Here is a 72,089-nt window from a genome sequence, read left to right as displayed (position 1 = left end):
TTCACAGTGATAACCTTGAAAACAAATAGTTGTTCTTCTTAGTTTAGTGAGCCACGTGCAAACTCTTCTACCATGTTCACCGTCACACACACACACACACAACCAAATATTTGTTTTTCACGAATTACAACAACTTGTGTGAGTTCTTTTTCATTGTTCATCATAATTAAAGTTGATTGTTCTCCATGTGTCAAGCTGTTCTCTCGTGTTATTAGCAGTAGCAGCAGTAGCAACAAGGTCGTGCTGTACCAGATTGCTGTATGAACCTCCACACCACACTCACGCTACTGCTAGCACACTCTGCCACTGCACACAAGACACAGGTGGTAGTGGTGGTGGTGGTGGGTGATAGGGTAGTGGTGGTGGTGGGTGATAGGTAGTGGTGGGTTGTTGGGTTGATTGTAGTAGTGGTTGGAGGGTAGTAGAAATGATGATAGTGGTGGTAGTGAGGTTGATGGTGGTAGTAGTGGTGGAGTGGATGAGGGTGGTGGTGGTTGAGGCGGGGGAGGTGTAGTGCAGGTGATAGTGGTTTCTCCCCTCTCTTCCCCTCTTACCTCCCCTATTCTCCTCTCTCAACCTGCCACCCCCCACCTTTCCCTCTTTTTTCACTATACAACCAAAGTGCTCTCTCTCTCCTTATTCTCCTTCCTGTTCCTGCCTCTGCCCCCTTCTCCATGCCGTGACCTACTACTCCTCTTCCTCCCTCCCTCCCTGCAATTCAATCACCCTACCTCCCCATCCTCCGCCTCATTCCATCTTTTCATCTCATCCCTCCCTTCTCCCGCTCTTTCCTTCCCTCCTCCTCCCTCCCTCCCTCCCTCTCTCCCCTCTTTCCCTCCTTCCTCCTCCCTCCTCTCTCCCTCTCCCTCTCTTCCTCCCTCCCTCCTTCCCTCTTCAACGTACATTTACTCCCTCCATCTTTAATCCACCTCTTTCCTTCTCCTCGCTGCAATCACACCTTCATCTTACTCCTCCTCCTCCTCCCTCCGACAAGTGGCACCCACCACCTGGTCTCCCTCACTTGGTGCACTGACCCTTCCTCCTCACCTCTCTTAAGCCCTTCCTTTCCACCTCCCCTTCTTCTCTCCTCTCCCATTTCCTTCTCGAATCGCCTCTCCCCCTCTGTATCTACCTTTCTCCCTTGTGTCATCTGTCTCTTTTCTCCACTTAGTCATTTATCCTTAACATTCCCTTCTCCTCCTCCCTTTCCCTCCTCTCTCGCCTCCCTCCCTGATCCCCCTTTCCACTCTCCACCTCCTTATCCCCTGCACCGCCCTCCCTCATCCCTCCCCACTCCTTTACCCCTCCCCACTCTCCTCCGATCCCTCCCCCACTCCCTCCCTCCGACCCTCCCCCACTCTCCTCTCCAACCCCTCCCCACTCTCCTCTCCCTACCCCTCCCCTCTCCCCTCAACCCCCTCCCCCTCTCCCCTCCAGCCCCCTCCCCTCTCCCCTCCGACCCCCTCCCCACTCTCCTCCGACCCCCTCCCCACTCTCCTCCGACCTCCTCCCCCACTCTCCTCTCCGGCCCCTCCCCACTCCTCTCCGGCCCCTCCCCCACTCCCCTCCGCCTCCCTCAGCCCTGCCTCTCTCCTCTCCGACCCCTCCCCACTCTCCCTTCCACAATCTCGTTCCTCGCCAGTTTACCATCCATCAATTAACGTTGGGCCAGGCAGATGGTGTATATACAGAGTGTCTCAGAAAAATGTATACACACTGCCGTACAGATTTTCATTTACCCCTTGTATATTAAAATCGTGTGAATAATATATGACAACATCAATCTTCTCCTCACTTGTTGGTATGTCAGGTCTTCCACACATGAAGATAATGTTGTTCTTTTAAATACAAACATTCACACAACCTTCACGAAATTCTATGAGGCAGAGTGTTTACATTTTTCTGGAACACTTGTGTACTCTTTCCTGTGGTTAACTTTCTCAATCGTAAGGAAATGTGGGTATTATTAACACTGTTTTATGTATTCGTTTGTGTATTAATAAGTATTCTTTGTATATGTTGTTGGAATATGTATGGACGTGTGTATGAGGTGGGGTGGGGGGGAGAGTTCTGGGGAGGGGGGGGTTAAGGGGGTTATTATAATGGTGCGTGTGATGCCAGTTACTATTTTTTCATGCATATATTTATTTTATTACATATTATGAAGATGGTGAGTGTTTAACAACCAGAAGGATGTTTTACTGAGAGAGAAAAATATCTAATATATATCTGAGAATATTTAAATCAGTAGTAAATATAAAAAAAAGGATAAAAAATGGATTTAAGAGCGCAGAAGAATCAATGAGTAGCGAAGGTGTGGCGACCTCTGGCAACTATCATAGTAACAGATGTAAACAATGAGACCTGCCTGACCCGTTGTCAAGTGACGTCATAGCTCCCGCCAAATTCAAGTGTCTGTTGACGTCTCGCCTTCGTTTGTATTGATTGACTCGTTGACTTTGAACCTGAGGATGATTTTAAAGATAAATTTATTTGGATGAATTGTATTGCATTAAACGCATGTGGATGGTTAAATTGATAGCAAATCTCTCTCTACGTCTCAACTTACCAGCGAATATCTTAATTTTAATTCAATATATTAATTCAAGGTGAACCGTGATTGGTCAGTTGGGAGGAGAGGTGCTGGCCCGTTTAGAGGATGAGAAGGGCCCAAGCCACTCGAGGATTAGGTCCGGGGATCCTCAGGTAATATTGACCCCGTTCGCGGTAGTGTATATAACATTGGCCATCAGGCGAGCACAACACTGTCACCACAACCACTGGTGCCTGAGGGCGCTGGTCATGAATACACATGTAGAGACTTCATCATCTCCTGGGCGTCCTCCTCCTCCTCCTCCTCCTCCTCCTCCCTCCTCCTCTCCTCCTCCTCCTCCTCCTCTTCTTCTTCTTCCTCCATCTCTTCTTCCTCCTGCTCCTTCTCGTCCTCTCTTTACTCCTCCTCTTCAAACATAATCAGGGAACACCAAAACACAAATGACAACAAAAAGTTAAAAAAAAATATGAAAACAAAAACCACTATAAACAGTACAAAGAGAAAAGTACATAGTAAAAGAAAAGGGTTAAAAATTGGGTTATAGTTTCACCATAACGCAACGTGGCGCTTCTTCCCTCACACACCCCCCCAACAATGGCCTGATTCCGTCCACTGCACTATAGCGGTGTTTCTGTTGTTATAATTATCATCACCCCTTTGTACAAGGGGGGTAGGGTGTGGGCTGGGGGGTTGTCTATATTGGTTGAGTGACCCGTTAAGTGATGTGTGTGTGTGTGTGTGTGTGTGTACTGCCTTGATGACTGTGTAAATTCAGTCTGTATGTCGTTAGTTTGGGTGGATGTTGAGCGGATATGCCTGTGTGTGTGTGTGTGTGTGTGTGTAATAATAATAATAAAATTAACGGTTTATTGAAAGTTCTGAGCGAAGGCTGAAAATATACATTGGATAAATGACTTATTACATATTGTGGTTTAACAAAAGCTTCATTAGAAAGGTAAAGGAACATCAGAAATACAGATTAATGTAGGTGTTGAACAGAAAAACGTAGTGTAGTAACTCCTCCCAGATGTGTAGAGGGACCTACGGGTGTAGTTCCCTACAGATGGTGTTATGAGGGGCCTCGTGGTGTAGTACCTCACAGATGGTGTTATGAGGGCCTCGTGGTAGTAATTCTCACAGATGGTGTATGAGGGCCTCACGGGTGTAGTAATTCCTCACAGATGGTGTTTGAGGGCCTCACGTGGTGTAGTAATCTCACAGATGGTGTGGGTGTTTGATGAGGGCTCACGGTAGTAATTTCACAGATGGTGTTACGTTATAACCTTCATATGTTGTTTGGGTGTTTTTTGGGGGTGTGGTTGTTGTGGTTTGTGGTGGGTTTGGTTGGGTTGGTGTGTGTGGTTGTTTGTTGTGTTTGTTTTGTTTGTTTTTTTTGTGTTTGGGTGTTGTTGTTGTGGGGGGGTTGGGGGGTTGGGTTTGGGGGGGGGGTGTTTGTGGTGTGTGTGTGTGTGTGTGTGTGTTGTGTGTGTTGTTGTGTTGTGGTTTGGGTTGTGTGTGTGTGTGTGTGTGTGTGTGTGTGTGTGTGTGTGTCCTTGTCCGTGTTTATAGCCTATGCATCATTGTATATCCTTTTGTATATGTCCTGTAATAATAATAATAATAATATTAATTAATAATAATAATAATAATAATAATGACTTTAGACAAATAACATAAAAGATAATAAAAAATATGAGATATGACATTTCAAAGGGAGATGAAAGAATGTGAATAAGAAAGAGAAAACATAAGAGAAAGAAGCATCAAGAAAGGGAAGATGAAAGACAGACGCTGATGAAAGGAGGAACAGTGGACAATGACAAATAAATTTAATGATATTGAGAAAGAAGGGAGAGGAGAAGAGAAGAGGAAAGGAGATGATAAATTAGAGAATAAATGTTAAATGAATGAAAGGAAGAAAAGATGTTGAAGGAAACTAATAATAATAATAAATATAAGGTTGAGGAGAAAACAAAATTAAACGATAAGCGGTAAAGATGAAGAACAGAAAACGGACATACAGACAGACAAACAGACAGACAGACAGTAAAGGAGACAAAAATAATAGGAGGAAAATAGGAAGGAGGATAAAATAATAATGCTTATTTTTTGTAAATTATTAATTTATTATATATTTCTTATATTATTTATGTGTTCATTTACAGATTAATATTTTTTACGTATTTATTTATTTATTTTCATTCCATTGATTATTCCATTTATTTATGTAAATCGTCTGTTTTAATTAAGTTTTATGTTTATTTACATATTCGTCTGTTTACATTTAATTATTCAGTTTACCTGTTTACTCTGTTGTTATGGGACTAACTCAACCATTGATACAGTGTAATTCTGGCCTTTAAATTACTTCCCTTTAAAGTTCATTCATACAACTACACCATTATGCTCCTCTTACATGTTTTGCAAGGCTTTCCCGTACGTGTGTGTGTGTGTGTGTGTGTTGTAGGAGTATATGTGTGTGTGTGTTTTGTATGTGTTTGTGTGTTTTGTATGTGTATGTAATAATAATAATAATAATAATTAACGGTTTATTGAAAGAGCTTGCAGCCAGAAGGCTGAAATATAGTTACATATCTGGGAATGGGTTTCGAATTACAAATAATATACAAATAACATAAGTGATATAAATAAGATATAATAACTAGATGGGGAAAAGCTCAAACTACAGTTCATTTCAACATAGTGACAGTGCAAGGAGTAGTATTTACTGGGAGTGAATACACTGGTTTATTATAATTGTTGATGTTTACAATGGTTGGGACTGGGCTGTTCTTATAGCGATCAGTTCGTGCACGTATGGCTGGATGCGGTTGTGGTGTCGAACAGCAACTGGCTTGGGATCTCAGGTGGTAGAGGTGCCGTGTCGAGGATAGTGTAAGCTTCTACCAATTTGCAGATAGGTCGTGGTGATGGTCAGTGAGAGTCGAAAGGGTCAGTGTGTTGAGCGCTTCTTGATATGTGGAGTAGAAGGAGAATGATCTTGCATGCCTCTTTAATTTTTCTAGGTGTTTACGTTGTGTGGCATTTAGGAGGAAGACCAGGTGGGAGGATAGGATGGGAAGTATGAATGTTGAGTAAACACTGTATATGTGTGTGTATTTGTGTCTGTGTGTGTGTGTGTTTGTATGTATGTATGTATGTGTATTCATGTATGTGTGTGTGTGTGTGTGTGTGTATGTATGTATGTATGTATGTATATATGTATGTATGTACGTGTTCTTAGTTGAATTCTAATGATGTGGTTGTCACCTTTCTGACTCATCATGCCTTCAAGCCACCCTAACCCATTTACATAAAATTAATTTATTAAAGAGAAACAATAATGACTGGCATGGCAAAGAGAACATCTTCCATTCCCATTTCCTCTTCCCTTTCATTCTCACCCTCTCTCTCACCCTTCCACCTCTCTCAATGTTTCTCAGTCTCTATCTCTTTTCCCTCTCTTTTACGACTTCCTCCTCTTCTTTCTCCCTCCTCACTACACCCCCTTCCCTCCCTCCTCCCTACCTTCCTTCCTCTCTCTCTCCCCTCCTTCACAGCTTCCTCCCCAACTTTCTGACACCCTGCACCTCTTCCTTCCCCTCGCTACCTACCCCTCTCTTCCTGACTCCACCACCCCCCCCCTCCTTCCTGACACCCCCGCCCCTCCAGCCCAGCATCCTCCCTCTTTTTCCGGTAAGTGCAGGAGGCGCCGGACGACTCATCTCACCTTGGTCCACTTACCTGTGTCATGTCACCTGGTCCACTTACCTGTGTCGTGTCACCTGGTCCATCTCCTGCGTCATGTCGCTTGGTCCACTTACCTGTGCCATGTCACCTGGTCCAGTTACCTGGGTCATGTCATCTGGTCCACTTACCTGGGTCATGTCACCTGATTCGCTTTAGTCTCCACTATTGGGGTGAACAGTGTGCTATACATGAGTCTTGCACCTCTCTGTATACTGTTGATGGTTCCGTTAATGTGTTGAAATTTGGCCTGGTACTGTTTCTGCTGTGTGTGTGTGTGTGTGTGTGTGTGTGTGTGTGTGTGTGTGTGTGTGTGTGTGTGTGTGTTGAAAATTTGCATGACACTGACACTGATTTTGGGAGCTCGCACACACACACGCACACACACCTACGTCAATCCTGTTGTTGTTCTATAGTATACATATATTAAACCTGTAAATCACAAAAAGAAGTTTTATATAAATTAGTGCAAATCGTGTCGTCATTGTGAAGTCCAGCAGCAGTAGGGAGGGGATGTCCCGACTTCCGATGCTTGTAATGAAAGGCGGAAATCCTCTCAACCTTCAGGGATTTTCGCTTTAATGACTCCCGGAGATAAAGGTCAATATAAACCGTCTTTCCTCAACATTAATGAAACACTGACATTCACCTCTTTTCCCACCCTGGTAGGTAAAGCCGGATAATCGCATATTTCTCTCCGGGGACGATCCAGTTTGTAACTTGATAATTATAGGTGTTGTATGCGATTATCAGATGTTGTATTTGGACAGGAAAAGCGGGGTTGGAGTGACCTTTTGGGTGAATGGGGAGGGGTGGGTGAGGGATGGTAGGGTGGTGGGGGAAAAAGGTTACGGTTGGGGAGGAATAGAGGATAGGAAGGAGAAGGAGGAGGAGGATGAGTGTTGGAGGGAGGGAGGGCGTGCTGTTTCCTGGCACGGTTACATTGGGTTGTGGGACACAGACCAGGTGTTGATCAGTGTCCAAGTGAACTAGTGGTGCGAGGTGTGACGTGTGAGGGCAACACTGTGTACACTTACAAGCATCGCTGTCAACATGAACAAGTGCGGCTTCCAACACTTTTTAGTACTTGTAAATTGTACTTGAAACATAGATGTGATTTCCAGGTAACAGAATCGTTAATGAGTCTTTGTGATTTAATTAATACCGAGACATGAGTGTGTATAGGTGTATAAACTATGAATATCTATGAATGCAAGTGATGAATTGCAGTTGATATCTCTTAACCTGAGGTGTGTGTCTATATGTGTGTGTGTGTGTGTGTGTGTGTGTAATTAAGACACCTGAGATGGTTCACCTGGACGTTGTGATAACCATTTGTAAACACTGTGTTACGTTTCTTAAGACGATACAGTCAATCATGGTGTAGTGTTTGGTCCGTCACCTACTGTACTGTATAGTGAGTGTGATCATATATACTAGAACATATATTTTTATACAACTGGAGATAATAATAGTCAGTGTAAAAAGTATTAACGAGGAAAGAACAAGCCAGAGCTCCGGTGTGACGTTATTAAGAGGTGTAATGAACGTAACCACAGGAATAAGAAGGGGAGGGTGTGTCCGCGCCACCTGTGTCTACAAGAAAACAACACAAATATCCTGCCTCTACAAGTGTTTTTGTGTCGGTGTGTCTGTGTGACGCTGTGTCTGTGTGACGCTGTGTCTGTGTGACGCTGTGTCTGTGTGACGCTGTGTCTGTGTGACTGTGTGTGTGACGCTGTGTCTGTGTGACGCTGTGTCTGTGTGACGCTGTGTCTGTGTGACGCTGTGTCTGTGTGACGCTGTGTCTGTGTGACGCTGTGTCTGTGTGTATTCATAGATTTTTGCTTTTTAACTTCACATGAGTAGATCTATTTTATTGCAACTTGACAGTGACATTAAAAATTGGTCCAAAAAGTCACCAATAAGATCTGATAACGGCGGGTCAAAGGTCAGGGTCAAGGGTCAAGGACTAAGGTCAGGAACGTTAATATACATTTACCATAGCAACGTCATCGTCACATGATAGTGACGTCATCTTCACCCGACGTAATGACGTCATCCTCACCTGACATTTAACCAACCACCTTAATGTTTGCTAAAAAAATATATCAATCCAGCAGTTTTTTATATATTTTGTTGACACACACACACACACACACACACACACACACACACACACACACACACACACACACACACACACACACGCACGCGCGCTGCATAATATATGTATATATATAGAAAGTGAAAGAATTGTACTAAAGATTAATGACATGTCAAAGTTGCATCTCTCTGATAGACCCTAGTCTTAATAGGCCCCCTTCTACTAGGCCCCAGTCTTTATAGGTCCCAGTTATGATTGGGGTCCATGACAAATGGAACCTGAAGCATAAAGTGATTCACTCTTACTTCCCTCACCCCTACCTCCGTACCTCCTACCTCCTCACCCCACCTACCTCCCTCACCCTTAACCCCTACCTCCCTCACCCTTAACCCCTACCTCCCTCACCCTTCTTCCTCCCTCACCCTTAACCCCTACCTCCCTCACCCTTAACCCCTACCTCCCTCACCCTTAACCCTTACCTCCCTCACCCTTAACCCCTACCTCCCTCACCCTTAACGCCTACCTCCCTCACCCTTAACCCCTACCTCCCTCACCCTTTCTTCCTCCCTCACCCTTCCCTACCTCCCTCACCCTCAACACCTACCTCCCTCACCCTTAACCCCAACCTCCCTCACCTTTAACTTCCTCCCTCACCCTTAACCCTACCTCCCTCACCCTTAACCCCTACCTCCCTCACCCTCAACACCTACCTCCCCTCACTGCTCACCCCAACCTCCCTCACCCTTAACCCCCAACCTCCCTCACCCTTAACCCCTACCTCCCTCTTATAACCCCTACCTCCCTCACCCTTAACCCCTACCTCCCTCACCCTCAACACCTACCTCCCTCACCCTTAACCCCTACCTCCCTCACCCTTAACCCTACCTCCCTCACCCCTTACCCTACCTCCCTCACCCTTAACCCCTCCTCTCCCCTTAACCCCAACCTCCCTCACCTAACCCCTACCTCCCTCACCTTAACTCCCTACCTCCCTCACCTTAACCCCTACCTCCCTCACCCCTTCTCCTCCCTCCCCTTCCCTACCTCCTACCCTTAACCCTACCTCCCTCACCCCTCCTCCTCACCTAACCCTACCTCCTCACCCTTAACTCCTACCTACCTCCCCCTTAACTCTACCTCCCTCCTTCTCCTCCCTCACCCTTAACCCCTACCTCCATCACCCTTAACCCCTACCTCCTCACCCCTTAACTCCTACCTCCCTCACCCTTAACCCCTACCTCCCTAACCCTTAACTCCTACCTCCCTCACCTTAACCCCTACCTCCCTCACCTTAACTCTACCTTCCTCGCCCTTAACCCCTACCTCCCTCACCCTTAACTCCTACCTCCCTCACCTTTACCCTACCTCCCTACACCCCTAACCCCTACCTCCCTCACCCTTAACCCCTACCTCCCTCACCCTAACCCCCTACCTCCCTCACCCTTAACTCCCCCTTCCCTCCCTCACCTTAACCCCTACCTCCCTCACCCTTACCCCTACCTCCCTCACCCTTAACCTACCTCCCTCACCCTTCTCTCCTTCCCTCCTTAACCCCTACCTCCCTCTACTCCTCACCCCTCACCCTTACTCCCCTCCTCACCCTTAACCCCTACCTCCCTCACCCCTACTACCTCCTCACCTTTAACTACCTCCCTCACCCTTAACCCCCACCTCCCTCACCCTTTAACTCCCTCCCTCACCCCTTAACCCCCTACCTCCTCACCCTTAACCCTACCTCCCTCACCCTTAACCCCTACCTCCCTCACCCTTAACCCCTACCTCCCTCACCCTTAACCCCACCTCCCTCACCCTTAACCCCTACCTCCCTCACCCTTAACCCCTACCTCCCTCACCCTTAACTCCTACCTCCCTCTTTTAACCCTACCTCCCTCACCCTTAACCCCTACCTCCCTCACCCTCCTACCCCCTCTCCCTTAACCCTACCTCCCTCACCCTTCCCCCTACCTCCTCACCCTTAACCCCTACCTCCCTCACCCTTAACCCCTACCTCCCCTCCTTTAACCCCTACCTCCCTCACCCTTAACTCCTACCTCCCTCACCCTTAACTCCTACCTCCTCACCTTAACCCCTACCTCCCTCACCCCCCCCCACCCTCACCCCCCCCCCTCTTGCCCGTGTGACATACTTACAAATATGGAGGATGACAGAGTATAACGTTTGTGTTATTGTTTACAAAAGAATTATTTACATATTAGTGATAACACAGTTGCCATGGTAACCTCTCTCTCTCTCTCTCTCTCTCTCTCTTTTTTTTTCTCTCTCTCTCTAATATTGACAGGATAGATAAATATTTATGAAACTACCGTGACATCTGACACACACACACACACACACACACACACACACACACACACACACACACACACACACACACACACACACACACACACACACACACACACACACAGTACAAATTCCGGGAAAACGGACTCCCCGCTTTTGGCAACACAGATTGTTAGGCAAGGGGTGGGGTTGTAATAGGGGGAGGAGTGGGGTTGTAATAGGAAGGGGGGGGGGGTTGTAATGGGAGAGAGAGAAGAGGTGTAATGTGTGAGTGGAGTTAGAAGTGTAATAGGGAAGAAGTAGGTGGATGTAATGAGTGGGAGGAGGGGAGTGTAATGGGGGATCGAGACCCTATTTTTGGTCCTCTTTTTCCCTCTTACTTTCCCTCTCCCTCTTACCTTCCCTTTCACCTTTCCTTTCTCCCCCTCTCATCTTTCCTCTCTCCCTCTCACATTTCCTCTTTGTCATTTTCCCTTCATCCATCAACTCACCATGATTAGTTTCCCTACCTCATATTTCTCCTCTCCCTCTTTCCTCTTTCCCCCTCTCTTCCCCTCTCCCTATCTCCTTCCCTTCTCCTCCTTACCTCACCCCTCTTCCTTTCCTGTCTCCCGCTCCTACTCCTCTCATTACCCTGTGCTGTTAACGTTCAATCGTGTTGATGTTGCCAAATCGTTTTGCAATGCTAACTAGTAGCGTCACGGCATGAGGAAAGAAGGGAGCATCGACCGACCCACTTTGGTACACAGTCTTGCTTGGGTGGTTAAGTGAAAGAGTGGCGTAAGTCATCCACACAAATACAGTTTATTGGTCTTGGCTGTGTAAGTGTATCGTTGTATTGACTTGGTAGATGTCCAGTGTAGCCAGATTCATACAATACAATATTAATAGATTATTTTATGTACGGATACAAAGGTAATTTTTTAATAGAGAACTTCATGAATTAATTATCGGCACAGTTTTAATTTTAAATTTTTGGGGTTGTGTTTTGTTTTATTTAGGTAATAGGTTTTAACACACACACACACACACACACACACACACACACACACACACACACACACACACACACATACCTAAATAATAATAATAATAACAGCAATGTACCTCTTCCATACGCTGGGGGTCCTATTCTTGAATCTAAACCCTACCTTACCTAACAGTATTCCGTAAACCTGAGAACTACACTATGTACACCAAGTCTCGTAAAATTAAATACTAAAATAATTCCTACCAAACTTTTTTTTTACTTATAATTTTTGTAGTTATTTGGAGATTTTATGGTATATATATTTTTTTAGGTATTTTTCCTTCATTCCCCGCATCGTTAATGAGGGTAATTATTGCTTGGTTCATAGGTCCATTATGCTCAGAAGTGTAATTAGGTCAACCAGTCTGGCAGCGTTGGTGATGCTGGTGATAGTTTAGGAGGAAGGGTGAGAGGGAAATAAGAAGGAATGGGGAGGGTGGAAAAGGGGAGAAGGGGGTGGGATGGGAGAAGAGGGGATGGAAAGGGGAGGAAGGAAAAAGAAGAGGAATGGAAGGGTTAAAGGCGAAGTGAAGAAAGAGGAAGGAGGATCAGATAATATTGCACAGGTGGAAAGGAGAGAGAAATAGAGAGAGGAATAGCAGCAGAAAAGGAAGAATGGATTGGAAGAGAGAAAGATGATCAATGAGAAGAAGAAAGTTTAGATGTGTGTGAGTGAGAATAAAGAAGTTGTGAGGTTTAGAAAATGGGGAAGCAGGAGGAGGGAGGAAGGATTGTGGGGGGAACAGGAAGAGGAGGAGGATAACGAGAGGGGAGGAGATGGATAGTGTTTGAATGTCATGATAACTTATTGATGCCGTTATGACTCTCTCTCTCTCTCTCTCTCTCTCTCTCTCTCTCTTCTCTCTCTCTCTCTCTCTCTCTCTCTCTCTCACAAGTTGGATCAATGACTGAGGGAAACAGGGAGGAAAGACTAATGACTAAATATTGGTTTAATCTGATCAGCTGTTTAATTCCAATCATAGGTTTGTTTACCTCTACCCTATTGGTTCTCCAATCACTTGTTTATCTCTATCAGCTGTTTTACTCTAACCTAATTAGATCATTTTGCCCCACCACCAATCATCTGTTTCTCGCCTCGGTCAGCTGTTTGTCCCTACCCCAATCAGCTGTTTGCTCCTCAGCCATAAATTACGTGGTCATATAGACTGACCTTATCAACCCCCCTCGTCAAGCAAACGAGCAGTTCGGGCTGGTTGGGGGAAGAACTTCTTATTCTTTAGTCTGGTATTGACCGATTTTCTTCCTTGTTGCTTTTTGTCTTTTGAGGACTTATGTTAGATAGATAGATAGATAGATAGATAGGCAATTAAAGCAAATTCATACAAGCAGAGAGCTCTCTTCCTCTGTTAATTACTTTCATCACAGGTTCAGGCTCACGTGAAACCTATGAAGAGGATTCAGCCCTATGACGACAAATGGAGGGAGTTATGAGGGATTCTGTGGTAATGGTGGTGGTGATGGGGGAAGTGGTGAATAGTTGTGGTGATGGGGGAAGTGGTGTGGTAATGGTGGTGATGATGGTAGTAATGGTGATAATGGTAACGTTAACAGTGTGATGATGGTGAGGGTCTTGTCGGCCTCTCTCTCTCTCTCTCTCTCTCTCTCTCTCTCTCTCCTCTCTTTCTCTCTCTCCTCATTTTCCTCTATATATCTGAGTTTTACAAAGTTTTATCGTTTCGTTCAGGAGTTTGACCACAAAGACGAGATGATCACCGTATGGAAGGATGTCTGACGAGTGTGATGACGAGGATGACCAGACGAGGATCCTTCAGTGTGAGACAGGCGAGGATCCTTCAGTGTGAGACAGACGAGGATCCTTCAGTGTGAGACAGACGAGGATCCTTCAGTGTGAGACAGACGAGGATCCTTCAGTGTGAGACAGACGAGGATCCTTCATTGTGAGACAGACGAGGATCCTTCAGTGTGAGACAGACGAGATCCTCCAGTGTAGGAGCAAGGATCCTTCATTGTAAAGACAGGCGAGGATCCTTCAGTGTGAAGAAGACGAGGATCCTTCAGTGTGAGACAGACGAGGATCCTTCAGTGTGAGACAGAGAAGAGACATTTCCATACATAAACGTCTGGCTGAGCAACAAAATTACCCCCTCGTATAAATTAAACTCGAGAAAATGGCTCCTCCGTGTCGTGGTTTGTCAGTGAGTTAAGAAAATGACTCCGTGTCTTGGCTTGTCAGTGAGTTAAGAAAATGACTCGTGTCTTGGCTTGTCAGTGAGTTAAAAAAATGACTTCGTGTCGTGGTTTGTCAGTGAGTTAAGAAAATGACTCCGTGTCTTGGCTTGTGGGAGAGATTGTACAAGTCTGCGTGTCTCTATCCACGATGTATATACACTTGTTGACGAAGAGATGAGGAGAGTGTATATGGTTGATGTATATATACCCTCGTTGGTGAAGGGATAATGTGAACAATATTAGTTGTCACATTTATTGACTTTAGTAAAAATGAAAACTAATCGATTAGAAAATAACAGAAATAGAAAATATTCCTCGTCTAGAGTAAGTGTAAATGACCAGGAAAACAGAAATTACTTGATAAACAAAATGACCAGACCAGAGAAGACCAGATCTTGTCTAGACCTCAGTAAATGGTCTTTCAAGTGGTCTCCTATGTCCTTCGTCTCGGTTAAATGGTCTCCTATGAAGTCGGCCTCCAAGAAATGCTCTCCTACTCCCCCCGTGGTGGCTACAAGGTGGTGGGTGGTGGTTGTGGTGTGTGTGGTGGTGGTGGTGTTGGCTCCTACTGGCTGTGCAGCACAATACTCCAGCATCAAGCTCCGTCAGGGTACTGTGCAGGGGGTGAGTACTGCTAGGTGGTATGTGTGCGCGTGTGTGCGTGCGCGTGTGTGTGTGTGTGCGTGCAGGGGTAAAAGTACTACTAGGTGTGATCTCTGACTCTCCACACACACACACACACACACACACACACACACACACACACACACACACACACACACACACACACAGTAAGTATAGATTTTAATCAAACAATTTACCTTAAGATTTGTCAGTAAACAATGGCGTGCTGGTACTCACACTCAGGTCACACACAGGAGGGCTCGAGTTCGATCCTTGCTGTATATAATTTCTGTGATCTCATTTATTTATAAGTTATCAGGAACATAATTATTTTTTCATATAATTTTATTTTCCTATTTTTTCACTAGGTATTGAGGCAGTCCAGCGGCAGGCAGATCTACGCCTACCTGGGCATTCCTTACGCCAAGCCTCCCATAGGTGATCTCCGGTTTAAGGTGAGAGGTCCTAAGACTTTGGAAGAGGATAGAGTGAGAAGGGGAGGAGAACCGCCATCATTGTTGAAATTTAAATCATCTCACTTTTCTCTTTTAGTCTCTCAGTGTTTATTTGAGGAGAACTTTCTCTCTCTCTCTCTCTCTCTCTCTCTCTCTCTCTCTCTCCAACCCATTCAAGGACCATTTACCAAAGTTAACCTTGAGGTAATCTACATAAATATAATTTATATTTATATGCAAATAAGACAATTAATTACACAAACATGAGCCTCATCAGTAAACACTTTAGCTGAGGTTGATGGCGGCTTTACGCTAAACTATATTTAACCTAATTTTTAGTTCATTTTGTTTCGCTCTCCTTTGATGTGAGTTTAATGCTTGAAATGAGCCGCTTAAGAGTGTGTATGTGTGTGTGTGTGTGTGTGTGTGTGTGTGTGTGTGTGTGTGTCTCAAACGTAAAGATCCTTAGAAAGCCGTAATGTTTCAGGAAGACCCAATTAAATCTTCATCAATTGCCGTAATTATCTCTGATCATTAATTTTATGGATGATTAACTCTGATCCTGTCTATATATTTATTACTTATGTTCGAAAGACAGACAGAGAGAGAGAGAGAGAGAGAGAGAGAGAGAGAGAGAGAGAGAGAGAGAGAGAGATACACTACTACCCAAATGACCTTGCCAAATACCTAATTATCCATATTACCTATCTAATTAAGATTACTAATTACCTGTTCCTCCCTCAACAGCCCCCTCAGCGCCACGAGGGCTGGAGGACTACACTCTACGCCAGCGAGATGGGAGCCGCCTGCCCTCAGCCCTTCCTCACGAGTGTCCAGGTGTCCGAGGACTGTCTCACCATCAACGTCTGGGTACCTGAGGCAAGTTGTGTGAGTGTGTGTGTGTGTGTATGTCCCTCTATCCCTTCTCTCTTCAGGTCTGGAAACACTACACTACACTACACTACACTACACCACACTACACTACACTACACTACACTACTACAGATGCTACGAGAACTTAATATAAATCAAACCAACATGGCGGGGTGGCAGAGGGAAGGGGGGGGATCCATCGTTTATGTACTGTTGTAGAAGTAAACATAAATCTCTTTTTTATAGCAAATGATGAACAAACAGACGAGAGATGAAAAGATGAAATCAGTTTGTGTGTGTTGAAGGGCACAAAGAGAAGTGGGGCGGTGTACGCACAGACAGATGTAGAGATGCTGTTATATGGTCTATAGGCTCTCTCTCTCTCTCATCCATGTGTCTGAAAACCGTAAATAATTTCTTCTCGTTGAGAGAGAGAGAGAGAGAGAGAGAGAGAGAGAGACATTGCTAATTGTAATCCTTAACCTGCTGATATAATGACTTATGATTCATAATGATGTTGACCTTTGACTCATAATAATATTGACCTTTTGATCTGGTACCACAGCTCCCTCGTGGATTCCGGCAGTATCCTGTGGTGGTCATGATAGAAGGGGAATTGTTCGTGACCTCAGCGGCCTCCAGATTCCCGGGTGAAGACCTCGCTTCAAATGACCTTATCGTGGTGACCTTCAACTACCGGACCAACGCTTTCGGTAAGATGACAACCCGCTCCCCACCCCAACCCTTAGTAATGTTATCTTAGTTAATGTAAACTTTTGTTATCTTGGGTGATGTAGCGTTCTGTTATCTTAGCCGTGGTAGAACTCTGTTATCTTGGTCGTGGTAGAGTTCTGTAATCTTCCGTTATCTTAGGACTGGAAAAGATGGCCACTGTTAGAGTTTCGTGTCTTGGTTATCTTATATATATATATATATATATATATATATATATATATATATATATATATATATATATATATATATATATATATATATATATATATATATATATATATATATATATATATATATATATATATATATATATATATATATATATATATATATATATATATATATATATATATATATATATATATATATATATATATATATATATATATATATATATATATATATATATATTAATTTTGGTTATCGTATGTATGAAAATTTTTACTTATGTGTGTTTTTCCTGGAATGTGGTGATGTATTGTGAATTTTGTACAATAACACACACACACACTTACAGTATACCGACACCTAACCTCCTGTCTCCTCTCCTCGCCAGGCTTCCTCACCTGGCAGGATCAGGTACTGCCGGGTAATCTGGGGCTGAGGGACCAGTCGCTAGCACTACAGTGGGTGGCCGAGAACATTGACAAGTTCGGCGGTGACCTGACCAAGGTGACTCTTCTAGGTCACTCTGCCGGAGCCGCCTCAGCCGCTTATCACCTCGTACTCCCCCGTAGCCAAGGTACAGTAACACCCCTCTCCCCTTCTTTCTCCTCCCCTTCCCTTCCCTTCCTTTTTATTACAGTATTTTTATGACCATATTCTTTATAAACTCTTAAGTCACCAGAATTACCTGTTGTTGTCTCTTCCGAGTATAAAGAGTATAATCCTCTTCCTTTTATTTTATTAATTAACTTTACTGCTTCTGGTTTTCTTATAAGTGAAATCCCCTTCTAATGAATCTTTCCACGTAACGTTAAGTGAACATCTTATACCCCCCCCTCCTTCTTGGCTATAGTGTACAGGCAGCCCATCGTAATCCTTCCAACTTAACCTCAATCCGAAGGTAAAATTAGTTCCCTCATATCTGCCAGACTCGTCCCAGCGTGTAATCTCATCGTCTTCTCATTATTGAACAGTGAACCGTAACATTTCCAGCTTCTAGTTCGTAACATCTTTGGTTAGGTTAGGTTATGAACGTAAATCCTTCTTTACATAAGCCGCCCAGCACCGATTTCAGAGACTGGAAAAAGTATATGAAACAGATAATCTTTTTCCAGGACCATTCCAGCAAGTGATTCTCCTTTCTGGATCCAATCTTGCTCCTTGGGCTCTGAGTAGACGGCCCCGGGAGGCAACCAAGAAACTGTCAGAACACCTGGGCTGCGGCTACGTCTCGGGTTCCAACTACCTGGTGGAGTGTCTCAAGACCAAGGACGCCAACCAGATCGTGAAGGGTGTTGAGCGTCTCATCGAAGTACGTGTCTCTGCTCCCTAAGTTTCCTTCTCATACTATTTACACATAAGGTCTTGTCTTTCCATGCGATAAATAAGTCTCTTTTATTTTTATTATTTTGGGTATTTCTAAGTACACCCATGTCTTATCGGCCAGACGAGGTACTGGTTTACTGTTATAATTAATTCGTTGTCTGGAAAATATTCGAGCACTCTTTCGAAGACATTCTCCTTCAACTATTCATTCTTATCTATTTACTCCCCCATCCTCCTTTCTCCTCGACAGGAAGGGAACCCATACTTACTGTTCGCGCCAGTAGTGGACTCTTTCCTTCGTTCGGATGAACGGATGGTGCCGTTGGAGCCGCTACGAGCCATCAAGGAGAACATCAATAGGAGGATACCCGTCCTGTTGGGGCTTTCAGAGAACGACGGCTCTGTAATGCTGTGTGGGTGACCACTGGGAGAAGCTTATTGAGTGAATGGCGTATGAATAACTAGTGGGAGAGGTTCCTTTCCGTGACTGAATGGAAAGGCTCATCTGAGTGACGGGTGGGAACTTACTTATGGATAAGACATTTATTTTTTGCTATCTCTTAAGAACGATTTAATGTTTTTGTTTTTTTATCTGTGAACGTTATGTTGAGATGGATTTTGAGTGTTGTGAAAGAGTGTTTTGTGTGAGGTGTTCTTGCCATTCCCTTGTATTGTGAATTGTGACTCTGACAGTGTTATTAATTCTTTTTTTGTGTTTTCTTTTCCTTCCTTGGTTATTTTTTTAAGGTTATTTACGCTTCTATCGTTATCAATTTTATCAGTTACATTTTGTTTTTAGCTACGTCATTCTTCCTATCTAATTCATTTTCTCATTTATTTTCCTTTTCACCTCAATCTCTCCGCTACCCACACTCACCATCACCACACTATCCACTATCCACCACCTACACTACCCACTATACATACATTCCACCCCAAACACCATCACCACCCACTATCCACACATTCCACCCGTACCACCACCCATTATCCACACATACCACTACTACCACCAATTCTTACAGACATCAAGCGGGAAATCGGCTACATGACCTATGATGACCTGACCCGCTACGGCCACGAGATCCTGGTGCCCCTGTTAACCTCCCTGGCTGCCCTTGGTGAGAACTCCGCCGTCGTCAACAGAATGGTGGAGTATGCTTACCTGGACAAGGCTCCTAGGGGCAATAAGGACGAACTGGTACTCGAGATCGTCAAGGTATAACTTAAGGATGAGTTTGAAGTAGTAAGGGATATGATGAATGAGAGAGATGATATGAATAGTGAATAATGATGAAATGAAGAGAATGATGGATAAATAAGATAGTCAATAATACTAATTGTGAAGAATGGTTTGATTATTGAATTCCGTTTATGTGTTTTTTTATTATTTATTTTTTCATTATTATCAGTGTTTGCCAATAATGGAACTGTTGAATTAAAAGCTCATTATTGATTCTTTCTTTTTTTTGCTTTATTTCTCCCGTTTATGTAGTTATTATTTGTGTTTTTATTGATTTTTTTTTTGGGGGCTCTGCTTCAGATGTTTACAGACGGGATGTTTAAGGCTCCTGTGATCAAGATGGCAGAGGAAGTGTCTACTCTTACTTCTCTCGTCAACACTTCTGGGCTCTCTCTATATCTTCTCTCTCTCTCTCTCTCTCTCTCTCTCGTTGGTTTAAAGTTTTGCTCTCATTGTTTTTGTCATATCATAATTTAGCTTATTGACCAACCTTCAATACCTGTCACAACTATTACCTTATTATCACCATCAACAACCATGATCACTTTAATTACCACCACCACTACTATTTCAACCACTGTCAATCACCATCGCTTTAATCACCACCACCACTCGAACTACTAACACCAACACTCTCTCGTCTCCCCTACATCCTCAGGAGCCCTCCACGGGTCTGAGTTGGCCTACCTCTTCGCCCCGTCTGCCTACAGAAAGATCTTCAACCTCCCTCTTACCTATCCCGAGGAACAGATCAGCCACAGTCTGAAGAAGATGGTGTTATCCTTCGCTAGTAACGGGTGAGTCGCGCCATTCTGTCCCACCAACTTAATAGGCAGGGGGGGGGGGGGTTACTTGTGTCCTCTGCGGGGTTTTATTGCAGAGACGGAGATAACAAAAAAACTGTTTCCTTCAGGATCCCGTTCTTCGGGCAGCCTAACTCTGGTTGGGGTCGCTACACTCCTCAGACGCCCAACTTCGCGTTGCTGGAGACCAAACAGGTCCACCAGGGCTACCAGCTGCACCAGGTGGCCTTCTGGAACCAAATGCTGCCCGAGCTAGCTCAACTGTCCTGCCTCGACCCCACCGTGAGACCCACCACTCGCCCCACCACACAAGACTCCACCAGTGAGTCTCAGAGTAAGTCTAGTATCTCACCATCATGTAGCGTCTAGTACCTCACCATCATGTAGCGTCTAGTACCTCACCATCATGTAGCGTCTAGTACCTCACCATCATGTAGCGTCTAGTACCTCACCATCATGTAGCGTCTAGTCCCTCACCATCATGTAGCGTCTAGTACCTCACCATCATGTAGCGTCTAGTCCCTCACCATCATGTAGCGTCTAGTCCCTCACCATCATGTAGCGTCTAGTACCTCACCATCATGTAGCGTCTAGTCCCTCACCATCATGTAGCGTCTAGTACCTCACCATCATGTAGCGTCTAGTCCCTCACCATCATGTAGCGTCTAGTACCTCACCATCATGTACCGTCTAGTACCTCACCATCATGTAGCGTCTAGTCCCTCACCATCATGTAGCGTCTAGTCCTCACCATCATGTAGCGTCTAGTACCTCACCATCATGTAGCGTCTAGTACCTCACACCATCATGTAGCGTCTAGTACCTCACCATCATGTAGCGTCTAGTCCCTCACCATCATGTAGCGTCTAGTATCTCACCATCATGTAGCGTCTAGTACCTCACCATCATGTAGCGTCTAGTACCTCACCATCGTGTAGCGTCTAGTACCTCACCATCATGTAGCGTCTAGTACCTCACCATCATGTAGCGTCTAGTACCTCACCATCATGTACCGTCTAGTACCTCACCATCATGTAGCGTCTAGTACCTCACCATCATGTAGCGTCTAGTACCTCACCATCATGTAGCGTCTAGTACCTCACCATCATGTAGCGTCTAGTACCTCACCATCGTGTAGCGTCTAGTACCTCACCATCATGTAGCTGACGTCCAGGAAACCTTCTCTGCTCCTCCACGATCCGCCAGAGTAATGGTATAAGGAGAAAATGAACCGGGTAATCGACTTAATTTGAAAATGCGCTTGTCCCCTCGACCTCAGCACTCATTGCACCATCACAGCTTCGACAGGTTCCTTAATGGTGTTGTCATATTAACTGTGTTTGTCTCGGGGTCTACGCCACTCACACCAACATGTCGTCTCTTTTAAAGTTTTGTCAGATCTCCTGAAGAGCACACGCTTAGAGGCCATTTAACAATTAACTTTAAAACAAGCATTTTATGTTCGCTCTTTCTCTTTCTTACCCTGACGACCCGAGAACGCTTGATAACGTTCAGTCAGTGAGATAAATGCCAATTATATTTTGTCTTATAAAAAACTTAACTTATATTTTATCCACTAGAAAACAACATAGATTTGATCGCACTGAAAATTCCTGAGTACATCGATGTTTGTTTGTTGGTCTGTCTGTCGGTCTGTCTACTTTTTTTGGTTACGAAACATCTTGAAACATCGAGATTAAAAATATAATATTGATCCCAGGAAACATTACTAATGCTTGATTATAATAACTTAATATTCTTTACACTAAAACAGTTCCATGTGAGTCTCACCTATATTCCTTATGTTGCGTTATTTCCCTTAGGGGCCGTCAGGTCTCTGGAACCCCCTTTTCTTCTTCCTGCTAAATAAATCTTATGAAATAATTTTATTTTTTATCGAAACATTTGGAGAGAGATGTATAAAGTAGTGTATAGAGTCCTTTGTATATATATATATATATATATATATATATATATATATATATATATATATATATATATATATATATATATATATATATATATATATATATATATATGATGTCTTGCTCATAATGAGGGTACTTTTCAGTCATCACACCAGGAGCGAGCAACGTATCGTATCAGTCAGCGATGTGGGTGCTGGTGGCGGTGATCCTCCTGCTCGTCGCCATCATCATTGCTTACATTGTGTGCTCCAGGCGTCGCCAGATGCTCGACTCCAGCACCCTGCGAGACCAATGACAGACGGAAACGAGGAGTGGTGAGCGAGCTGTGTACAGGCAAACCCCAGGAACACTGAATGACCGCAAGGGGGGAAGAGGAGGAGGGTATCCAGGGCCTTCCAGCACTCCTGGAACCTTGGAACGAACAGAGGAGATTGTAGAGCGCCCCACATCGTCAAGATTCACTCACTTTGGGTCAGTTCGATTTGAGAGACGAGATCCTGACGGTTTCGACGCTACCGATAGTTTACCCTCAAGTATCCCTACTTTCGTTTCGAGGAATAACCCCCTATTGAGGCTGGCGTCACTCGGAGAAGAACGGTCGACCGCACAACAAAACGACCATCCAGATTCGATCGCAGAGCGCAAAGTGAAACTGTCGAGCTTCCCCAAAGATAACTACTGGTTCAGATCTCAGAAGGACCGTGAAGATTCAGTCATGGAGACGACCGCCGAAATGATATATGATAACCGGGAGGAGGGAGGTCGGCGTCCTAGTGCAATCTTCTATGTGCAGGACGATGACGCTTCTTCCTCCTAAAGGTCTTCCTCCTGCTGAAGGTCTTCCTCCTGAAGATCGTACAGCTGCTGACGATCAACTTAAACTATCAATAGTTTGATAGATCTCCACAACCGAACAGTAGAAAATATAAAATCATGCCTGAATGAGCTCGTTCGCCACTTCTCGTTGCTATTAAAAGTTATAATACAATACAGTATTAGTTAGCTACGAGTTGAGTGTTTTGTTTTAGTGTGTGGTGTTAGATTTGTATTTTTGTTCTTTATTTTCTCGTGACTTTTGCTCATGAGATATGATAGACATATTATGTAGGCTTTAGTTATTTATTACTTATGTAAATTGTGATTATAATAGTTATATTGTGTGTATGTGGTAACATCAGAGAACAGTATTACCAGCGGCTAGCAGTGACTTGTTAATGTGCAATCTCTATGACATACATAGAACCAAAGACATTTGTACAAGGGGTTTAATGATAGTCCAAGTTGGTTATGATCTGTCGAGTTGTTGCCAGTGATCTCTGGTGATGTATTTATCGTTGATATTACCAAATGAATGAAATGTATTTGCCCACAATGAAATATTTATTGATGTGATGTGATGAAGGGCGGAGGAATTCCCTCTACAACGACACCTGTAATTATTGACAGCTTATGTTTGTGCTTTTGTGTTGAACTCCTTTAAGAATATTTTTATATATATTTAATTACTTTATTATTATGTAAAACGTAAGAAGGGAGAAGGACGTGTCATCTCCCAACACTTTTAGAAGTTGACCAAAAACAACCTTCCTACCAGTGCCATCTCAGAAAGCCTATTACTGATACACGGTGCATTGTGAAGTGTGAGAGTTGTGACGTGATGTAATGAGGTGGAGTAAATCACTACGAGTAACGTCATAAAGACTAACACATTGACTGACGTGTTTGTTCATCAGAGTCAACTGGTACATAGATATACAAGTGGACACTGTTGTAGAAGAACATTTGTGTTACATAAATTTAGTCTTCATTTTTATATTGACACGTTAGTAGTTGTTTCTGTAGTAAAGGAACACAAGTGAGCGAAGTTTCTGAAATTTGTTTCTCGATAAGAAATTGAAAGAATATAGCTTATGGAAATAAATTAAAGTGTAAGTATATTATGCGACTACTGTACTTATTGCGATAATGATGTTATTAAATCGTCTTAACAAAAATATGATTTTTTTCTTTATTGTAACGATCTAACACTGGGTTTTGTGTGAGCTTTGTATTAAGATATTCTGTGTGGTCAGACGTCAGTTGAGCATGACTTAGTGACTCGCTGGTGCACTGATTGTCATTAGCGAAGAGGATAAATTTTGCAAAGAAATCTTGGTGAAATGGGCCTTGTTTTTAGCGATAATTGAACCATTTTTTGACGTTTATTTAATGTTTTTCATAAGATTTTTTTTCAAGAGTAAACTAGTGGCTTACTTTTTATCAGGATATGAGTAGACAGTAAGAGAACTGTCTCATTTGAAATACAGTTCTCAAGTACACTACTCAAGAAATATATGAAGGGGAGTGGCATGTAAGGTACACTCCTCTAAATTCTTGTCTGAGTTTAATTTTCCTCCTTTCCCCTTTCCCGTGTGATTTTATCAAGATTTATCTTATCCACGTTTTCATTGTGGATCTACATGAAATGCAGTATATATATATATATATATATATATATATATATATATATATATATATATATATATATATATATATATATATATATATATATATATATATATATATATATATATATATATATATATATATATATATATATATATATATATATATATATATATATATATATATATATATATATAGCCAGCACAACTCGGTCACTAGATACATTTATTTCCCCACTCCCCCTCTCTCCTACCTGTAATATTGAATTAAATCCAGGTAACATCAAGAGGGAGGCTATTTGGAATATAATTTCAGTGTAAGAGATCTATATCCTATTTGATTTGTTTCTAATAGATTTCTGATCTTCAGCACCGCAAGTTTTCCCAGTCAATAATGATAAATTTATTAAATTTACTGCTTTGGTAAAGAGAAGAAGCCGACGGGTTCTTCAGTCCCCCATTGTTCCTGGTGAGTTTGGCCTTCATTGTCCAGTGTTTACAGGAGTTGGATACTAATATCATTTGCCGTATTTTAACTAGAAGTTTACAAATATGTCAATGACTGTACTATTTTAGCTTATATACCTGAGTTAGTTCTAAATATCTTTTCGAAAAATAACAGATTTATAAGTACGTTAATGTAGTTACCCCAATAATATATAAAAAGAAATTTGTCTTTATTTATGGCTAACTGAAGGAAGTCTCATAACTCATTTATATTAGAAAATATTTCTTATTTATGTCATTTCCATGTTTTTATAATTTAGAATTTTAGATTACTAAAATATTTTCAAAAGAAATCATCGCATGGAATATGAGATGGTAGTATCGTGCTTTCAGAAAGAGTATAACAGTGTTCGCCCAAAAATAGGTTTTTTTTCGGAACACTTGCAAATTAATCACCCCAACTAATTTCACCTGATTATTAAATACCCTATCGCTACCTAGGGGGGGGGGGGTGACGTTAGGTTAAGTTACGTTACGTTACTTTTAATTATATTTTTTTCTTAATTAATTTTTTCACTACTTATCATCTTACTAGCCGTACGGATGATTGGCCCTGAACTTTATTGCCCAGTGTTAGTACTGGAGGAAACTTGTGATGTTTGGTAGGTCCTGACAGACATGGGATCGAATCCAGAAAACACAATAATGAGAGATACTCGAGCTGCTGTTCTTTAATAATTGGGTGACAAGCTGGAGTGTCTTATCGCTAGGTGATCCTTTTTTTTTCTTATGTATCTCAGCTTCATACTGGCCAGGGCAGATGTGAAGAAGGGTGTCATCCAGTGTGAGCCTACCAAGCATGGCAGGTTTCTCTTCTACTAAAACTGGACCAGGGAGGATGGGCTACGTTACCAAACATGGCAGGTTTTCTTCGGTCATTCCAGTTTCCTCCTGTACTAACAATGGACCATGGAAGATGGCCCTCCCCTTAAGAAGTTTGCCATGACAATCTACTGAACTTGTGGCTTCTTTAACAAAAATTAAGAACCAAACGGACAGTGATGCGCTACAAGAAGATATCTGTTGGTTGAGGAGTTGTTAAGGGAATGGCTGTTAAAATGCAACGTCACGAAATGCAAAAATATGCACCTAGGTTGTACTAATAGTAAGGAGGCGTAGTACTTGTCCCAACGGGACGAAGAAAAATAATTAACTGAAACCAAATTTGAAAAGGACCTGTGTGCACGTGTACAACGAATTGAAGTTCTCGGGCTTTTGTAAGAATGTAAATCAGGCATATAAGCTAGTAGGTCTCATTATAAGGGTGTTTTCATACGTTATTCAAGTGAGGTGCTTCCCCGTTTGGAGTATTGCCACACCGTCTGGTACCCGGGAAATATTAGAGACTGTTAGTTGATTTAAAATGTCCAAAGAAGGTCCACTTGCACCTAGACAGATTAGAGTGTTTGCAGTGGCCTAGCTTATATTATAGGTGGGCAAGGGGTGACTTAATGCAGGTCTATAAGCACGTCGGAGGGAAGGGGTCCAGTGGCTCGTGTAGGATCCCTCCAGTGTTCTTGATAATTTTGTCAAGGGCGATTTTGAAGACCAGTACTATTCGTGATTCCACAGCTTAGGCTGGTAGACCATCCCCTAGGTCTACCATCCTTTGTGTAAAAAAGTATTTCCTTAGGTTCTTTCTGGATATCATATGTACACCACGATCAAGAAGACCACTGTAGAGAAGGATATAGGGGTAGTCATCGATGATATGCTGACGTTTTCTGACCATCTAGCTGAGAAAATCAACAAGGCTAATAAAATAGTGGGCATTATTAGAAGAACTTTTGTTCATCTGGATGCACCTATATTCAAGGCTCTGTACACTGCTCTGGTTAGGCCACACCTTGAGTATGCTAATCAAATTTGGTGCCCATATCTCATTAAGGATATTGAAGCAGTAGAGAATGTACAGAGGAGGGCTACCAAATTAGTACCACAGATTAAGGATTTATCTTATGAGGAAAGACTAAGGAAATTACAGTTACCGACACTGGTGTACAGAAGATCTCGTGGGGACCAAGTGGAAACATACAAGATAGTGTGTGGCATTTATGACCAGGCATGTACAGCAGGAATGTTCCAGATGAGGGAGGCTGACACTACCCGGGGGAACACAAAGAAGATCTACAAAACAAGAGCGAGGCTAAATCTCAGAAGACACTCGTTCACGAGTAGGGTTGTCAACAACTGGAATAGTTTACCTGAGTGGGTAGTGAATGTGGAGACGGTGGAAAAGTTTGAAGCAAAATTACATAAATACTGGAAAAATCAACAAGTATCTAATTTTAGGGCACAATTATCCGCCACACACAGCCACCGTCTGAGTAGAGAAGAGGCTATTGAGCTGGAGTCACAGGCGTGAGCCTCTTCCAGAAGATCATCTGTGAGTATCTGTGAGTATAATTTGGCGAGCTTGTAGATATGTCCCCTCGTGTTGGTGGTGTATGACATAACAAAGGATGGCTCGGGTTCCTGTTTTCCATTCCCTTCACTAGTCTTTCTGGAGGTAGGGTTTCCATGCCTGTAGACAGTAATCCAGACTGAGACGAACTTAAGATTTGTACAGTTGAAGGAACATTTTCGTATCTATGTATTCGATGGCAGTTTTTATGAAAGCGTACCTGGCTATGTTCAGGGTTGGCACGTCGTGAGAAAGACTACCTAGGTATACTTACAGTTTCCTCCTGTGCTGAAACTATTGGTTTATACCTAAAAGAACAATATCATCCCTAAACTAAAAGTATGATACTTTAGGTTTTTGTTGTTGTTAGTGTGTTTACATTTCCACGTGACGGTGCCTGGCTAGTTTGTTATTTTACTTAACTTCTCTCAGTTCTACAAATACACAATCTTTCTCATTTTAGAGACCATTGATACCAAGATCAAGATATCAGTGACATCTTCAAAGGCTACGGTAGTGATTACTAGTAATGATTGTTCTATATCATCCAGTAGACTTAAGGCACTGCCCACACAAGTATACCCAAATATAGGTGTTAGTGGTGTTGTCTGTGGTCAAATTGTGGTTGTCAATGTTTTTCTAAGTGTTTTAGAAATAAATAGAAAGAAAAAACAAAAAAATATATATTTGGGTGTTTCGTCCCGCCCCATCCATAGCTAAACTTGGTTGAGTGCCTTTTGACTTTGGTATACAGTACTTATACTGTAGTGTGTACGCACATCCTGAACCAGTGTAAACTTGGATGATAATCTTACAGAATACGTATCCATTAATTTATCTATTAACAACTTAAGAATTACATGGACTGTTACTATATTAATTTATGATGCTTACACTCTAGCACCTCTACTTTTGACAAATTTGGTGGGCAGGGCATAAAGGATAAGGGAAATTGCGGGGTAAAACGCAATGGAAAAACTGATAATGGGGTGTGCCCATTTCGTCACCACATTTTTTTGCCCGTTTTGTCACCACTGATTTTACCCGTTTAGTCACCGCTTTCATTCCCATCACCATTTCAAGGGCAATACATTCCAGAAAATTCTTACATAATTAATACATCAATATATATGCTGTTGCTTGAGATAGAAAATAAACAAAATACTAGTTTACAAAATTTTATTCCAGAATTATGCCTCGGCATAATAATCCTGCAATCATCTCGCTTAAACAATATGTGAAAGACTAAAATTAAAAGAAAAAGAAAAAGAAATATTGTTATTACTCATGCAAGCTTGGAAGAAGACTGACAATCTTGTAGAAAATTAGAAGTGGTGATATTTTTTCTTTATATTCATCCCACAGCTTCCAGAGATGGACTTGTTTGTCATGATTTGCTTTTCTTGTGCACAATTTTAGCTTGTGCTCAGCAACTAGTTGTAATTGCAAATCAATGAAGAAGAAGAAATAATCACCCTCATTTGTTCAGTATTTTGTTTAATTACCAATGTCTAAATTGCTTTCTTTTTTAAATAATTAATATTCCTGTATAATGATAACACAATAATTCTGGAGTCATCTGTATACATGTGTAATTTCTATTTTGTTTATTTACCAGTGTTTTAATAATTTTCTTTATTAAATAATTGATATTCATGAATAATAATAACACAATAATTCTGGAGTCATCTGTATGCATGTGTAATTTCTATTCGTGTAAAATAATAACTTACAATTTATCACTCTAATACCAGTGACTGATGGTCTGTTAGTGGTAACAAAACAGATTTGGTATTGGTGACAAAATGAGATGTATCCCTGATAATATGTTTACCATATTTACCGTTAATAGTCCTCCAAAAAATCTGCTGAGTCACCGCATGTCGTCTGTTACATCCAACCCAGCCAGTCCGAGCACACACTCATGTCCACAAAAAACAAAATTACACCATGACGTTTCAACAAATTTGTCTTCATTGGTATACCAGATAACAAAACAAATACTTTCTGTTAAATAAGGCCGAAGATCCCGGGGCAGTCCTGGCAAGGAACTTGGGTAAAGTTAGGTAGGTTTCTCTGGTTGGTTAGGTCAGGTTCTATTAGGTTCTAGTAAATGTCGCCTCTTTTAAAATACTTAGTATAATGATCTCTTGATAAGAACACCTGTGGAAAAAATTAATAAAATCGAACAACTCCTTGTGGTGAATAACTGAAAGTACAATGATTTTCAATTGACGACAAACTGGCATAGTTGAGCTTTGTCGTTGTCATGTTTTTGCGATTTAGAGACTTATTTAAGTTTACAGACATTTTATATTTCAATATTCTGTAAGGCTTTTTATATATATATATGTACTGTGTATAATATATATATGTATGTATGTATATATATATATATATATATATATATATATATATATATATATATATATATATATATATATATATATATATATATATATATATATATATATATATATATATATATATATGTGTGTGTGTGTGTAGTCCCCAATTTCTTTATGTGGTAATACAGAATAACTAAGGGACATCTGTTAAGTTGTCTGCAAGGATTTTAAATGGTAGTTAAATGCATTATAAGAATACAGTACTATGTTAATCCACTATTACAGGTGACATGAACCAACCAATCCTTACCTAATTTTGATGAACTAATCTGACTTATCTTGATGGTGCTAGTTTAGGTCTGGTTAGATCATGTTAGGTTAATCATGGTTGATGCTGTGGAAGTTCTTGCCTGACCTGTTGTGCTTTGGTTGTTAGTGATATTTGTATTGTGTTATAAAGAAACAGTACTTAGTTGTGTTTAACAATGTTTAGTTACAATTATACTGAGCTGTTATGATCTGCTCTAACAATGTTTAGTTACAGTTATACTGAGCTGTAATACTATAATTTAGTTATATTTATGCTCTGCTGTGTGATAATGATACTTTATTTAGGTATACAGTACTTCTTTGCTGTAATGATATTTAGTTACATTTATGCTCGGTTGTAATAACTTTAAACTACAGTTAATGTCATTGTTCTAGAAACAGTTGAGCCTGGAAAAATGACGGGTGGCTGGGAAAATAAAGAATATGAAAATTGTGGAGACCCGAAGGAGGAAAGTGGCAATCAAGTTGACAGTGAAGTAGATGATAGTGATGATGGTGAAGTAGCTGAAGGTGATGGTAACAGTGAATTAGATGAAGGTGATGACAGTGAAGAAGATGGAGTGAATGAAGATGATGATGATGATGATGGAACCGAAGAAGATGAAGCTTTAGGCGAATCTGATGGTGATGAGGATTCTGAAGATAAAGATGAAGAAATGGAGGAAGAGGGTAGGCCAGTAAGTACTTGTATTAAAAATTGTAAGCATCACAAAGTCGCATTATCATTGGGCAGTCATCTGAACAAAATATCTTATTACTGTAGTTTATTGCTGTGATTAAACTCGTTTTAGTTCTGTGTGTCTGTCAATTCTGTCTCTTATCTTGAGTTCTCTTCCTTTTGTGTGTGTGTTTTTGTGTGTGTGTGTGTGTGTGTGTGTGTGGGGGAGAGCTAAAATGTAAAGTGTTCAAAAGCCTCAAGAAATATGATAGCAGATGTTGGTGTCTAATTTTCTGATGTCTGAAAATTTTAGGCATTACTTCCTGAAAGTTTGTGTGTTTCAATTACCATACCTACACAAGGTCTTCTTAATTGCTCTGTAGAAGTTAGTGTTCCCTGCTGTAAATGAGTTGTTTTCATTTCATTTTCTGATCAAATGGAATAGAAAGTGAACTTGTCTGTGTCTTGAGATAGTCATACACAAAAAGAGTAGAATCTCTCGAGTCCGTCTAGCTTGTCTTGAATCGGAAACTGTGTACAAATTTAATTTTTCTTTCAGAAGGGAATGAAAAGCAAACATATTGTATTTGAAGAAGATGAAGATTTAAAGAATCTACTCATTCCTGACACATTAGGTAAGTAGGAAAGTGTAGTAATACAATGCACAAATATCTTTGCAACAGTTTAATATAACAAATTATATACAGTATAGTCCTTTTAATGAATCACCTCTGTCACTAATTTTCAATAATGATAATGTTAAGAACTTACCATTGTTTTAACTTATGGCTTCTCAGTGCTTATCACATATTATCAACACTTTCAAATAGAAAATTGATTTTCAGTAAATGGTCTTTTATCCATATTGAATCAAACAATCTCAACCCCCTATTTTGGTATACTATACTTATATTCGAAATGGTTCAGGAGACCACAGTATTTGCATATGCCAACTGGTATAATTCCCATTTCATTTGTAATAATTATGTGACTTGGTGAGGTGTTACAATGATGGATATACGTAGTTATGATTTTTGGATGAGAGAAAAACTCTTAACAAGATTGGCTGTTTTAAATAACTATTTATGTGTTTTTTATTATTTATTATCTATCTACAGTGTATATATAGGAGGTACTCATAAATGTTATCTTAAAGTTAAGAGTAAGACAGTCCAGGATGAAGAGCCAGAAGAATCAGATTCAGATTCAGCTCCTGAAGAAGCCACCACCACTGTGGCAAAGGAACAGGCTGATATGGAAGACTTGAAGATAAAGAAAGAAATACAAAGACTCAAACTAAAAGCCAAGGAAGATAGAAAAAGGAAGCTAGAGAGAAACAAGCTCCAGCAGGCAGATAAGGTAAAGAGTGTTGGATTGTGTCCACTACCTACAGCTGCCTCTCAAAAACAATCAATAACATTCATGTCAAACTGATCTTTGATATTCACTTTCTGTGTATTTTTACTGAGAATGTTATTCCATTTTAATTTGTCCAACAATAATAAATGAGTTGAATTGTTTTGTATCCATTGACAATTTGTTTGTTTTTTTCAGCGGCGGCGCTTAGAAAAGTTGGAAATGAAACGATTACCCGAGAACCTGCTTGAAGCTGTAGTTGCAGAGCAGAAGACTCAAACCATACAGAAAGCAGCAATTCAAAAGAAAGAAGGAAATCATAAAAAATTTACTGATGATGATAATGATGTTGATGACCCAGTGGATGAAATCATTGATGGTGAGTGACCCTATGACTGAGAAGATGAATCTATTTCCTAATAAGCCCTAACACCATTAGGATAGGAGCCCTGTTCTAATCATTAGGACAAGGCTCCTAATGGATGCCAATCCTAATGTATAGGGCTAGGCTGATATCCTTTTGAAGTGAGTTGGTGTGACTGAAATATTTCAATGATCCCTCTTTTGTCTGGAATATTTGGGGAGAGGAGGGTCTAGATTAGCCAAAAGTCCAAACAATTGAAATCTAGAATAAAAAAAATGTGAGTTTATAGAAAAGTTTCCCCTTTTTAAGACATTGGCTCCCAGATGACCCCAGAGTGAGACACTATACAGTACAACATTCCAAATCAATGAACATTTTTTAAGCTATATTTAAACATTTTCTATCTTGACAAAACTGAAGTCTTATCTCTGAAAATTTTGTACTAACTATTTTTGGGGGACCTCGTTGTGGAAGTGGAATATCATAGCATAACACATTTTCTACTATGGTAAGAATGAATGCATGACATTGAATGAAAAGAAAATGTGTGTTTATATATTTACTCTTATTTCTGGATACGCAGCATGTCCGTGCTTTGCTGTCATTCCTTTGTTTAGCGATAATTTTGCTTAACGTTATGTTTTTCATGAACGTAACCCTATCATTTAATGAAGGATACCTGTACAAATAATGTTTCATGAATCTGAACAAGATTTTTTATAATGATTGTGATCCTGTGTTTTGCTTTATAGATGATTTTTTATCCTTGGAGCGTGGAGTTAAAGTACGGGCTTTGCAGCAGGAGACCAAAAAATACGCCTCCATTGCTGAGAAGGCAGCAGATTTCAGACAGAAAGCTCTCTATGGTAATAAATATAAAAGAATGGCAAGTATGTATCTAAAGAATTACTTTTCCCCTAAAAAAAATGTTTTCTTTAAATAAGATCATATAAATAATACTGAAGTAACTAGGATTTATTGGTTAGTCTAATTGCTGTGATTCAGATTTGAATTACAGTAATGGGAAAGTTTTTAATATTTTGAGATTAACTACCAAGTGGTGGTATCAGTAATAGAAGTAGAATTCATACTAGGGACTAAAAAACTTATGTTTCAAAAATTGGGTAATGAATTATTTTGAACATTTTAAATATTAATGAAGGTTGTTGGTAACCAGGTTATGTACAGTAGCTAAAACATCTATCTGTGCATACTTTGTGAGAAACAATATGAGACCATGGACGATAAATTTTGGTATATGAGGGCTGTCACTAGTCATACGTAAAATTTTGGAGCATATCAACCCCCACCTGCTCAGATAGTTGTTTTTAGCTACTGTACATGAAGGTAAATTAATGGTTTAACCCTTTTCAGCCTGAAATAAGATTCTGATTCTGATGCTAACAATTCCTAGATGTGTGTAAAGAAGCATACATATACCCTGTATAAAATTTTAAGAAGGGAATACTGTATCTGTGTTTGTCAGAGCAATTTTATTTTTAATCGTAATTTCAACATTTACCGTTTAAATTGTTTTTCAAACCATGTGATTAACGATAAGTTTGTTTCAGGTAAAGAACTGAATGAAATGAAGATAAAGCAAGTGAAAAGCGGGAAGATTGCTCTAGTCACAAGAAAATTAATATAACTTTGGTTTTTCTGTCTATCATCTGTGGCAACATTGATAAAAATTGTACTGTACTAAGTTTTGTTAAATATTCTTATAAATATAAACATATGTTTATTAATTATCCTTCAATAATTCATACTAATTAGGTTGTTAGTTATATAGATGATTAATTAATGTGTTATTTCAATAATTCTGTAGTTAATGATATTAAATTAGTTATTAATCTATCTAGTGATTTAGTTCATTATTTAATGGGTTATTTAGTTATATAGTTGGTTAATTAGTAATCTAGTTACCAAGTTCAGTGTGCCTATTCCTGCGGACGTCTTTGATTTTATTATCACAGGAGTAAAAACAGATGAGACTTGATAGTCCAGGTAATCTGGCCTCCAGCCCCAAGCACAGTTAACATGATCTAACCTCGACCCTGTCTGGTGGAGTGGCCATTAAGGGAGTTGGTCAAGATCTGAATCCCCCTTAAAGAGTCGTGGATATGCCCATGTCTGTTGTTGTAGGAGTCAGGAGCTGTTGTCTTGTGATTAATACTGATGGTAGAAGAATTTCCTTGTATTATTTGATGACTATTTCCTCTATTAAATCCTTCAGAGCTTGGAAAAACAAAGGAGGTTTGCATGTCCACATGGAGGATCAGAACACACACACCGTCAGTAAAGTGTCTTAATCATTCTATGCAGGTAATCATTTATTTGTGTTTTTTATAAGGCTTTCAGTGTACAGTACACAGTCTGTTTCTCTTGTTGTATTGCTACTCATAACTTCTCCATCAGCAAAAAGTGTATTGAAAAAGTAAACATTTTTATTAATTTTTTTCTTAATGTACAGTACTTGTAATTACCTATAAATATGAACAAAGTATTAAACAAAGTCTTTTCCATTGTCTTAATAAAACAACATCATTTGTAGTGGACACATGTAGCAGCCTCCATTTTATACCAATTTGATTGGTTCTTTGGCTAGGAATCACAATTAGGTAATCACCCAACCTCTTTTGTTGTTATAATGTTATTACTGCACCTCAACAACTAAGGTCTTTAATTGCTTAACAAGGTTAGTAATACACCATTCAAACAACAATTAAAAATAGTGAGAGATAGAACTGTGTGTAACCGATCTTCAAAAAAGTAAACAAACATTATGCAACCATGATGTACTGTACTTGGGATTTAATGCATTCTCTCATACAGCCATTCATCGTTTCCCCGGTAATGATTTTTATATAAATTTTTTTTCAAGAGTACGCAATCACTCGTGATATAAAACCTTAAAGGATTGGTAAAAACTGCTCGAGAATGTTTAAGAGTGGAGGACTGTGGTCGTGAACCCTCAGATATGCGGATGGTACTCTGATAGATTTATATATTTACTGTGTTATCGGTAAAACTAAATCAGATAAAGTGCTTTGTTGGGAATTAGCAAAGATAACATAATCAATTTTAATAATCAGGGATTTTTTGTTTGATAATATAGATAAGTCTAAGCATTCTTTATATGGCTTAATAGTGGTGTAGTTGGTAGGAGTGAGTGAAGTTTGTGGGAGCACTAACTTAGAACCCTGCTGTTCAACAAAGGTCTTGTTTAGTCTACCATTCAAAATGGAGTTGGATGAAAGTAAGTTCATCAAAAAGAAATACAGTACTTGTGTATTTGTAGGTGTAAGTGGAAGTTAACCCTGTTACTGGCTCAGTGAAAGACTTGTAAGTATTTATTATTTATCATTAATTGCTGATGATTCTTATGTGTACAATATTCTATTATGGACGATGGTGTCAGACCTCTGTGTCTAAGTCTCCACTTGCTGGACGATAATTAGTACTGAATTAGGCAAACTAGTGGTGCATTGTGTCCCTTACTATACAACGTGGACCAGACGTCCCTTGCCCCTAGAGCATCAAACCTCCAATTCCTATACCTCTGGGATATTAGTGACTTCGAATTTAACTGCAAACAAAAATGTCCTTTTAAGAGCTCTGATAAAATTTTTGGTTTCATTATACATTTATTCTCATTACCTTTTGTTAAATAAAACAAAGTTTGCCACTTGTATCACACTGGATAATTCACATTGACTTTTTTCAGAATGATTGAATTATAATTACGGTATCTAATGAACAGTAATTTTTTAACAATAAGAAAATCCTCTCTTTACTAGGCCTATTTGTGAAAGTTGTGAACAGTTCCATAAATATAAGACAATGTTCAGAGAGATTATACAATCAAGTGATGGTAAATTAATGTATTTTATTTTTCTCAGTAAGTCTTTGTTCGTTGTGAAAAAGCTGAATAATTTCAACTGTCACCGCTCAATAAAGTTCGTAGCAAGCAACAAAGAACAGACCAACCTCCAGAATAGGATTTCAGGCGTTGAATGAGGTTGGGAGGGGTCTATACATCGGGGCCTTAAGGCCAGGAGGCATGATCAAAACAAATATTTACAAGTCAACCCTTGGTGTCATGTATCACAGGCAGGGTAGGCATCGCTCCCTGTATAGTCTGAATGTTAGTAAACCAAATTAAAAATCTACAGCAAGCTGGCGGGGATATACAATTGTTATACTACTGATACTGTACTGAAAAACGCTGGATATCAACCTAATTTATGAATATGAGTCAGTGAAACAAACTTTCATGAGGGTAAAATTAAAGTTTCACACAAGAAATTTAGTGATTGTAAGTTTCAAGACCCATTATTAGCTTTTCATTTTCCACATGTTACATATTCTTAATGGAGTTCCTTAACTTCTTTTCTTACTCATGACACTTGTGTCTTTTCTGAACAAAGGCATCAGGCTCAGTTATTGTGAATATTCTTAAGCATGTTGGTAACAAAATGCACATCCAGCAGTGATCTTTTATTTAGTTTAAATTCTTTTTAGCTATTTCTCTTCACCATTGAGGTCAGCATGTATGGTCTACTGTTGGGTCAGAGTTAGCGGGAGTTGTGATAATACACTATCTGGTTCCCTGATAAGAGGTGTGTACACACTGATCCGATAATCAGTATTAAATCAATAAGCAGTATCTCTCATGGTCTAGTTCAAAGTTGTTTTGTTATGTCACGCGAGAGCATTTATTGTAACACACACAGGTGGATAATAATACTATGTATATTGTGTAATAGATGTTCTACACATTTTAATATACACCAATTTATATGAAACATTTATATGTTACTTTGGTGTTTAGGCAGTAAGAAGTAACAAACTTCAATTAAAAATTATTAATTTTAAAGATTATTAGGACACAATAATAAGAACACTGTATATTAATAATAATAATAATCACATTAATTATAATAATGATGATAATACAGTGTAGTAATAATAAAAATAATTTAACCTTATAAAATATACAAAGGACATTTTATAATATTTACATGTAACTAACAGGCTTTATATGGCAAGGACTATTGTATGGGTCAGATGCGTGGACACTTTCGACAGACACCAGAAAGAGGTTGGAGGCTTTTGAAATGTGGTGTTATTGGTGGATGCTAAGAATAAGCTACATCGACAGGAAAACAAATGAAAAAGTAATAAGATTAGCCAAAACTTCAAGAGAAATACACAGAAAAAAAAACTGAGATAATTTGGTCATACATACAGTAATTGGGGATGATGGGATGATAACAGAAATATTAGTGGGCAAAGTTGAGGGTAGGAGAGTCAAGGGAAGGCAAAGACTGAGATGGCTGACTAAAATTAAAACCTGGGTCCCCAGAGAGATACAAAATCTTGGAAGATTTGTGAAAACAACCCAAGAACGTTTAGAATGGAGGACTATGGTCCCCAACATTCAGATATGAGGCCGGTACAGTATTATGATTGAACATCGTACATGCAGATTTCACACACAGTATAATCTGGGTTGAGTAATGTACTAAAAAATGGCCACTTCTGTTAGAGTGATAACTGATAGAATATTTATATTTGCCTTATTTACCTAATAGCCACCCAAACTAGAGGTGGCCATGCTGAGAGAAGGAGGCCATTGGCCTGTGTATGATTCCTCCATTGTTCTTGATAATTTTGTCAAGGGCTATTTGAAGCCCAATGAGCTTGAAGTCATGTCTCCTCGTGCTAGTGGTGCATGATGCTTTTGTCAAGTTTTGGATCTGTTTGTCATATTTGGGGAATGGGTTTCGAGTTACAAATCATATACAAGTAACATAGTGATACAAATAAGATATATAATAACTATATGGGGAAAAGCTCAAACTACAGTGCATTTCAACATAGTGACAGTGCAAGAAGTAGTATTTACTGGGAGTGAATACACTGGTTTATTACAAGTTATTGATAAGTTTTACAATGGTTGGGACTGGGCTGTTCTTATAGCGATCAGTTCGTGCACTTATGGGCTGGATGCGGTTGTGGTGTCGAACAGCAATTCTCGGGCTAGGGATCTCAGGTGGTAGTAGGAGCCGGTGTCGAGGATGGTGTAGAAGCTTCTTACCAAATTTGCAGATGAGGTTGTGGTGATGGTCAGTGAGAGTCGAAAGGGTCAGTGTGTTGAGCGCTTCTTGATATGTGGAGTAGGAAGGGGAGAGAATGATCTTGCATGCCCTCTTTTGCACTTTTTCGAGGTATTTACGTTATGTGGCATTTAGGGAGGAAGACCAGGTAGGGGAGGCATAGGTGAGCTTGGGAAGTATGAATGTTGTGTAAACACTGAGGAGCTCGGGTGCAGGAACTCCGAGGGACTTGAGTCGGCGGAGGAGGTGGAGACGGAAACTGGAGGATTTGACAGCTTTATTGACCCGGGGTACACGCACATTTGTCCACACACACTTTCGAACTCTGATATAAGATTATATAACCTCATAAAATGGACAATAATTTCATATATTTTATAATATCTTATATATTTGTTATTTTTTTCGTTTTTTTTATTTATTCCTTTTTATGGCGGTTAAAGTTGATGGAGATGCTTATTATGGATACACACATCTATACTGTTCCTTATCAGGTCTCACTATCTGTCCATGTTTAGTGTCTGAGCTTGAAGTAATACCAGGTAGTAATTTGTTCAGTGTCCACTACTGTCACTGTATAACAAGAATCACTGTACATTGTCCTTAATATTCATGTTGTAAGAACTAGCTTTCCCTTATGTAAGTTTCATTGCACTATAATACTGATTTATGCCCTAGCATTTATTACTACTGGTACTTAATAGTAATGAAAATATATGCATAAAAGATCTGATTAAATTTGGAACCTATATATACTCTGTAATGCTATGACTTGTTCACTTTATTGGCAATGACTTTTTTTTTTTTTTAGACATAATATGTGTGTCATCTTACTCCTGTACTTTACCGCAGGTGACGGGAATATTGTGCCGAGAAATAGGAAACCTTCATATGTCATCAAATGGCCGGACATTCCTCACAGCAAATTAGTGACGCTACTCTTTCTCTTGGACAATGGTGACAAGACCACAGGCAGCATGGACACATACCGCAAATGGAATATTGGCGCTTCACTTGAGGCCAAAGAAGCTTTCCTCTCGGTTTTAAAGGCTAATAAATATAGTTTTTGGCAAGTTCTGGAGGTGTTGCGTAGACGTGTCAAGGAGCTGGTGCAGTATCCATTCATAAGACTGGAGGGAGATACTGAGGCTGCTAATAGAGCTGTGAGAAAGCAGGACGAGTATCTCTTGACCATGGTTGAGGCCTGCCGATACCTACATATTGACTGCTTCAACCTTGAGAACAAGATCAAGAAAGTCCAGGAAAAATTGTTCCTTTCGGAAGAGGAAAAGATGGGAAAATTCTTTTTATATGCTGAAAATTTACAGATGAAGCACATATGTGACAGTTTAACACCCAGCCTTGTCTGCCAACTACTGGATGTTTTGAAGAGAGACAAGAACCTCAGTAAACTGATCGACAAAAGTATAGATGTTCCTCTAGATAAACTGAACAAGATTGAGGGACTGAAGGAGGCCTTATTCTTCTATATGATAAGGGTCTTAGAGGATAATGAGAAACTGAACCGTTTGTACACTGGCAAACTACAGGAACTCCTGAATAAAGTGAACAAAGAAACCAAAGATGAGCATGAACAGCGCACTATTATGACGATAGTCAACGCCCTAGATGTATATCCCATACAAGGTCGACCGGCCGGCCACTGTGTCGTGTTCTGCGTTACTAAGGACAGGGAAGGGTCACAAGGGGAAATAAACAAAGTCAAAAGGGTTTTCAGTGATTCTTTGGGCTATACAGTCCATATTGAGAAAGATCCAACATACAAGACTTTGGAGGAATATAGGAAGACGCTACAGAAGCAGAAATATCACTTCTATGACTCCATCGTGTTCTGGTTCATGGCACACGGCACCGAAACCAACATCAAGCTGGCCGACGGCTATAGATACAAGAGGATGGATATCATTGACAGTTTCTCCAGGCTGGATAACTTCAGGAAGAAACCAAAGATCTTCTTCATGACTTCTTGTCGAGGCCGTGCAACAATTTCTATTAGAGAGAAAGGTGAGTGTTGTTCTAACTGGTGTTTGACATGGTTAACACCACTTTTCTTATGGGGGAAAAAGTTATTAATATAACATTCCTAACTGTTGATTTTGACAACTGTTAAAGCCAGTCATGTGATCTTTGTTCTGTCATGGTGGTTACAGTTCTTTTAAAACAAGAAAATCGAACCAACCAAACCTATCTTAACAATATTTAATGTAACATAACTGATATACAGTATATTTAAAGCCTTTAGGCTGGGTAAGTAATGTTAGCAAAGGTTAGGTTGGGTAGGGAAGATTTGTTTTGCTTGGTTCATTTTGCTTGTTATAAAAGATGGTTTGTACAGTTTTCACCAAAAATAAATCTGGAAATTGTCAAGTTTGATAAAATAGAAGACGATAAATAGAATATCATTTCCTTTAAGATGTTTTTGTAAAAGAAATGTGATAGGTTAAAATCGACTGATATACAGATTAGTATTTTGACAATACTTTATATTATACAGTTTATAGGCACAACAAGTCTGGTGTGTTCCATCAAAATGATGCAACAGAAAATAAAAATCACGTCATGGTGTCCTTGATGATTTTTTTTTCATTTTCTTCCATGTGTAATACAGTACTACCTGTCACTTACCTGATCTCGACTCCACAATCACGTCATAATAGATAAACAAAACTATACCTGACAGTCACAAGCCTGTTATCTCATGACCAGCTTTAGACAAATAATTATGACTGTCATAATAGTCACCTGTCACTTGTTAGGGTTTGTTGTGCGGGTCCTCTCTGCCGTGTGGTCTGATATTATCCCTTTAATATCTGTACATCACGAATCATCAGAGGCAGACAAATCTTTAGTGTTCCTTTATTAGTTAGGTTAAGTTACATTACATTTGATTAGGTTAGGTTTGTTCTGGACTAGAGTTTTGGACCTATTTATAGCCTTAAGTGTTTGTTTGTTTTTCTTTTGTTTTATTTGTGCGTGTGTGTGTACTGAAGATACAGTATATATATGTATATATGCATCAGGGCCTGGCGGGCGAAAATTTAATAAAAATTATATATAAAAATAATAATATTAACCATAAATAAATACAAAAAACGAAAAAATAAATCGAGTGAGAAATGATATACAGTATGTATGTTGTGTTGTCAATAGTAAGAGAAACAATTGAGACCCTGCAATTGTGTGTAAATGAGGCAGAAAGACAGATCAGCAACCTGGGACTTGGTCACAATTTTTGTGATGCCATATGGCAGCAGGGTCTACCATTAGACAATACATTATGCTTCCGATATCTTCCCAGGTGGTAGTACCTCCCTGTTTGGTAGCTGCCTACTACCTACTACTTAGTGTTCCTTGTAACTCATTAACAAATATCTTTCTCATGTGATGTTGTGCTGGACTACTCTATCTGGACTGTCTTCATCTTTATGTTCATCCATGTTAGTTACAATGGGTGATGGAGGTGGTGGACGCCAGCAATTATTTTCTTAATGTGAAGTGTATTACCCCCAAGAAATTGCGTGTCTAATTATTTATATCCACTGGTTTTCTTGCATCCCTTTATCCACCTCCTTTCTTAATATCCACATGCCCAGTTAGATATTGTGAGAATATCGACATTTCTACATGTTATGCATTTCAAACCATCCACTGAGCTCCATACCATCACTTGAGTGATTGTCTACCTAGAGTCGTATATATTCTACAATAATTTTCTCCTTCCGAGGCGGCGTGCGGGTGGCGGTGGACGGTTCCCACGAGGGACAGACTTACTCAGTCATCCCTGAGCAGTGTTGTAATATCACTGCCGTCTACTACCAGATGGACCGCATCATCGCCAGCGCCACCCTCCCCGAGCATTACGCCTTCAGACTCCCTGATGGAGGTGAGTGTTGCTGTTTGGACCGAAGAGGATGGTTTGTGAGGTCATGTTTGTGTTACGGCATAAAATAAAACAATTGTACTTTTTGTTTGTCAGTTTTAGTTTTTCTTTCTTAAAATCCCCCAAAAGTCAGATTTATGACATACTTCAACAAAAATACATACACTTGTTTACTGTGCAGGCAAACTGTCGGGTGGATGACCCCCCCACACACTCCAACTCTCCAGATATATACCAAGTAATCTTAACCTAATCGAGCTGAGCTTAGATTAATATTGATCACAATAACTGATAAAAAGTAACCTTTAAGCAGCTTTCTGTGGTGTCAAGGTTATCCTGTAATGCTCCTGTTTCCCTCCTTCAGGTTCAGTGTATGTGGATACTGTGTGTCGTCTTCTAGAGCAGCACCGCGGCCACAACTTCACACAGGTGCTGGAGAGAGTCTGTAACAAGATACATCAGATTCTCTTCTCCTGCCATGAAAAATTCCCGGGTGAGGCCAAGCAGGCGTGTTACTATGAGAGCACCTTCCAGAAGACCTTCATTGTGCCCGGGACTCCTAAAGCCACATATTACTAACACCTCCTGCACCCACTTACTGACATTTCCTCAGTACACCTGTTGCTAGAACTCCTGAAGGAAAATAATTGTGAGGCTTTGTGAGGAAGAGAAGGTAAATTCTCCGGATATAAATTGTTGTTTGGAGTTTATTAAAAACTTGTACTGTTGACTTGTTACTGGAAATCCTGAGGGTAGGTTCTGCAAAGGTATTCAGTGGGAACTCATTGCCGAAAATTATCGAGGAAATTTATCCCCCTTCCTTTCCCTATATCCTCCTCCCTTCCCATTTTTCCCTTTATCTCCCTCTTCCCCTTTATCCCCCTTTCTTACCCTTTATTCCCTTCCATCCCCATTTCTTACCCTATACCCCCTTCCTTCCCCTTTATCCCTATCTCTTCCCCTTTACTCCCTTCCTTCCCCCATAACCCATCCTTTTCCCCTTACTCCTCTCATCCTCATTACCCCACCCCATCTCTTTTATTCCTTCCTCTCCCCCATCAGACTATCAGACTGTAGAACACTACAGAAGACAATATTTTCTTTCATAAAATGTTACTGTATTGAACAATGATACAACTTTGAAGTTCAATGTTTTATTTATTAATAAGTGCACAAAATGTTACAGCTGAAATTCTCCAGTTTATGTCCTCAGCTATCATCATTGTTGTTTTGGTTTATCAGTATTTTCTTTGGTGATGTTTAAGAGATTTCATGTAATTTGCTCTCCATTACAATCACCGTAACAAAGGAAGTAAAATACAAGATTGAGAAGCATTTTATCAGGAACATTTCTTAAGTCTCCACACAACACTTGACAATAACTGATCACGACAGAATTTTACACAGTTAATTGCCATGAAAATCTCTCGTGTATCAGAAATTTTATGTGTTCTTTTTGACCTGTTATGTTGCACAGGTGAGATCAACAACTTACCTGCAAATAAACACACAGGCACTGATATTCACAGACACACAGACACAAAATTACATGCACACATTAAAGTACACAGAAACAGATACATACACATTCATAAACACACAAGAAACCAATGATCAGTGAATTGATTACAGTAAGTCGAATATAAAACCTTCCACATAAGTCATGTTGCTGATCACACGGAACTAATCATCAGGTCTTGCAGCTGATCACACAGAACTGATCATCAGGTCGTGCTCAGCTTGGCTGGTGGCTCCTGAGGGATGGTCACTTGAGTGAAATCTCAGGAGTAAAGGCCCAGATGATTGATTTCTGGGCAGGTGGTGCTTCTTCAGTGCCTTTGGGTCAAAGGGCTGGATGCTAAGTGGCTGAGAATTGGAGTGGTGAGATCTTGGTGTTTGAGGGGTACAGAAGTGAGAACTGGTGCACTCAGGGCTTAGTGGCAGAGGGGTCGGCATCAGAGAACTCATTTGCTGTGAGTTAGGTGTCTGAGGGCTCATCAGAAGAGGACTGGGTGTGTTGGCGCTCAGCCTGAAAGAGAGGGAAGGTTCGAAGATGATGGTTCCCCTGGTGCTCTTACGGTGGGGGCTGCCCGTCTGGCTCAGCTGCCTCATACGATACTGCCTCCACCGCTTCCGAAGCAGCTCCTGCACCTCCCCGTTGACGAAACAGTACAGGACTGAGACGAACACGCCCTGCAGGGGTAAACATAACCATGGTCATATAACAGTAACTCACACAGACTAGGACAACAAGAGGTAGTTGCCAGAACAACAAGAGGAAGAAGCCAGGACAACGTGAGGAAGAGGCCAGGACAACGAGAGGAAGAGGTCAGGACAACAAAAGGAAGAGGTCAGAACAACAAGAGGAAGAGCCCAGGACAACTACAGTGCATTAGGAAGCCAAAACTCACCTGGGTGGACTGCAGGATGGCATTGGTCAGCATGTAAGCGCCCTCCAGGTTACCCTTATCGCCAGGGTTAATGGCGAACAACATATTAGTAATGCCGAGTAGTGGAAACAACACTGCCGTCGCCTTGATCGCCTTCCTGTACCACAACACAAACACAGGTACATATGTTGCATAGATACATGGACTCTGTGTAACTAGGAATTTCATGTAATTCCCAAAATAATCAGGAATTTCATGTAATCCCTAAAATGTGACTGTTATTAGGCATTAACTTACTTGAACAGGAGGTTAGGAGTTGGTTAGGTGAGGAGAGGTCAAGTTAGCACTAGTGAGAGTCAGGAGATGTTAGTAGAGCTGAAGAGGCTTGGGTCAGGAGATGTGAAGTTAGGACTGGTGAGGGCTGTAGTAGGTCACAAGAGGGTTGAGTCTGGTCAGGAGAGGTCAATTTAGGGCTGGTGAAGACACATGATGGGTAGGTGAGTGAGGGTGGAGGGGGGGGTGTTACCGTACCTGACCTGAGCGTCGCTGGCCCTCAGTTTGGTCACAAGGATCCTCACGATGTTGATGAGAAACAGGAGGTTGATCTGTAAACACGAGGCAGAAGAGGAAAATATATAATACGGGTGACACTACTATGTTAAAGAATTCGGTTAAGTAGGGTTTAGTTCAGTGGGTAATGCTCACAATTGTAAATGATTAGTTGCTGTAAATTTCAGTTAATACTCTCTCTCTCTCATAGCTGATTTTTCTTTCGTTTCCAGATAATAATGTTAATATTTTTGTCTTGTACATTGCGAGGTGTTTCTTCTTTGTTTGTGTTGACCTGCTGAGGCTCCAACATTACTAACAGCCACCATGCTGCCACAACTCCATAATATATACGTATGCAACTTGAAAACTGTCCAGATCAGAGGAAATCCAGCATGGGAGGACCTACCATGGTGGTGGTAACTATGGGAGGGCCTACCATGGTGGTGGTAACTATGGGAGGACCTACCATGAGGGCAGTAACCATGAGAGGACCTACCATGTGAGCAGTAACCATGGGAGGACCTACCATAAGGGCAGTAACTATGGGAGGACCTACCATAAGGGCAGTAACCATGGGAGGACCTACCGTGAGGGCAGTAACCATGGGAGGACCTACCATAAGGGCAGTATGGGAGGACCTACTGTGAGGGCAGTAACCATGGGAGGACCTACCATAAGGGCAGTATGGGAGGACCTACCGTGAGGGCAGTAACCCGGGGAGGACCTACCATGAGGGCAGTAACCATGGGAGGACTTAACATGAGGGCAGTGATCATGGGAGGACCTACCATGAGGGCGGTGACCATGGGAGCCACGAGGATCCAGACGTAAGGCAGATTACCATAGCCTCGCCAGCACTGGACGGGATAGTGAAGAGCCATGGTGGTGGCCCAGGCTGCCAGGAACACCATTGGCCATCCTGCAACACAAGAAACGAAGTAAAATACTATTCTATCTTCATCCAAATTGTAAAAAAATAAATAAATAAATAATAATAATTCGTGACGTCGCTGGCAATTATAATGCGATTACCAAAAATAATAATATCTAGTGACTCACCCCAGCCAATCATGTAGTAGAGGGTGAAGGGCGCCCCAGAGTCGAACACGTTGGAGGTAAGTCTGGAGTGTAGGAACAGCCCCTCGACAAACATCCAATTGATGGAGGCCATTTGGGCGTACATCGTCAGCGCCAGCAGCGTCTTACACAACCAGTCCTGCAACATTATAAGTTAGTCAAGATCTTTTCCCCATGTACTCAGTAGTGTCTAAGTCGATTACTCACGGTTGAAAGACAAGTGTTTACTCCAACTCGAAATGACGACTCGCTCACTCGAAGCAATGACATGTCTTTCAAAAGTTTTCAAATTATTAATAATTTCTAACTCTGAAAAATGTGAACGACTTTTGTGTTTTTTTCTCGTGATTATCGTTTATTTATTTATTTATGACTACAGGGTATATTTTTATGCTTAATGACGTCATATCCTCTTAACAAGACAAATACACGAGAATACTGGAACCATAGTGGTCATGTGGGTGGTATTGGTGGCCAGGGTGGTATTGGTAGTGACCAGAATGGTAATGGTAGTGACCAGAATGGTAATGGTAGTGGCCAGGGTAGTGATGGTAGTGGCCAGGGTGGTGATGGTAGTGGCCAGGGTGGTAATGGTAGTAGCCAGGATGATAATGGTAGTAGCCAGGATGATAATGGTGGCCAGGGTGCTAGTTCATTTCCTTTAATACCTGTACAGTACACCCTCCTCATATTGGTTAATCAAAGGACGTTTTTTTTCTTCAGTGTTCAATATAACTACAGTACACTTCCTATCTCGCCTCTTAACTCACCCCCTTCTTATTACTTATTCATCCTCTCCTTATTACTCTACCTCCTTCACTATTCTCCTTATTCCTCCTCCTTCATCTTTTTCTGTTTATTGTCTCCTTTATCCTCTCCTTCTTACATCTCTCTCTCCACCTGTCAGTCCTCCCTCCCATCACGTCTTTCCCTCCCTCCTCTCCCTCCCACCCCTCCGTCTGTATGCGTGTGTGGAATAATCTAAATCGGAAAAGAAACATGACCTCTAAATCACCCTGAGACTACACACACAATATATACACGTCTTCCTTCCTCTCATAATTCTTAAAAAAAAAATCACAGGAGAAAAGTATATAACCCTCACCCCGCCCCCACCCGTCCCCCACCCCCTCAGTTGGTATCCGAAAACGCACTTTATTCTTCTCGAGTCTTTGTGTAGATCTGACGCCATTCTGACTGACCATCTTTGTATCGTAGTTTCAAGTGGGTCATTTGGATGCATTCTAAAAAGCTATGGGTGATAGTTTAAGGCAAGATTATGATTTCTGTGTGTGTACTGTACTGATAACTTGGTAAGGCTGGGTAAGAAGGTGGGTATAGGTGGGTTATTGGGAGGATGAGTCTAGGTGGGCAAGTATGTATTTGAGTGGGTGGGTGGCTAAGGTGTGGTTAGGTGATAAGGTTGGTTGGGTGGTGTTACGACCGTGTCGTATTTTTCTATTTTTTTTTATATAACATGCTTCCATGTTCCATATTATTCCTGTAATGATGTGTTGTATTTACTATTATATAATCTAGTCACCTTAACCCTGTGCTGTTAAGGTTTTAACTGTTATTATTTGTTCAAACCCATTTTGTATTGTAACCAGTATTCTTTGTTCTCTAACGACCATCTGCATCGTTAAACGACCCACCGGCGGGTCGCGTGGCGGGAGCCGACCTTATATATAGGACCCACCAACTAACGTAGTGAGTTCAGCCCTCTTGTCATACAGTTCACATCCTTTGAGTGACACTTGTCACCTGTTACTTGTACTTAATTTATTTGTGTTGTTCCTGTCGCCACCAATGTGGTATATCTATGTGAGTACCTATTTATGTCCATCAGTATTTGCTTAGTTACATTTAAGTAATTCAGTGTTGTTTCACGTTAGTTAATTTCAGTGTTAGTTTTTATGTTTATGCAGTGTTAACGTAATCCAATGCTTTATTTTTATTCTTTTGATGTTTCGATGTTTAGTATCATTTGCGTCTTAAAAGTTTCGATGGTGAATCAATTTGTTGTGACAGCCTACGAGGCTCTTTAATGTGTTAATATTTAATTAATTAAATTCTTAAAGGTTTACTTTATTTATTTTTATTCCCTTTTAATTTACTTCACTTTATTTTTGTTTGTTTACGCCTAGACCTGGTTATTTAAGTAAATTAAGAGACGGCGTAACAGTGGGTAGCTGGATTATTATGGATGGGTGAGTGGTTGGGTAAGTTGGTGGGTTGGTAGGTGGGCTAGGGTGGGTCAGGTGATATGGCTGATTGGGTGGATCAAGTAATGAAACAGAGCGTGTATCTACTGTAGGCTAGGTGGCTGGGTAGGTAGGTTGGTGGGCTAGGGTAGGTGGGTCAAGTAATGAAACCTAGCGTATGGCTGGGCTGGGTAGGTAGGTTGGTGGGTTGGTAAGTGGGCTAGGGTGGGTGGGTGGGTCAAATACGCGTGGTTGAGCCCCCTGCCCTCCACCTGCTGGCTCCATTAAACAGATCTACGACCTCCAGGTGTTATGAATGAACTTGTAAACACTTGGGTATACTGTGTAACTGTTTTACTGCCGGGTTTGTGTTTCTGACATGTAGAACTATAACTCTGTTCGTGTTTGTGTGTGTGTGTTGTGTTTGCATGTCTGTGTGGTTGTGTCTGTGTTTGAGTGTGTGTGAGAGAGAGAGAGAGAGGGGTTCTTTAAGATGTGTGTGTGAGTGTGAGAAAAAAGCTATCCTTAGGAGCCCTTAACCTATATCGAGAAATCAGATATCTTTTTAGATACATACCACCTGAGGCCCCGAGGCATAACGAACACACACACACACACACACACACACACTTAATCACAAGCACAAATAATAGATATGTAAAGACAGAGACAGACACGCACACAGATACTGGAACACACAGAAAGACACAGACTCACCACGTCACGGTAGGTGGTGGTGTGGCGGTGAAAGATGAACGGCTCCGTCAGAATAAGCATCACTAGGAACCTGACGATGAGTGACACCACCAAGTTCCGGTGTACCCGTAGGCGGTCACACTCCAGGGTCCTGTGAGGTTAGGTGAGGTTAATATGTGGCATAATGAGGTTTTATGGGGGGAATGATGAGGCATTATGAGGTTTTATGAGGCTATTATGAGACGTTATGAGAAGCATTATGGAAGATGAAGTATGAAGCACAATATGAGGCATTATTTAAATACTTCAAAACTCGCGCTTAAACAAAACACTATAAAAATTATTTTGTCAGACTGATTACACACACCCACACAGGCCTTAAAATACACTACCAATATGTCAACCCCCCCTCCCTCTCCCCTTCCCCCTTTCCCCTCCCCCATTTCCCTTTCCCACCTTTCCCTCCCCTCATCTACCCCACTTTCGCCATCCCTCCTTCCCCACTTCCTTTCCCCCCCTCCCCCTTCCCCCATCCCTCCTCCCCCATCATCAACATTGGTATATATACAAGCATTGGAGTCATATTTCCTTTCTAGATTATGTAGTTTATTTATCAAACGGGTGAATAAAGTTATTCGCGTCAGTAATCGTTAAAGTCCATGTTTGTTGATCTCCCTCACAAACAGAGCAAGACCCTGGGCAAATATTTTCACTGTGTCGTCTGGAGGAGAGAGAGACGATGGATCAATATCAAGTGTTTAATGTTGATATGATAATTTACTTTTTTCTGGGGGGGGATATCTCTCTCTCTCTCTCTCTCTCTCTCTCTCTCTCGTATTTTTTTAGGATCTAGGGAACAGGCTGGCGAAAATGTAAAAAAAATCTTTATCTTTGAAAAATAAATGCCAGGATAATTGGATAACATTATGAAGACAACAGCAATGATCCCGCGATTATGGGGTTAAGACGTGAAACCTCCATATAACGGACTTTTCTCTATGTATTCTGTTAAATGGAGGGGTTTCATACCCAACAGACCCTTGATATAACGGACTTTCATATCTATATACTTCGTTAGATTGAGGTTTTACATTTAATGAACTTTCGATATAACGGATATTCCTCTTCATATAGTCCGTTAAATAGAGGTTTTACTGTGTACAGATTTCGAGCTGGAGTTTTACGTTATACCAAGTGAGCGTCGTCAGGTCACGGAGGGGAGGGAGGGAGGCAGTGAGAGAGGGGAGGGAAGGAAGGTGGGTTGTTATGTCATCTTATATGAATTCAATTAAAAATAATACAAGGAGTAAAGAAAAAGATACTCAATTATTTAGACATATGTGGAACCCTGATATAATTGTGTGTGTGTAGGGGGAAGTCACGTGAAGATCAATATATATTTTAAAGAGAACTAGGTATTCTCGTCATCAGGTTATATAATGATGGCACCATGAGAGAAAGATTAACTCCCCTCAGGATCAAAGGTGTGGATACCGTAAGGTTTGGATACCGTAAGGTTTGGATACCGTAAAATATCGTCAGCCGTGCGAGAAAGATCAAACACGATAGACCATAGACAGTCCCTTTTACCACCTTTAGGGGAAAACAAAGTTCACTGATTCTCTGAACTCAATTTTCCTTTTCCCTCTTTTTGGGGGGGGCTGATTTCGAAAGAGCGGGATGTTATTATGACATGATAGGTTACATGTACACAGGATATATAATACAAAAAAAGGGTATTTGTCGTTCTCACCACCTCAGCGATGGTAGCTGTAGACGCCTGATGATAATGATGATGATGTAAATAGTGTAGAGGTATTTAGAGAGGTTTTGGTAACACTCGTATAGATTTAAAGGACATCTTGTCATTCTAAATTCACCACTGTTCACATTCTTCTACCCATAACACCCTCCTCTTCCTCACATTCTTATTTTTCGCTAAGTATTACTGATAATTGGGCGTCTGTATGTCTGGCTGCCGTGTATTGTCTCGGTTATGTTATAAAATTTACCGGTGTTAATTTTTTTTTTATATCAGAACTGTAGATGTGGTTCCCTTATACCTTATAGTGTCTGGTACATGTGGGGTGTTGTTGTTTGGCACGCTCCGGCCCTCATAAGGTAAGGAGGATACCAGAACTCCGTATATTTGTCACATCCAGGCGTGTCAACAAGGCCTAACAGGAACAAGGTAAAAGTGACACTCGTCTCCTCAAATTTTAATGTTGCTTTATACCAGTTGACTGAGGCGACGGGACTTGGGATCTGTCCTCACACCCTCTAACCCTTTTTTACTTTTGGATGAACTGAATTGAAATAGTTTCTTTATTTACTATGAGTCATAAATATAAAAGATAACCAGAAAACTTTGCTTATAGATGATGATAAATACGTATCGTCATTCCCACCATATCGTCCTGGTGCAGTGGTACGTCGTGCAGCCGCTTGGGTTATTCAAACATGTTGCGAGAAACAAATCTTTTTTTTTTCAATGCCGTGGCGTCAAGACCAGCGGCAGCTTGTTAATGGAACAAAATTATTCAACAAGTCACCTCGGCTGGTGTGAACCCCCCCCCCTCCCCCCCCAACAGTTTTGTAAGACAGGTGTTACTCCTCTCTTGATCTTTGGCCGATTTCGACATTTTGATAAACAATTCCGAGAGAGACATGTTATCTCGTTCAATGTTTCTCTCTTCGTTACACACTGGCAAATGCTCAAATAAATTATTAACAGTAAATTACACTTTTCTACGTTTTGAAAAAGTTGCGATGAATTTACGAGTGTTTAATTCTGGTTGTCATCAGCACTGGCGGTCTGATGTTGACGGCCACGATGGACCTGTGTTGTCGAGACGAGGTTGGTTAGCAGGAGGGAGGGAGGGAGGAAGAATGTACCCACCATGTCTGATCCTCTCTGCCTCTCTCACTACCCCGACTTCCCTGGAACACTTCTCCCTGTTCCTTCTCCTCTCTCTCAATCTTTCCGAAACGAAGTGTGTGTGTGTGTGTGTGTGTGTGTGTGTGTGTGTGTGTGTGTGTGTGTGTTGGTCAAGCTTATCTAATTTTAGTTTATATTTACTTATCATTTCACTACTTCTTAGCTTGCTAGCCATTCGGGCGGTTGGTCTGTTCTTTGTTACTTTGTTATGACCTTTACTGTCAAGTGCTATTGTGAGTGACGAGGATATGAAGGTGATAAATTGAAGGTAGAATAAATGAAAATGACTATCACGACGATGTTGAAGACGGTGACTACAGAGAGCAAAATAATGTTTGTATATAATGAATGTGACACATGAATGAAAGGTGACACATTAGAGGACATCCATATTACAAGAGGACATACATATAATACGTGGTTGTGAGACTTACCTGAAGTATGTGAAGACGAAGATGGTAAGGATGAGGGTAAGGAGGGACAGTAGCGCCCCAATGAAGGTGATGTACCGCACAGCGTCCAGCACACCCGACCTGACCCCCTGAGAGAGAGAGAGAGAGAGAGAGAGAGACTGTATTTAATTTAGGTGTATCTGAAGGAGTTGTAGAACATATAAAGCATTACAACCTATGATTAACCGTATATATTGATATATTAAGACATTAACGTAAAAAAAGGCAAAACATCTAAAAGCTCAAGGAATATGGGACCTGAACCCCGAATTTAATGACGCCCCCTTACACCTACCGAGGCTCTAAAGACTCCATTGTAAGGTGAAAGAGGTGTCTAGGCTTGATAAATTTGCTGAAGGGCGTAAGAACAGGGACATAAACATCAGAATATGAGAAAATGAGGAGTCTGCAATAGGCCGGTTGGCCTGTGCATGGCAGCTCCTGTCGAGAGTTACTACCACTCTCTCCATCATCCATGAATCTATCTAGCCTCCTTTTAAAACTTTCCAGCGTTCCAGCACTTACTACAAAGTTGCTAAACTTGTTCCACTCGTCCACCACCCTATTTGTGAACCACTTCCTTCCTATCTCCCTCCTAAACCTAAACTTATCCAACTTAAAGCCGTTGCTACTAGTCCTATCCTGCTCGGATATTATAAGAACTTTATCTATATCCCTTTTATTGATTCCTTTCACCAACTAAAATACTTCTATCATATCCCCCCGCACTCTTCGTCTTTTTAGGGAATGCAAGTTTAGTTTCTTTAACCTATCTTGATATGGTAGGTTTCTAAGTCCCGGAATCATTTTCGTCATTCTTCGCTGCACCGACTCCAGTGAATTGCTATCCATTCTATAATGAGGGCACCAGAACTGAACCGCATAATCGAGGTGCGGCCTGACGAGCGCAATATATAGTTGCAATAAGACCTCTGCACTCTTATTACTTACACTTCTAGATATAAAACCTAATACTCTGTTTGCCTTATTTCGAACATTAACGCACTGTTTTCTAGGCCGTAGGTCCGGGCTTACAAGTACCCCCTAAGTCTCTTTCACAAGTCGACTTCTCTAGGTTGATGTTGTTAAGGCTGTATACATTGACAGTATTTGTTCTTCCAATATTAAGTACGCTGCACTTGCTGGTGTTGAATTTCATTTGCCATTTTTCTGACCACCCCTGCAGTTTATTTAAATCCTCCTGTAGTGCATTTGCATAATGCCCTGAATTAATCTGCCGCCCTATCGTATCTGGGTATACATGTGACAATAGATTTTTCTTTTAGTGGCGTTCAATGTTTTCCTAAAGACTTAAATCTGGGTCACATGGGGTTGTTTTTTATTGGCGTTCTGTGAGGGATTTCATCAAAATCTTCCACACCTGTTGCTCCTTAACCCACACACCTGTCCTACACCTCCGTCATGGTACACAAATGCGTCACAACACCCAGACCTGCACACAGTTGCCCCAACTTTGTCCTACAATGCTGTTAAAAATTTTGGTGTTGCATACTGACGTAAAAGATACCCACGTGCAATTTTTTGAAGATTCATGCATATTTGAGTGAGCACCAGCAATTTGAAAAATAGCGATTTTGCTTATACGGCATACGCGCCTATATATGAGATTACTCAACCATCATAAGGGATATTAACACAAATCATTTGCCTGTCTTAATTAAAAGCTGTTATCACTAACACAAAAAATTTAATCATCCTTATTCTCTCATGGTACATTAAGGGGTTTTATCATATATTCACAAGGTATTATTTCTCTAGAGGAATAAACCATGATTTCTGTTCGGAAACAGATGATCGTTTGCGCTGATTACGAACGCGGAGTCTGTCATTTTCAACTACTTGAAGGACTTCTTGAAAGCGCTCTTCATCCGTGGCAACATTAAGAAAGTCATGGCGAAATTTTACACCACTCTCTGCAGCCTCATTGACGACCTGAAGCTTGTCCACAACCCGTTTCATGTTCAGGTAGTCGTCATGATCCGCCCATTCACTGGCTGGACTGTGGAGAAACTGATAGGGCAATGGTGAAGAACCGGCTTGAGTCAGGTCCAATTAGGTCCACCAGGGCAGTGCCACTTTCTGGGACAGGGGGAAGATATGGCTTTCCATAGCCCCCATGATTGAGCCCCACTCTCTTAGTAACTTTAGTGCCTTCATGGCAAAGAAGGGCCTTCCTCATCTCCTCTTTTGTCCTTTCTTGTACTTGGGACGAGAACAAAGCCAGTGGGGCCAACTCCTCAGTTAGGTACCAAGTGCGTCTACCGAGTGCCACACGTGCTTTGTCAACTATTGTGGCGTCATATGGGGCAAATTCAGCCAAGGTTTCGACCAAATTCAAGTCATTTAGTGGCTCACTTGCTGGAACGGGGCAAACAATCCACCATGGGACATAAACAGCGACTGTGAACACAGCAAACCGTTCTAACTTGCTGATTTGACTTTTAGTCACAACCTCGGCTTTGGGAAACTGCTCTTTGATCTGGCCTGACAAAAGAACAATCTTGAGGGTATAGAGCAGTTTAGCCATCCACCTTGCTTTATAAAGTGCGCCGGGGTAGACCATCGTGAAGTTCACTGGCTCGGATCCTTTAGTTACAAGCAGCAGACAAAGCTCTACCAGCTCCTTGTAGTCGCCACGTGTAAATGGTTGGGCTAGAGATTCACGGAAGAAGTCAGCCATCTCCTGCTGGCGCTCCTCAAACACTCCAGGCATTGCGGGGTAGTAGTAGTAGTATTTCTTTTTTTCATTGTACGCCAGTTGAGAGAAATGGGTCTTGAACCTAGAAATGCAATTATTGGGATTATTGTATTTCGTACTAATCTATAATATTGTTTTAGGGGTATTAAGATTGATATGATCGATCATTTGCTTGGTGTTAGTGTATCTTGTAAGTCTTAATAAAAGAAATCCCACTAAATTTGTTCATTAGATAATAATATTCCTCGTTATTTTGTAAAGCCGACGGTGCTAGTTCAAACATGCACCGATCTCCAAGAAAATTTACAGGGGTGTTTCCTAGATAAATACACAACACTAAAACTTTGAACAGCATTGTAGGACCATTTGTTTTTATTTTTGGAGGGTAACGGTCACACCCTAATCCCCACCACTCACATCCCCGCCACCCGCACTCCTTCCCTCACTCCTCATACACCATCCCTCACCTCTATACACACACCCTTCATATTTTTTCACTTTCAAAGCTAAATAATTATACACAAACTCAACTTTCATTCACTCTTAAGTCAGTAGCGAGTTCCAAAAAATATTTCCTTGTTAATCTTGATATGACACCTTGACCTGTAGTGACCTGGCCTGACCTGGACTGACCTGTAGGAAATGGACTGACCTGAAGTGACCTGGACTGACCTGGTTTTCTATGACGCTGAGACACTGGGAGTAGTTGGTCCAGCCGCCCCTGAGCCACGACCCTGTACCGTCACACTCACGGTACGCAAACGCTGTCGGTGGAGTGGTTATGGTACAGTGGTTAAGGTACAGTGGTTATGGTACAGTGGTTATGGTACAGCTATTATGTTACAGTGGTTATGGTTCAGTGTTTAAGGTACAGTAGTTAAGGTACAGTGTTTAAGGTACAGTGGTTATGGTACAGTGGTTATGGCACAGTGGTTTAGGTACAGTGGTTATGGAACAGGGGTTATGGTACAGGGGTTATGGTACAGTGGTTATGGTACAGGTATTATGATACAGTACTGCTTCAGTAACTCGAATTTACATAACCGATAACGTATAACGGGGAGGGAGAGGAGGAGAGGGGGTAAAGGGTGAGCCCCATCTGTGTGGCTTAGAATGACAGACGTTTAGTGGAACGGATATTACCGATCACCCTGGTTCGATTGATGGTGAGAGAGGCGCGCGTGTGTGTGTGTATGTATGTAACCCTACCTTAACTATAGATACATTCACTGATCATCTGTTAAGAGAAGACAACATATTATTATACTTTTAATCTGATTCTTCATTTATTATACATTTGTTTTTCCATGTTGTTATATAGGGAATCTGACCACAGGGCTGACTGACACCTTATATGGTTGATTACTGTTGCCCAGGAAAAATCCCTCGTCTATTATGTGTAAAATGTTCGTGTGTCTGTACTTCCGTTGTTGCTCGTTAAGGTGTTCTTTCAACCACGAAATCGGATTAACGATGTGATGTTATAATCGGGTTTCTATTCTTTTGTATAGTTCTTGTTCTGTTCTTGTATCGATATGGTTATTATACCTATGTTCTCGTATCGTTATTTCTGTGCTGTGTGACTTAAAAATAATTAATTACAATTAATTATATATGATTATTAAATATATCCGTAATTAAATTCCTCTGCTCTCCCTCGCTGCCCCACCCCCTTCCCTGGCGCTTCCACATCATCATGGGTGTCACATAACAAGCTAGGTAACTCCCTAACGAGCCAATTACCACTGGGATGTGACCTGTAAACGAAATCTGTGCGTTACAGGAAATTTGGAACAAAGCGTTATTATCAACTTTTAGAAAGAGAGAGTTAGACGACGTTTGTGTGGCAGTGTGATATAACTTCATGTAGCAGGACGTTTACCAACTGTTCGTCCCTCATTGTGCTAGAGGAGAACGGTGGAGGCTGTCATCCCACCTGGACAATCGTCTGTTTTATGCGGTTTTTACCATCTTAGTTAAATGGTCATGTTAGATTTGGTTAAGTTACGTTACGTTAAATCGCATAAAACAGACGATAGTTCAAGTGGAATGTAATCCGATGGAGGACTTGCACTGTAAGTAGAAACAGTATCCATCTTACCGTCCGCCCGGCATCTTGTCAACCTCTGAACTTGAACAAATAAACGACGATTTTGTTGAAGCTTGGCGAGTGGAGTAGCTGAACCTATATTGACCTTCTACGTTTAGGAGAATTATGGCCGCCTTCATCTTTATGTTGACTGGGGTCCACACTATACATCCTTGTGGTCAACTTTTGGGTTTTTAGTTGCTGGGTTTTTTTTCTCCTTTTAATTTTACGAACTTATTAATTCATTCTAAACATAGCCACAGTGAACAGCTTCCCCATAATGTTGGCGTTTGAGTTATAAGTAATGATAGTGTTCGTTACCACAACATTTATATTTTTGTGTAAATTTTAGTTCAGATTCCTCTAAGACGACTTAACTGAATTGGAACACACTGTAAGGATGAAGTCCATGTTTCTTGCAGTGTGTGTTAAAGGGGTCGACGTCCCTGGCGGTCCTCAAGACACATCTTAATTGTTGAAGAAAATTTAAAAACTGGATATTGCATTTTTTACGTGAAAAATATTTATTGCCGTCCAAAATATAATGCTGAGAAGATTATTCAGCAGAGTAGATAATATACGAACCAAATGTGTTAGTAATGAAAATGTTGCTCTGATAACGAGGCGCTGGTCTGAGGAATTGTAGCCGTGTGTGTTATTGACTTATTAGATTTGGAATCTTCCGCCGGAAAAGTAAATTACATTGAATCTGTACAATGAACACCTCATGTGGGCGATACACAACACCAAGTGACGGGTCAATGACTCATTTATTTTGATAATACTAACAACAAAATATTTACTTCTCACAAAACGAAATGAACATGGCAGCTTAACTCTTTCGCACATTAGTAAAGGTAAAAGAGTGAACACCGTCTGTCCTGAACGACAATTGGTGTTGCATAGACGCTGACGAGGAAACTTTTGTCATTATGGAGGTGAACGAGCGAGATGCTGCAGTAAAAACTTGTCGGCGGGCGAGTCAGGTTGTGACTAAGTCTGATCTTTTGTAACTATAAACAAAAGGAAAAATATCCATAGCAGACGACAGGAACAAAGGTGAAAGTAAAAAATGATGATGAAGTTGCTGTTTATAATAGTAGGATCTAGTAACTCTTAACTAGGTAATTGTTACGCTTGACACCACAGACAGGAGGAGCCTCACCACACGCTACACCACAAGACAGGAGCCTCACCACACACTACACCACAAGACAGGAGCCTCACCACACACTACACCACAAGACAGGAGCCTCACCACACACTACACAAGACAGGAGCCTCACCACACGCTACACCACAAGACAGGAGCTTCACCACACGCTACACCACAAGACAGGAGCCTCACCACACGCTACACCACAAGACAGGAGCTTCACCACACGCTACACCACAAGACAGGACCTCACCACACGCTACACCACAAGACAGGAGCCTCACCACATAAGACAGAAGGAGGAACTCACCGTCAGGGTAGTTGAGTAGGTCCGGGACGTCGCTGAAGACAGTGGCGCACGGCTCACTCACTGTCCTCCCCGCCTGTGTGGCCGGCCAGCAGTACAGGGTATCCCAGGTGGTGTTACAGTACACACCTGTAGGAAGGTGATGGTGTTAGTACCTGGGAGCCGCCCACCCACCCCCCACACACACTCACACACTGTCCTCATATCAATCAACACTTATGTGTTTGTTGTCTACCTGGTGTCAAAGGTTAGGTCAAAGGAATGTCCTTAACCTGTGTGTGTGTGTGCGCGTGTTTTATTAACTTAAACAAATGGGAGTATTACACGTATTTTAATATTCAAATGAGTTACGGCACAATCATTCCACGGTTCCCCAAAGGTCAGATAACATAATTATACAAGGGGACTCAAGTCTACCCTCTGTTTTTGAGATAACCACAAAAAAAAAACAACGATGTACGGCGAGGATATTGATGCAACACTGACGATTTTCTTTTATACGATACAAATATTAATGTAGGTTATATGATATAATATGGTGTGTGTGTGTGTGTGTGAGGCGAGGTGCTGTCGTGGTATAAAGCGAAACAAAGATGTATTAAGGTCTGGCCAAGCGTATCCCATCCTGCTATACAAATTCCAAAGTGTGGAACAAAACACTCACTGTCTCACTAAAACACTCATGGACGATACGTAAAACTGTGCTGTATTAAAATGAACCAAGAAACACACATACAGCCGTCGACATTACTAGACGGATGACCCCAGAAGAAAGAGGACCGCCTGAGCTTCGACTACTATCAACAGCCTTATTACCGGAACATAACCTTCTTGATAGGTAGACAGTGAAAGACGTCAAAATAAAGGCGAGAACCATATCGCCTCGACGCTGTGATCTGAAGGTTATGGCTTATGTCACGTTAAGGGGGAAACTGAAGAAGGGAAGGGGAGTGGTTGGTTTAAGGGGGCGCTCACCCAGATGTTGCCATGGAGACTCATCTCTGCTCACCCAGATGATGCACGCACATTGTCAGCTTCCAGGTCACGCAGAAGTGTAAATCGGGGACCAGTCTTTTGGGTGCTTTATCGACGTCTGTTTTTGTGTGTTCAGGAGACCACCCCGAAAAAGTTATCCAGTAGCGGACGAAAAAAATTTGTCTCAAAGTGATAAGTGTTTTGGAACCGTCCAAGAGAGACCGTTTCAAGACAACAGGACTAAATGATGAAACAACGCAACAGAAGACGGGAAATAGACGAGGTGAGACAATATAAGACAAGATAGAACAAAATAAAACAAGACGGAACGGAATAAGACAAGAAGAAACAAGAAAACGAGATAAGACAACAAAAATAAAACATTTGGTAAAGATAGAAAAAAAGCACATACGTATTCAAGAAAATACAAAACCTGTCACAGAAATTAAACCAAAAGTATTACCGACACTGATGCCAAGGTGAAGGACCCAAGCTCCTCTTATCCTCCATAAAGGCAAAATACTACTACTACTACTGCTACTACTAATACTACTACTACTACTAATAATAATAATAATATAGTAATAATAATGATGATTTATTTATGTGAATTTGATACATAACATAGAATGATCTCATATATATCCCCCTCACTCCCATACAAGCCTCACACAATATCTGGATCCCAAGGTTGAGAATACAAAGACAGACTCTATTACTAACACCTCACAGTTGTGTGTTGTTACTGATATAAAAAGAACATTGGTGGCAGTGGTAATGAATATTGTATTGCCTTGGTACATCTGTTAAATACACTGGAACATTCATATAATGGAGACCAAAGGAAGGTGGTGATGATAGAGTCATTCCTGAGAGAGAGAGAGAGAGAGAGAGAGGCTATATATCTCGATGTGTGTGTGTGTGTGTGTGTGTGTCTAAATATTGGCCCAGCCGTGTGTACATGCATCTAAAAGCTATCCGTGTGTACGTCTGCCTCTGCTGAACCAACACAAATTTCTTTTATACAACTTTCACATTCACAAACATAAAATCTGGGCCAAGACGTGCACACACCTGGGCTAGATGTACACACAGCTGGGTTTAGCTTACACTCAGTTGGGTTAGACGTACACACAGCTGGGTTAGATGTACACACAGATGGGTTAGACTTATAGACAACTGGGTTAGACGTACACACACACACACACACACCTGCGGACTTGTAAATAACCAAACTGGTGGATATTCAAATGGGGAATATGAAATTTTCAAGTACCTGTACGGGCAAACGCAGAAGAGTACAACAGCTGCAATTGTTCACTAAAGAAACGGAATTTCTATGGGAAAATAAAAGGTATAACTATAGTTAAAACATAGGAGTAGACTCGAGGCCTTTGGTGTGGGGATATAGAGAAAGGGGTGAATGAGAATGAGCAGGAAGTGAATTAGAGAGAGAGGAGAGATAAAAAAGTAATTTGAAGCAGGGTGAGTGATGGAAAGGGAAAACTGCGTGCTGAAAAGGCAAGGAGAGTAGTTTGTGGGGTTGGGGGAGGGAGAGAAGCAAGTAGGTAGAGAGTTGTGTGGGAAAAGGAAGAATGATATGCGGGGGAGAAGAGTAAGGAGCTTGAAGTGAGAGGGGAGAGTAGAGATTATTATTATTTATTTTTATTATTTTGAATTAGACAAGGAAGGTGTCGGGCGCAGAGTCACGAGTTAGGGATATAAACTTGAGTTATAACACCTTAATTAATCTCAGATACACCAAACACCCCAACAATACGAGTAACCGGAGTTGATGTTTACCGTCAGGAAGGGGGTTCTTCGACGACTCCTCCAGGCATCTGCGTCCTTCAGGTGACATCGTGAGGAGGTGATGGTGAGGGTAGTGAGATGGGCCGGGTACGGAGGTGAGGTAGGAGCCAGCTGTAGTGACCCCGAGCGTGGATGTGGTGGTCATGGATGGTGACCTCTGGCTGCTGTCCATGCTGAGGGCAGTACATAAACAGGGTTATCCTGATTACTTAACTTAAATGTAAATTCTTTCAACACACACACAACAGAGTGTAAAACCTTTTAGTTACTTTCAACGCGTCGTTACTCAGGACTAGGTGATCACATGAATAATCATCATCATCATCATCATCATCATCGGGAAAAAAAAGAGGGTTCGGATAACGATAGGGATTTTCACCACTAGGGAGGATAATGGCACCAGGAAATGTATTTTTTTTTAGTCTTGGCCACAGTTCACAAGTGATCCTTCCCCTTTGACGATACCGAGGGAGGGTGGATGAGAGGGAGAAGAACGACCTGACGAAGAGTGGGTGAGATGGAGAAGAACGATCCTGAGGGAGAGTGGGTGAGAGGGAGAAGAACGATCCTGAGGGAGAGTGGGTGAGATGGAGAAGAACGACTTGAGGGAGGATAGTGAGAGGGAGGAGAACGATCTTAGAGGAAGATGGTTAGGTGAAAAAATGGGGGCAAATTATGCAGAACAATACGAAAAGTGGTGAGGAAAAAGTCGAGGAAGGGATGAGAATAGATGAAGGTAATTGAGGTAGGTTGATTAGGTTCGGGTATACCGGTAAGGAGACAGAGACGCCCAACAAAGGCCCCATGGTGTTTCTATGGCTGTCTTCACACCAGTCAATTAACGATACCTTGAATAGAATACTTTGATCCGATCGCGTTCAAAGTCACAACACAGACAGGGGGAGAGCGCTGAAATATATTGTGTGTGGATTCGATAAAAAAAAATAGGATTCTTCTTGGTACAGTGACCAGGGTATAGTGACCAGGGTACAGGGACTAGGGTACAGTGACCTGGGTACAGTGACCTGAGTACAGTGACCAGCTGATGGTGGCAGTTATTACCGGGGAATCTATCTTTCATAAAATAAGACCAAAATATATGAGTAGTTTACTGACAAAACATTTAAGTCTTTGGTAAAATAATTCTAAAAGGTAGTCGTTGATACTTGTAGTGTGTGCGTGTGTGTGTGTGTGTGTGTGTGTGTGTGTGTAGTAAAATAGGAGAATATTGATCAGCTCTAGTCCAGCAAATGTTAATACAAACATAAAATGGTGAGTTTTAAGTTACAGCTGTCGATTCATATTTCACGAGTTGTTTTGGTAAAAATATACCAGTAACATACGTCTTTTTACACGCACACACAGACTTACGTACACACACCAAGGTATATGTATAAACATAGGCAAACACACAAATACATACATACTGTACATACCTACACAAAGAAGTAAACAGAGTCACATATATAATCTATTAACAACATATTAATAAATATATTCACATCTTACCTTAAACTGCATTCGCCAAAATCTAATGTCAGTTTAGGTAAGTCATTTAATTATCAAATGTACTTCCTAGTCTTTATTTGTAAACAAGTATTGTTCCGTCTCTCACTAATGTTTTTTTCTCGGTTTATTTTACGAGGAGTCATCCATCAGTCATACACAGTGACAGTCACACGGTGTTCTCCATAACAGACTTTAAGCTATTTTTTTTCTATTTCTCGCGTCTAGTATGTGCGCCTCCTGTGTACCAGCACCACCCTCATCCTGCCGCCCCTCGACCCACACTGACACTTTCCCGCCAAGTCTAAGGAGAGGCCGTCGACGCATGCGTTAAGATAATAGTTCTTTTAACCTGCCTCTTTTTCCCTTGATGGTGATTTTTTTTTATTATACCGAGAAACTCCTAAAACTTGATCACCCCATCAAAATTCAATATACTATATATATATATATATATATATATATATATATATATATATATATATATATATATATATATATATATATATATATATATATATATATACATATATATATATATATATATATATATATATATATATATATATATATATATATATATATATATATATATATATATATATATATATATATATATATATATATATATATATATATATATATATATATATATATATATATATATATATATATATATATGTATATCTATTTAGGCAGAGACGTTGCAGGCCTAATACCGGTAAGTATTTTTGTTGATTTGTTCTTACAGGTGATTCTTAGTTCCAGGTGTTCAAGAACAAAATCAGTAATTGTTTCCTGGTGGATAAGATGATTTTTTTCTAGCCTCCTACTTGTTGTCTTTCTTCCGTTTCTGCTTTTTTGTTTCCCTTGGCTTAGATATAAGGGAAAGTAAAGATTAAAGAAAGGGAGAGGAGAAGGTTGAATGGGGAATGAGAATTGTAGAAAGGGAGAGGAAATGGTTGAATGGTGAAGAAGCGCAGTAAGGTAGAGGAAAGGGGGTAGATCATGTAGAAAAAGAATCTCCCCTTATGTCCTTAATTAGCATACAACTTACCTGTGGCTACTTATACTGTGTTGAGTAGTAAGTAAAGTCACTGCAGAGAATGGTTATAATAGGAGTGCCCCTACGGTTGCTTGTCACCTCTGTACTGACGCTGCTCAAGTCCTAAACACACTTACATTAAATCAAGTTAGACGGTGATGATTGAAACAAGTTATTTGTTATACGTTTGCTTAAGTAACTTTCTTCATATAGTAAAATTAAAATAGAGATTTCAGTTAATTCCGTCAGTTTTAGTGTGAGTATATCATGTTCTTAACCTAACTTAACCAAATTTAACTCAACATTGCCTTGATATTAACCCTTTCCTAACATAACCCATTCTGGTAGGAGGAAACTGGAGGAGGCGGTGCTGGGGGAGCTATTACAACGTGAGAGGAACTTGCTATCACCTGCAATGACGATGTTGTATCACAGGTAACCAGGGCAGTACAAGGGGCAATATACAGCTACATCTGCCTCGAGAAAGTACACAAGGAAGTTGGAGATATTGCTTAGGGGTCATACCATCAGGGCATGGAAGAACCCCCAGATGGCCACAATAGACTCTGGTATCCTGTTTTCCTCTCCGACTCGTCTTTAACACCGAGTATAACAAAAGAATATCGACTCTCCCGCTGTGTTGAGATACAGAACCCTTTAAAACCTTACTTCCTTTCATTTATTGCCTGCTTATCAATAGATTTGTGGAGGTTTGAAGTTTTATTGCCGTGGGAAGGAAAACTAAAAGAAGAATGGTTTTTCCTCTCCCTATAAGAAAAGGTTTGCTCCTGACGCTGTCCCAGTATAGATGCGCAAAGGCAAGGGAACGTACGTGATGATTGACGATTCTGTACTCGTATTTTTTTCTGTGTGTGTGTGTGTGTGTGTTGGGGACGGGTGTCTTTAGAAATCATTTAAATGCGGTAACTCGAACAAATAAAGGAACCATTTTATTTTTTTGGTTGTGTGTTTTTGGTTAATCACAAAATCTCAGAAACCAAAAAAAAAAATCGATATTCAGTATTTTCCCCCAATTACTCTCTCTGGTAACTGGAGACCTTAACACTGAGAATAATTATTTTTAAAAGAATAACTTTCCAATTTAACTTTGTAGTAAATTATTGCGGTGAACTCAGGATCTAGTTCAACAATTGTATCCGATGTAAGTTGGTACAGATCGGTGTGTTGGCAGCGAGTGATGGCTTAACCTGTAGCGTGATCACAGCTCTACTAGAACGATAAAATTGTATTAACTATACTGCTGCCGTGTGTTGTGGCGGTGACTTCCTATTACACGTCACTCTTGTATCACAACACACACACACACACACACACACATACATACACACAGCTATCGCATAAACAGTACAGTGAAAGCGAGTCTGTGAGGACCTAAGACGAGATTCACACCCTCTCGATTCTGCCTGTCGTCGCCTCGTTCACGCTCTCAAGAAAGATTCCATTTGCGTTTTGAATAAATTTCCATCGAGGGAACTTTCCTCTCTCCCATTGGAATGATTTCTTGCCACGCCACCTAGAATTTGGCGAGAACATGCAAGGGATGAAGCTCGCGATTTTTTCCTCGTCAATATGTTATCAGCAATACGCATCCGCCGACGATAAAACCTTGTGGCATTTTCTTATTAATATGACACGAATTTAGTTCTCCATGTCTAATATAACGGAAGGGTAGTTGCATCCCTGTCTCATATAACGGAAGGGTAGTTGTATCCCTGTCTCATATAACGGAAGATTAGTTGTATCCGTCTCATATGACGGAAGATTAGTTGTATCCCTGTCTCATATAACGGAAGATTAGTTGTTTCCCTGTCTCATATAACGGAAGATTAGTTGTTTCCCTGTCTCATATAACGGAAGATTAGTTGTTTCCCTGTCTCATATAACGGAAGATTAGTTGTTTCCCTGTCTCACATAACAGAAGATTAGATCTAACTTTGTCCTGTTTAATACTAATTGGTTCTGTATGTTTAGTACCTGACATTATAATCTCTCTCATATCATAATTTTCAAAAACATTTGAATCACCCGTATAAACATGCCCATAATCTCCACTAATAGATACAGATGCATCTCGTCGGATCTTTCTAAGTCCATTTAAATCTATAGCTCATCCAAAAAATAATATTAAAAAGAGTGTTACCTATATTCTTAGAATACTTATAATAAACTTTAATATAATAAATCCTCATATTACCTGCCAAATGTCCCGTAATTCTGGTAACTCTAATAATGGACGAAATATTAACTTCAACTATTGTCCTGACAAAGCGAACTACAACAGATTCATTAGCTGAAATTTGGATGTAGTAGTGACACCAAAAGTTTTGTATATTTGTGTAATGGTTTTGGAATCTGATATCGTTCATGGCCGGGGGACGGTGTACAATAAAAGACAAAAATTGTGTCGTAAAATTTGGTGAAAACATATGCCGAAGGGCTAAACTTTTGGTGCGCTCTGCCTTCTGGAAGGGGCTCTCATAATTTTTCAGGAATTCTATTTAATCTTAGGACAAAACCGCGACACGACTTTTGTCTTTGATTGTACAATGAGTGAACAACTACTTGTGTCCTTTATTTTTCCAAGTTCCGGGAATTCAGCTACCTAGAAAAATACACCCTCCCTTCCTCCCTCCCACCCACACTTGAACACCTTTAAGTAATTGGCATATATCTTTTGGGGATGTCACGTACCTGTATTGCCATATTTTTATATTTTGAAAGTTTGATTGTTCTAATTTTATGTAATTTATTTGGCTTAACAATACCGAAGCGCTGTGTTGGTCTAACGGAGAGGCCGGCGACCAGTGTACATAAACGTGAGGGGAGGAGAGCATCACGGATAAATACAAATTACAAGGTTATGAATTTATTTATTTATTTATTTTTTGCGGGGATTAGCCCACAGGTCACTGACCCACATCGGGGCCTGGGGGCAAAAATGTAATAATAATAATAATAATAATAATAATAATAATAATAATAATAATAATAATAATAATAATTTATTATTCATAGTAAATGAAATTTATAATAAAATACAAACAAAATTCAGAATAAAATAATAATAATAAATTAATAAAGAAACACAAAAATGAAAAAAAAAAGATCAAAAGTGAGAAACAATATACTGTATATATGTTGTGTTGTCAATAGTGAGAGAAACAATTGAGACCCTGCAATTGTGTGTAAATGAGGCAGGAAGTCAGATCAGCTACCTGGGACTTGGTCACAATTTTCGTGATGCCATATGGCAGCAGGGTCTACCTTATATTACACAACACATTATGCTTCCAATAACTTCCCAGGCGGTAGTACCTCCCCCTTTGATAGTTGCCTACTACCTACTACCTATAAAATACAATATACGTGTTCAGCTTATGTTTGATTTGTAATATACACTTGTGTATGGTGTATTGGTGTATCCTGGAATTGCATATAGCTGAAACAATAATAATTCAACTGTGTTGTCAGAGAACCTGCCGCGAAAATAAATTTATCGGAGAAAGTAAAAACGACGACACATCTAAATGCAAATGTCGTTACATGTATTGATAATCTGTCTGTGACAGGTGTGTGTGTGTGTCATACTTCTGAGTATGGTATCGGGTGGAGGCTGTATTTTAGTGACTGTTGTCTACCTCCTCAGCTCCCTTACAGTTGTACATTAGTTCTCATAGACCCACAGCCGTGTACTGCACTCTCGTTCACGGGTGTACTAGTTGGGTGGAGGGAGTGTACGAGTCCGTGAAAGTAATGAGTCAGTGTTACAGAATGCCCTTAAACATAATAATTTTTATGATTGTATATTTTTATTCTTAGCGATAAACATACAGCAAACATAATCCGGGCTTTTGTTTATGGATATATACAATAGTCTCACGTGTCGGAAACCAATTTGGATGTTGGGAACAAAGCGACATCACCGACATACTAAACTGGGAGAGTATTGTGTCTATCCAGTATATACTACTTCGTTTCTAAGTTCATGTACAGAGGAAAAAATTACGAGGAAGCCGTGACATTAGCATCAGGATCATGTTAGTTAAAAGTTGAAGGGCTTTAATCGTATATATTGTTATTTAGCAACCCACAGCCATTTGTTTCATGGAGAATCTTGGAGGATGGAAGGCGAATAGACAGAAGGATGAGGACGTAAGCTCAGGGAAAACACACAGATGTTTCGTATTGACAACAGAACTTCGATAACTTTAGGGTCAACGATCCCATATTCGTCGGGACAAAAGAATGATTGTCCTGACGAAATAATAGCAGCTGTCTTTCATGTTCTGTATAAAATATCTATACCAATTGCAAAAACAACACCACCTGCTCCTTTTACCTCATCGGGATGACACTAGTTCTCTGGCATCCGCTGAGGTGACAGCAGCTAAGGCAAGTTCTCCACACTGGCAGAGACAGACAGTAGTATCTCGAAGGATTGAGAACAAGTGAAACAGCACCAGCAACATGAGGGCTACTGCCTGGCTGCTCCTGATGTGGGTCTTGGTCGCTCATGGTTCCAACACTGTCAGCAATGAACGACAGGCAAGTTTTACGGTAAAGTTTGTCTTTGTATTTATAGAAAACAGTCATTATCTTTTCTTAAATGGGTGTCGACTATGAGACCTTATCAAATAAGAATTTAAAGAAACTATACAAACTTTATATATTGGCTAGCTTAAGGTTGGGAAGTGGACAAGAGATGGAATGTATGACTAGAGACACGCAGAGAAAAGTATGTCACAATAAACGATGTTGAAGATACGGAGATAAATTGTTGAGCCGAAATCACTATATTGAGATACTGAAGCAGGGACGCTGAAAGCAAGAGGCAGCATAGATATATTGAGAGAGTGTGAAGTGAAAGAGTGAGTTCAGAAGTTAAGATGACGAAAACTTCAATGTGGGACACGTTTAACAATTACGTGTAACAACCACTGAGTATTTTTATTAAAATAACTAAAAATATCTGTCAAAATAGTATGTAGGTGAGCTCAGCAGATGAGTTAAACAGAAACTTCACTGTGGTGCAGGTGGCGGCTACGAGCTGTGAGAAGGCTGGAGGAGTGTGTGTCACAAACCTTACGGAGTGTTCACCAATGCGCCTTACCGGCCATGAGTGTCATGTCAACGCACGATGTTGTATGTGTAAGTATACCTATTGGTTCTTACAGCATTACACACACACACACACACACTCACTTTGCCGTTTACCACCGTGGTGTGCAAACATTCTCGACGCCCGCAGGAGCTACCAGGAGTTAAATAGAACCCTTCATTCCCACCTCCCCTCAGCCCTCCTCATCAAAAAACCAGTGTAAGGATTGTTGATACACTCACCAGAATTGATTTACCTGTGTAGTGGCAATATCAACTCGAAGAGACTGGAAACAAGTGTTGACAGTGAGGTGCCTGGCCATAGGGGGGACGGTGGGAGACAGTTTCGCACCTAACTTATTATCACTCAGTGTGAAACCCTGATCCCCTGTGAGAAAACCTTCGCCAAACTATGTAGGACCGACTATACCGCGTAGGCTGAGACCGACTATACCGCGTAGGCTGAGACCGACTATACCGCGTAGGCTGAGACCGACTATACAGTGTAGGCTGAGACCGACTATACAGTGTAGGCTGAGACCGACTATACCGCATAGGCTGAGACCGACTATACAGTGTAGGCTGAGACTGACTATACCGTGTTGGCTGAGACCGACTATACAGTGTAGGCTAAGACCAACTATACAGTGTAGGCTGAGACCAACTATACAGTGTAGGCTGAGACCGACTATGCCGTGTAGGCTGAGACCGACTATACCGTGTGGGCTGAGACCGACTATGCAGTGTAGGCTGAGACCGACTATACCACGTAGACTGAGGTCGACTATACCGCGTAGACTGAGGTCGACTATACCGTGTGGACTGAGGTCGACTATACCGTGTGGACTGAGGTCGACTATACCGTGTAGATTGAGGCAGACAACACCCTGTGACCATCGAGCTGTGCACCACCACTCCAACCACCAGACCTTCGCCAACTGCAGTAAGAACTCTGAAACACCAGTTACCTATTCTTTTTGTATTGGCCCTTGTTTCATAAACAGAAGACTTATATAAATAGGTTAATTTAATTTTATTTATATACTGATTCATCCCCTGTAACTTTCCACTGGCTATGAGGTGACATGTTTTGTGCACGTGATAAGGTGTGCCCACGGGAAGCTGCGTCATACTATGCTGAGTAAAGGAATAAAGTAGCCGGCTCCTGGCCACCTAAAGCGGGCAGTAGCTTGATATCCTTGACTAGAGGAAGACGTTATTTGAGAGCCGCTGTGGATGACTCCGTCTTCCCTCGAGGGAGGACGACGAACCTATTCCGGGTTTCCTCGACGGGTCACTACTCAGAGTCTCACTCACAATCTTACATCGAACGGACGTTGATAATATGGACTTTTTACATAGCCGCTGTCCTTTCTCTTCACGCTCATAAATAGTGGAAGTTACGGTTGATCTACACTCGGGAATTATACAAACAATACTTTTTAATAAAAGAAGAAACTTCAATTGGGTTTAGTTACTGAAGTCCAATATAATATAAATGTACCAATCTGGTTAACTTGGAATTAACCAGCCGGTTCATTTTCTTTCAATAAACAGTTAATTATTATTATTATTATTATTAATTATTATTATTATTCATATTATTATTATAATTAATATTATTATTATTATTATTATTATTACACCCCCTTCACATTCACACCTCCCCATTACGGCCTAATCGATCATCTAAACCCTAGAACTATCTAGAGTGAAAGATTGACTAATTACACGAAAAAATCTTGCTGAAGGATAAAGATAGAATAATTATAACTGGTAATGGTGTTGTATTTGATTAATCTTTATCTCGATAGCGCTGGCGTCAATAAATCACCGAGAGAAGAAGAAGAAAAGGAAGAAGACTGGAGGTGACAGAGACGTGAATAACAAGAAGAAACAGCACAAGACCGTGAAGAGGGATAAAAAGATAAATAACAAAAGTACAGAAGAAGATGACAAAGGAACACGAAAACGTAAACCACGTAATGGACAAGGAAAGAAGAAGAACGTGGGAAATACAGGAAATAAGAAGAATGTAGGAAATACAGGAAATAAGAAGAACGTAGGAAATACAGGAAATAAGAAGAACGTAGGAAATACAGGAAATAAGAATGTAGGAAATACAGGACATAAGAAGAACGTGGGAAATACAGGAAATAAGAAGAAAGTTGGAAATACAGGAAATAAGAAGAAAGTAGGAAATACAGGAAATAAGAAAAACGTAGGAAATACAGGAAATAAGAAGAAAGTAGGAAATACAGGAAATAAGAAGAAAGTAGGAAATACAGGAAATAAGAAGAACGTAGGAAATACAGGAAATAAGAACGTAGGAAATACAGGACATAAGAAGAACGTGGGAAATACAGGAAATAAGAAGAAAGTAGGAAATACAGGACATAAGAAGAAAGTAGGAAATACAGGAAATAAGAAAAACGTAGGAAATACAGGAAATAAGAAGAAAGTAGGAAATACAGGAAATAAGAAGAACGTAGGAAATACAGGAAATAAGAACGT

General features: G+C 40.7%; 5 protein-coding genes across 5 annotated transcripts; 4 read left to right on the top strand and 1 right to left on the bottom strand.

The window, feature by feature from the left end:
- Positions 1–13,747: 13,747 nt before the first annotated feature.
- Positions 13,748–19,998, top strand: LOC121876008 (para-nitrobenzyl esterase-like). Its single transcript, XM_042380860.1, has 10 exons — positions 13,748–14,577; positions 14,946–15,032; positions 15,780–15,911; positions 16,471–16,618; positions 17,197–17,382; positions 17,921–18,117; positions 18,382–18,544; positions 19,157–19,350; positions 19,675–19,746; positions 19,852–19,998. Exons 1-10 carry the CDS (start codon positions 14,224–14,226, stop codon positions 19,996–19,998), a joined length of 1,680 nt encoding a protein of 559 aa, XP_042236794.1. The 5' UTR covers positions 13,748–14,223.
- A 27-nt stretch (positions 19,999–20,025) lies between these two features.
- LOC121877343 lies at positions 20,026–24,400 on the top strand. Its single transcript, XM_042383057.1, has 3 exons — positions 20,026–20,171; positions 20,288–20,511; positions 22,249–24,400. Exons 1-3 carry the CDS (start codon positions 20,146–20,148, stop codon positions 22,398–22,400), a joined length of 402 nt encoding a protein of 133 aa, XP_042238991.1. The 5' UTR covers positions 20,026–20,145; the 3' UTR covers positions 22,401–24,400.
- Positions 24,401–27,828: 3,428 nt separating this feature from the next.
- LOC121877335 (stress response protein NST1-like) lies at positions 27,829–34,250 on the top strand. Its single transcript, XM_042383046.1, has 7 exons — positions 27,829–27,973; positions 30,514–30,815; positions 31,356–31,431; positions 31,953–32,155; positions 32,351–32,531; positions 33,269–33,406; positions 34,088–34,250. Exons 2-7 carry the CDS (start codon positions 30,534–30,536, stop codon positions 34,162–34,164), a joined length of 957 nt encoding a protein of 318 aa, XP_042238980.1. The 5' UTR covers positions 27,829–27,973; positions 30,514–30,533; the 3' UTR covers positions 34,165–34,250.
- Positions 34,251–35,653: 1,403 nt separating this feature from the next.
- LOC121877329 (caspase-12-like) lies at positions 35,654–43,267 on the top strand. Its single transcript, XM_042383032.1, has 4 exons — positions 35,654–35,775; positions 39,491–40,663; positions 42,384–42,542; positions 42,904–43,267. The coding sequence occupies exons 1-4, from the start codon at positions 35,760–35,762 to the stop codon at positions 43,116–43,118; spliced, it is 1,563 nt and encodes a 520-aa protein (XP_042238966.1). The 5' UTR covers positions 35,654–35,759; the 3' UTR covers positions 43,119–43,267.
- Positions 43,268–43,689: 422 nt separating this feature from the next.
- Positions 43,690–63,683, bottom strand: LOC121877322 (corticotropin-releasing factor receptor 2-like). The gene is made up of 11 exons (XM_042383019.1): positions 63,416–63,683; positions 61,898–62,079; positions 59,123–59,248; positions 56,240–56,331; positions 52,831–52,937; positions 49,480–49,609; positions 46,541–46,697; positions 46,270–46,400; positions 45,461–45,534; positions 44,951–45,086; positions 43,690–44,732 (listed from the first exon to the last, which is right to left on the bottom strand). The coding sequence occupies exons 2-11, from the start codon at positions 62,076–62,078 to the stop codon at positions 44,247–44,249; spliced, it is 1,620 nt and encodes a 539-aa protein (XP_042238953.1). The 5' UTR covers position 62,079; positions 63,416–63,683; the 3' UTR covers positions 43,690–44,246.
- Positions 63,684–72,089: the final 8,406 nt, after the last annotated feature.

The sequence above is a fragment of the Homarus americanus genome, unplaced genomic scaffold (assembly GCF_018991925.1).
Source record: "Homarus americanus isolate GMGI-L3 unplaced genomic scaffold, GMGI_Hamer_2.0 scaffold33468, whole genome shotgun sequence".
NCBI classification, from domain to species: Eukaryota; Metazoa; Arthropoda; class Malacostraca; order Decapoda; family Nephropidae; genus Homarus; species Homarus americanus.
This window is presented reverse-complemented; position numbering and strand designations above follow the sequence as displayed.

Coding starts and splice junctions, on each gene's coding strand:
- LOC121876008 (XM_042380860.1), top strand. CDS start 14,224: ATGAAAACTAATCGATTAGAAAATAACAGAAATAGAAAATATTCCTCG. Junction 15,912..16,470: donor TCAACGTCTGGGTACCTGAG/GCAAGTTGTGTG, acceptor CTGGTACCACAG/CTCCCTCGTGGATTCCGGCA. Junction 19,351..19,674: donor TGGTACTCGAGATCGTCAAG/GTATAACTTAAG, acceptor GCTCTGCTTCAG/ATGTTTACAGACGGGATGTT.
- LOC121877343 (XM_042383057.1), top strand. CDS start 20,146: ATGGTGTTATCCTTCGCTAGTAACGG. Junction 20,172..20,287: donor TTATCCTTCGCTAGTAACGG/GTGAGTCGCGCC, acceptor TGTTTCCTTCAG/GATCCCGTTCTTCGGGCAGC. Junction 20,512..22,248: donor CTCCACCAGTGAGTCTCAGA/GTAAGTCTAGTA, acceptor GGTACTTTTCAG/TCATCACACCAGGAGCGAGC.
- LOC121877335 (XM_042383046.1), top strand. CDS start 30,534: ATGACGGGTGGCTGGGAAAATAAAGAATATGAAAATTGTGGAGACCCG. Junction 32,156..32,350: donor AGCTCCAGCAGGCAGATAAG/GTAAAGAGTGTT, acceptor TGTTTTTTTCAG/CGGCGGCGCTTAGAAAAGTT. Junction 33,407..34,087: donor TAAATATAAAAGAATGGCAA/GTATGTATCTAA, acceptor AGTTTGTTTCAG/GTAAAGAACTGAATGAAATG.
- LOC121877329 (XM_042383032.1), top strand. Junction 40,664..42,383: donor AATTTCTATTAGAGAGAAAG/GTGAGTGTTGTT, acceptor TCTCCTTCCGAG/GCGGCGTGCGGGTGGCGGTG. Junction 42,543..42,903: donor CTTCAGACTCCCTGATGGAG/GTGAGTGTTGCT, acceptor TCCCTCCTTCAG/GTTCAGTGTATGTGGATACT.
- LOC121877322 (XM_042383019.1), bottom strand. CDS start 62,078: ATGGACAGCAGCCAGAGGTCACCATCCATGACCACCACATCCACGCTC. Junction 52,938..56,239: donor TCAGCGTCATAGAAAACCAG/GTCAGTCCAGGT, acceptor TCTCTCTCTCAG/GGGGTCAGGTCGGGTGTGCT. Junction 45,087..45,460: donor GCCAGCGACGCTCAGGTCAG/GTACGGTAACAC, acceptor GTTGTGGTACAG/GAAGGCGATCAAGGCGACGG.